The sequence below is a fragment of the Syngnathus leptorhynchus genome, chromosome 16 (genome assembly GCF_054491065.1).
Source record: "Syngnathus leptorhynchus isolate UIUO chromosome 16, UIUO_Slep, whole genome shotgun sequence".
Taxonomy (NCBI): Eukaryota; Metazoa; Chordata; class Actinopteri; order Syngnathiformes; family Syngnathidae; genus Syngnathus; species Syngnathus leptorhynchus.
Window position 1 is genome coordinate 8,729,217 of NC_141210.1, and position 56,445 is coordinate 8,785,661.

A 56,445-nucleotide genomic window follows, 5' to 3' on the forward strand; every position below is an offset into this window, starting at 1 on the left:
CCACCCACACCCCATCTGCTGTGGTATTATCTTCTTTTATTATCCGCACATTATGCCCGCTGATATGATTCGACACTTGTGTGTGTGTGAGTTTACAAGACAGTGAGAGAAGGAGGGGAGCAAATTGTTCTCAGTGCGCATCTAATGGTCTATTGAGAAACCTGCTTAATGGCTTGTCAGTTCCCCTTGCCCTTCCATTTTCTGTCCGATTAATTCCTTTCAAGCTCTCCTGATAAAGGGACACAATGAGTGTCCTCCGTGCTCCGGAGTGGCGGCGCCATAATGAATCATTGAAATTCAGCAGTGCGGGCCTGGCACTCGGCCTGGCATGCATGCCAACCCCAGCCAACTCGCTCTGCCCTCCTCCCCATTCTTCTGTCGTTTTTGCTTTTTATGAAGAATTGAACTTTCCTCTTCCGATGGAACTTTGATAGGATCGGGAAAGTGTCATTTGAAAAGATGATTTGTGAGCAAGCCAATCACCAGCTTTTTTTATTTATTTTTTATCATATCCACATAAAACAATACACATGCGGCACAATATAGGAAATACCATGCCTATAACAGATGCATGACAGGGAGGCAGTTTGGGACAAGAAAAAAAAGTCAAAGGAGCATAAAAGAACAAGCCGAGCAAGAAAATGTCAAATCAGCCGGTGCAAGCAAAAAAATTACATTATGGACTGGATTATGGTCGTCTGTGCTCAAAGCAACAAAAAGCACCGCTGCAGCAGAGGCCATCGAGATCCGCAAGCGAGGCCCAAGGAGCATGAACCGAGACCGGGGGGCCAGCCATACATAGGATGCTGTCCTGGCAAGAACGTCAGATAGTAGTTCCCCCTGTTGTCTGGCCAAACCAACAAGTGGTTGCTACTTCCAAGACAGGAAGTCACTGATAGCATAGGGGTACATTTACCTGTCTTGAGTGAGTTCGATTCCTGCATATAACTGTGTATGAGACCAAAAAAAAAAAACCCTCCCCAACTTGTGACGCTTCTGAGGTAGGCTACAGGATGTAGAGCAGGTAAGATCTTACCTGTCTGACTAAAAGAACTGCTTCAATAGCAAGTTTAAGAATATGCTGTCAGCTTTCTGTATGTGATATGTGCAATCCCCTGTATATTTGTATCATACACACAAATAAAAAAAAAAGAAAACAGTTCAATACTGAAGTAATTTCCGGCACTAGATGTGTCCTACATGTGACAACAAATTTTGAGGCGAGTCATCGCTATGTCATCCAGTACATGTGACAAGATTTTATCAAGCATGAATCAAAGACAATGAGAAATAAGAGCAAGTCATTTATTTAAAAGAAAAAAAAAGAAAAAATCAGCCAGCTCATGGGTTAGCTTTGCAAGTGTGTGCGATTGGAAAAATGGGTTAATAATCAATTATTTGCACAACCCTTTTTGTCAAAATTATACATAATGTACAAAAAGAAAATTTCAATTAGAATTGGCACGGACACACATCCATGTGTCGTCCAGCTGACGCATCACTCAGAGCGGTCTGTGTTATTTGATCCCATTTTCTTAAGCCCTAACATCATGACCAATCGCAATTGGCCAGGCGTAGATTGCCTTGTAACGAGGAACATTGCTTTCGATGGAATTGTCTTCATTGGAATGAGATCTTCAATCAAACCAAAAATCGGAATAATTCATGTGTGCCCACTACAAGAGAAACCAACAATGAAAGTAAAAAGATGAATATATACAGGTCTAAGACTTTTACAGTGTAAGTTTCATATTATAGTTGCTTTTGCTTCCATTAAGACTTGATGTGAGGGAATTTCAAAATGCACTTCTTTGTGTTTGGAATTGAATCAGGCTGGAACTGGTCAGCATCCCTTTGTGCACAGCTTGCTCAAATCAGGATGCATGTGCATTTTGACAAAGGCAATCTTCAGAGTTGTGACAAAAATGGCGCATGTGTGAAGGGGAAAATCCGAAAGGTGGGTGGGACACTCGACACTCACTTCTCTTTCCCTGACACAAGAAGTCTGTCATTTGATTAGGGTGGAACCCAAAAGCTGAGGCTCAATTCCATTTGAATTTAAATAGAGTGAATCCATGAGACATATTTTAAGAGAACCTCTGAAAACGTGAAATTAACTTTAGGTTCGCATTATTTGGGAGTATGATAGAACTCCAGTCTGTCGTGGTAAACTGCTCTCACAATTTTTGGGCCGTGGCTGGAATTGGCGACCACCCCGTCCCCCCCACTTGAGGATTTCAATCACGATAGCATGCAGTGAGCTAGTTAGAGTGCTGTACTGAAGGCCAGTGTCTCCCATGAAGAGGAAATATTGTAGTCAACTGAGGTGTTTTTCCGAACCCGAAGCATCCATTTTTTAGCAGGGCTTCACAAATTCAGCGGGCACAACAACTTGTTTCCCAAGTGATCAGTTTAACACGTTTGGATTTAGTTGTTTCTGTCTCCAACCCTCTTCTCTGTGAAGACTTTACAGCGACTTTAACGGTCGTGTTTTCTATTACCTCGTCGATGCAGCTGTTTTGCGGAATCTCTGTGAAAGAAGCTAGTGTTTCATCGTTAAGTGCAGGCCATAAAAGAAAGAAAAAAAAACAACACACACACACACGTACAGGAAGAAAAATCCTCACGGAGGCACCGCCAATAGTTTCCTTTGGCGTCAAAAGTCAAGTGTTGCAAAGATAGAGTATGTTGTAGAAAATCAGCAGGCACTTTTTTGCTTTTCCTTTGTTAGTAGTGCTTAAGTCTGTCCAGCCCATCAAGGGCGGGTCAGCGTGGTGTAGACAGGTTGGTCCCAGCCGGAGGCGGCGGGGCTGTGAGCGGGTGCCACCGCCAGGCTGCCGTAGGGTCGCCGTGGCGAATGGAAGTACGGGTACTGGTAGAGGCCCGATGGGTAGCCGGCGTAAGGGTTGTAGTAGTTGGAGCTCTGCAGGTCGTTATAGTCACAGGAGGATGCGGGGAAAGAGGCCGTTGAGGCCTGGCTGTTGTACAGGCCGTAGTCGGGGTGCGAGGGGGAGCGCTCGCTGTAGTGACTCGGGCTCAGCTGCTCGGTTTTGATGTGGAGGCGGTGCTGCGCTGCCTCGGCCGCCATGGCGTTCTTGCGGTTCCACACCGAGCTGCCACTGTAGGGGGCGACGTAAGAGGCCTGCTCGGCAGAGGAGGAAGCGGCGGCGTGGCCACTCAAGGGGAGGTACTGGTCAAACTCGTTCACGTCAAAGGCCTCCATGTTGCTGATGACGTCCGTGCTCAGCTCCGAGATGTCCACGTTGCTGAAGTCGATGTTCTGCCTGCCGCTGTCGGCCAGGCGGCGGCCTTCGTTCTTCAAGTCCTGCTTGGCGCCATGGTGCACGTCTGTTTTCGGGGTGGTGGGTGGTGTCGGTGGGCCGTGAGGCTGACCTGGAAAAGGAACAATCACACTCAAAGAACGAAGCAAACAAGTAATGAGGAACCGCTTTGGGCTGTCACGATCCACTTTGTTCAAGATTCATCAGGTCCAAATTTTTATTTTGCATGGAAACATCTTGCAAAACCTTTCTGTGCACCCTATTATTAAAGACATGTCAACACAATATTTCATTAAGCATTTTTGTTTTAGGGGCAGATTTTTTCCAAACTGTCCAGTGGGCGCTAGTTTTGGGTTGCCCCGCCCCCAGAATACTTTTTTTTTTTTTAACCAGCAACCAACCTCCAAATGCTTGTAACGAGAGCCTGTGTGGATGCCCACACGATTTGGCAGCAATATTCCATTCAGCTGAGCTCTGAGCAAAAGTTGGCCAAATGCTCCATTTAGTGGAGTTGCTCCATAAGAGAGGCTTTTTGTAGAAGGGGTTTTGGAGTCGAGTGGACTGAGAAGCTATCCTGGAAATTAAAGCGCCCACTAAATCAAGGGTGCCTACCATATCGTTATTCAATCAATTGTTAAATGAATGATGAAGATTTGTTTTGCAATAGGGGCAATGCACGCTGATGAATGAACATCAGTATAAATACAAATATAAATATGTCGGATTATAGCTACGAAGCGAGAAGACCCAATCAAGCACCTAAAACACTCTACTATCACTTCAAGCACTTTTTGATGAAACTAACCTGGATGTTCAGGATGGTGGTGGCCGTCGCCCATCCCTTCAAGTCCAGCCATCCCCGGTTCCGCTTTGTACATGTGGTGGTGATGATGATGGTGATGAAGATGCTGATGCTGGGCCAGTTCGGCACCTGAGTCAGAGTCACTCTGGCCCGGCTTGACGTTCTTCCGCCGCCTGGGCTGGTACTTGTAGTCTGGGTGGTCCTTCTTGTGCTGAACCCTCAGCCGCTCTGCCTCATCCACAAATGGCCTCTTTTCATTCTCGGAAAGCAAACTATTCAAAGGGGGGAATTTAAAGTACAAGATCAGAAATTTCAATCAGAGCATGTTGAGTTCTTGATTAAATAGCCAGTGGATGATTAGAATATATATTTTTATGTATGGAAATGTGGCACAAATTCAGTTGATGCAAAATGTACATAATGCACATTCCTCTGTCTCAAGTCAATTGACCCAAAGTCGGACTTTTTTTCCCTTTCCTCTAGGTAAATGGCAGGATTGAACAGACAGAAGTTGTTTTCTTACCGCCACAGTTTACCCAGCGTCTTGCTCAGTTCAGCGTTGTGCAGGTGCGGGTACTGGTCGGCCAACTTCCTGCGGGCCGCCTGAGCCCAAACCATGAAGGCGTTCATGGGCCTCTTGACGTGCGGCTTGCTCTTCAGGGAGCCGTTGCCTCGCACCGGCATGGGCACCAGGGACCAGTCGTATCCCTTGAGGACCTGCGACACGGCGTCCCGTATGCAAGCCGGGAAGCGCTCGTCGTCTTCCGAGTCCAACTTCTTGCCTAAGCCGGCAAGCAAAGAGGCGGCGTGGCCGTCGGAACCGATCGGCGAGGACGGCGCGTCCGAGTCGGACTCGTCCTGGGACATGGAGCTGTTGGTGACCGCGGGACTGCATGGATGCTCACCCGCGCACTTGTCGTGCTCCTCGGTCATTTTCAACATTCTTCTCACCTTGAATTCCGCAACCAAGCAAGCAAAGAGGGGGGGGGGGGCGCTTTGTTCAATCCCTTGCGACAATCTTCCGCAGCGGCAAGTGTTTGATTTGCTTCATCCTAGCCTGTCTGTCACAGCGATGTGGATACGCGGCTGCAACGCGTCGGTCCGCGCGAGACCAGCTCCTCCACTCCGTGTAAGCTGAGCTGCACGTTTCACGTTTGCACAACTTTGACTTGAAGCTTTTACGTCACTTACTCCGCCTTCTGCCTGCGATTGGTCGGAACGACCCCAAGCACCCAGCCATTCCACTGGTTTCCAATCATTTGGTCAATTTGCCGCTCTTTTTTTTTTTCCTGCAATTTTGCTTAAGTGCACGCGTTGTGCCGCAATTTAACTGACTTGAGTTGTATAATTTCATGTGAACGTATTGTAGTCATTTATGTGAAGACATATCATGAACGAGGAGTGATCGAATAAAAAAGACCAGTTCAGGGTGCAGTCTGATGTCAGCTGGGAAAAGTTCCGACCCTGTACAGCAGGGGTGTCAAACTTTTTTTGCGAGCCGCATTGTAGTCATAGCTTCTTTCAGAGGGCCGTTATGACTGTCAACCCAAATAAATGTATGACCACCTCATATTATATACAGTAAAAGCTACAAAACAAACTGACAAATAACTTGTTTTCAAATCAGACAAGTAAAAACTGGTCAAATATATATAAAAAAAAGATATGATTAAAAGTGAAGACAATTTGCAATTCTTGTAATGACACGAATTTGATGCACAATTTGTCTGCGCGGGCCACATAAAATGATGTGATGTGCCGTATCTGGCCCCGGGCCTTGAGTTTGACACCTGTGCTGTACAGGTTAAGCCGATTTGAAAATGGATGGATGGACAGTTACAAATAATACATAGCCATCCATGCATCTTCTGAACCTCACCAAGGTCGCGGGCGCTCTGAAACCTATTCCAGTATTCTTTGGGTGTTCGACGGCGTACACCCTGAACTTTATAGACGAACAAACGTTCACACACACAATCACACGTCCAGGCAGTTTAGAGCGGCCGAACATGCACGCAGGCATGCCAGTATGGCATGGGGATGGTTTGCAAGCTCCACACAAAAGGCCAGATCCGCAATTGAATCCTGCACCTCTGAACTGTGAGGTTGGCCACTTCCTGTTTAGCAGTGCGACACCGTGCTGCTCTCATGTGCATGTCTATCTACAGTCCCACGGCTAATTTAAACTGCCTGAGGACATCAAATAATCCCAGTGGGTGCTACTGAGCCAAAATTATAGTCAACAACCCTTATAGTCAAATTCTATGAACATTAAAAGCCCTAAAATGTCATTTTATGTGATGCAAGAATCATAACAACAAAGAACAATTGGAGAGTGTGATATTGCAACATTTTTCGTGTAGAATTTCCCAGTTGTAACTCGTGGTGGACATTCACCCGCTTTGGAGCGGTGCCGAGGCTTATTCAAGGTTCTCGACTTAGCCAAGTCAAGGACCCAAATGATGGTTTTAATCACAGCCGCTACCCACAGTGACAGCCGCCATGTGCCAGGGCCTCGTGTTGACCCTTCACCCCCACACCCGCCCAAAATGTTTCATATAAATGCCTAATGAGCGCTTTACTGGACCAATTCCCAGTTTTATTGCAACCTGTTTGGCGCTGCGGTGAGGTGGGCGGGACTACAGGTAGTGAAAGGATCAGGGTGGACTGAAAGAAGCAATTAGTTCAAAATGGATGAGGGTGTGTTTTTGGCCTTCAGCCAGCCAAAGCATAAAAGAGCTCAAATGCTTCCAGATTATTTTCTGCCGTTTCTCAACTCTAATAGTTCTACATGTCCCTTTGAATTATGAAGGATGAACAATAAGCATTTGGAAGTTGTTCTCGTAGCGGCTCACTCGCTTTGACTCCAGGAATCTGTATTCTGCTCAACATCAGGTGGCTCGGCGGGAACATCACTTGCTGGTGTTCTTTTCTGCCATGCGTGAAAGCACGACAGTAAAAGGTGGCGTCATCGCATTATGTCTTGCTTTGCTAGCTTTGTTGCACTGCCCTGCAGGAAACTGGAAAGTCGGTAGTGTTTACCAGGCTTAGGCTATGTGTGTGCAGATGAATAACGTCACAAAAAACAACAACGGCTTATCCACCCCACCCCCCAGACATGGTTTAAATCTGCAGCAAAAGAAAGGAATTGACCTCGCTGCTCTCGACTACTTTTTGGAGGGGAGTGTTGCTGGCTCTGCTACTTTTCCACACAAAACGCTAAGGACGACATTTCCCGTGGTGTATCTTGTCCCCAAGTTGTCCCAACGGAGTGTGGGCGTGTGTTTTCGATTCTCTCCCATCCACCAAACCAAACACATCCCCCTCAAGAGCTCCCTTCTTTCAAACTTGTCTCACCGCCCTCTCATCTTCACAACATATGCTCAGAATAAATCTTGCGGTGTGCCGCCCCCTCCTCCCCACGTACACACAAAATACAAATGAGGTCCAAATGGCTGTTGTTTAAATGTAAAGCTCATCATCATAAAGAAAGAAGACACATTCGTGCCCCTGCCCCGAGCGTAAAAAGAAGGAAGTCAAGCATTTCCTGTAGTTGCTGATGGGAATATCACCACTATTCTTCATCTGATGCCAGCGCACGGCACGACCTGGGGCTCCCAAACACGCACCACAAACAGGTGGAGTGGGTCACACACGCTCACTTCCTTTCGCTTTTCAAGCAGTGGAGGGAGGGCCAGTCGGGGTAATGATGTCAAATAATTGGCGTCTTTTTCCTCCCCTGCGTTGTCCACGATGCATCTTCCCTACTCCTCCTCTTCTTCCTCCTCCTTTCGTGCAGTCGTATGCTCGCGCCTCGGCAAGAATACAAAGAGGAGCTTTGTGAGGCGCGATGCAGCTGCTGAAATCTGACTAGATCCAACTGAAGAAAGAAGGGAGCAGGTGGGTCAACAGACCCACAATATCGGGCTGCAGCAGATAGGCCCTCCACCACCACCATCCATAGAGAACACACAAACATTAGAGCGAAAAATCGTGTACAGAAGTTGTTTATTTTGTTTTTGGTTTTTTTAACCCGCCGCTATCCTGTGGCTATTTCACGAGGGCCATTTGTTTTCATTGACTGTAAATCAATGCATCCATCATGCAAAATTAGCCTTCTTTGTGACTGGCAAAATGAAGCCAGATGTTGTTACCGTGGCACTGCATGGGGCAGTCTTTTGCCTTTACTTTAGCAACACGTGGCAACAAGCAAAAGGAACTGGCGGCAAACAGGGAAGTAAAGCACGTCGGTGTAACTGTCATATGGCCACCCATCATTTCCCTCTTTGCCAACCATGGCGGAATGTGAATACTGATAGACATCCAACGCTTTGCATCTCAAAACCGACTTGGCCGCACTGAAAGTAGACAGCGGCCGGGATAGGATTTGTCTATGCAAACACATTCACTCTCCCGTGTTCTGCATATGACACATTTCGTTGTCCAAATTTGGGAAGGAAAATAAGATGCAAAACTGATGGTTTGCATTTTACAATATGTATTTTTTTCAGCCCAATATTGACCCTTTAATGAGTCTGCTTTCCCTTCTTCTGTCTTTCTCACTGCCATGAACCATTCATTGGGAAAATCGTCTCCACGGAGATTCTTCCTTTCTTCGCTTGTTGTTGACCAAGGGTGAGGTTGCTCTCTGGAGGTGGGACCACACAGCAAATCGGTCACACCTCGACTTACATGTGATACGCTTTGGATGCTGATGACCATCAAGCGCGAGGTGGACAAATCAAATGCAAAGCAAATCCTCTCAACATGTGGCGCCATTATTAGCACGAGGCTAACATGCTGCCAAGTCACAAGAAAAAAACTGGAGTAGCTTGAAGGCTCCAGAGTTTTACGTAACTATGAATCTCCACGACTTATTCCAAAAGAGTTCACACGATGCCAGAGCAGTTTACAAATGAGACAAAAGATATTTCTCTGCACTCCACAACGGTCAGAAAACTCTCTCACACAAAAATGAGCACAAGTAGGCTCACTATAGCAAACCTTTTTGCACACTATGATCACTTCAGAGGATGAATGACAAGCAAGACTTTTTATGGATGGAGGATGACTCAAACAAAGTGACCTGCTGTTTCAGCCACTTCTCCTTATGCGCACGCACACTTGCGCGAACGCGGCATTACGAATGGTTTGTGGCTGGCTTGTAAGCCAAGCCTTTTATGAGCAAGTGGCCCAACAGGGCTAATTGCTTCCTGAGGGAGCTGCCTGTCCTCGCAATGACTGATTAACGGCCAACATAAGGTTTCTCGACAACCTTGACCAGTTTTTTAACTTTCTTAATCCCACACTTTGTTTTCATTAACACGCACTGCAAATCTCGTGTATCTCCTTCGTGAAGCAGCAATCCTGATTGATTCATATGATTTGATGATTATTAGGAGTGCCATTCTTTTCACAGCTGCCATAGAAAGGTAACACTCATCTTTTTCGGGAAAGCGTGAGTCAACGATGCCACCTCGTCAGATACGCTCTCATTTGCCACATTGTTTTTATATTTTTAAGACCATAGTATTTTCTGGAAGGAAGATGTGATCCTCTTCAAGGTCGTGTCGTCATCGCTTCCTTCATCTGGATGTCATCATACGCTGAAGGAACCCATCCTGCCGAAACAAGCTCTTGCGGCACGAGGAAAGGCAATGTGAAGTTTATTTCATGTTGTAGTTTACGCTAGAAATTTTGTTATTTCCACTTGAGAGGTTCATGATGACATTTTTTGTCGGTTTTTAGGTATTTAGGCAAACCTATTTTAGGTTTGAATCTTGTGCATAATTGATATTGGCGAGGAAAACAAACAAGTGTGTGGAGAATGTCTGCCATTTTTGCACGAGTGGGATCCCATTTCAAGAAAGATTCAGCGTTCCAGGAGCCCTTCATTCGATTAGCCCTAATGTCATCAATGCAAGAATTTGGTCTAATAAATGGAAAAGTAGCCGATGAATGAGTTCTTCCCGTCAGCAAATTCCCACGTCAGCGTTGCCCTCCCCGCTGGCCGCCCCACCGGCCACATTGCCTCCTCAGTCCGCAATATGACGCATAATTCTACTAATTTAACTCAATTACATTAGGCGAGACTCTGCAGAAAAGAAAGGGCTTCTCAGCCTCCCTGCAGCTCTGAGAGCAAATGCATGGCGGTGACCCCTGAACAGCCCCTTTCCTCATTTGCCTGTGCTTCATTCCCTGCAGCCTGGATTCCTCTTTTCTCCTTCCATATCTTCCTCCCACAAGTTCATGTCAGCTGAAAACACGGCCTTGTTTCCTGTGGTGTGATCGACCGCAACAACCATTGTGCACTTCAAATCACTTTTGTAATAGTGAGGGACACGTGTCACATCGTGGCTTTGACTCAGCACCATTGAGAGGGAAAAATCAAGCAAATGATACAAAACAAACGTTTCCTGTATTGAGTTGGTGCTGAGGATTATACACATCCCACATCCGCCGTTGTTGTAACTTTCTGCTTGTTCCAGAGAAGGGCGATTCCACGTGAGGAAACCACTTTTGTTTTTTGACATTCTCCTTTAGCACTAAGCTGCAGTAATAATCGTCATTTTTCACATTGCCTTTGTTGTACGCTAACCTCGACAGGGAGTGGGAACAAATTGCTTGATGAAGACCTCAACTGTCAAAGAAGACAAACAAGAGTGGCACTCTTCTGCCATGATTCCATTCAGGCAGTCCTCATGACTCGCTAGGCCCAATCAAAGTGGTGCCATGAATAACGGGGTTCGGGTTGTGGCCAGTGGGAACACAGCTTGGATGATGAAAGGCGCCATTGTCCTGGCTGCCTGGCCAGAGTGCAGAAAATGAAGAAATAAAAAGAGGAGTGATGAAGAGTGGAGGCGAGGATGGGCCGGGGGACTCTGACATCTGCATTTTCCAAACGCAGCAGTGGCAGCAGCAGTGGCAGCAGCAGTGGCAGCGGCACCAACAACAGCGTGTTTTGGGGATTGGCGCGTCATCACAACAATGACAAGAATTTTGCATTGAACGATGGCATGAGACGACCTCTAATCAAATCGAATGGAGATCTCCGTCCTGACTGCTAGCGCAACAATCAGCTCTCACACATACTGAGAGTGATTTAGTCGTCATCTTTCCAATGAGGAATTCCATTGTGGACTGTTTACCTTGTGGATGCTCATGACTGGCACGTTGCTGCACGTTGGATTAGAAAATGGATTCATAATTGTACGAATTTATGATGAAACTTTAAAGTGTAGATTGTTGACTTGGATTTGGCTTGTGTTGTGAAGGAAATACAATGATTCAACTGTACCGTCTTCAAGAATGACTGTCGCAAAAAAGGCAGACTAGAAAATGCAAAAGGTCAGCCCCTATTTATGTGTGCGTGCGTGGGTGCGCACACAAGAGAAAGCCTATGTAAGCCATCTGCGCTCGTTACAGGTGCCCATCACATCTGGCCTTAGTGCGCATCTGCCGAATGAAGGCCCTATGGAGGAGCCAAACGAGTGGAAAGCCAAACAAGTTGCAATTCATACAAAGTGGGCCATCAGCATATTCATTATTGGAGCAGGCCACAAGTTCGTGAGCAGGCCCCCAGTCATTAATTGCATCTGGGTCGAAGTTCGGAACAGTCGTCACACTGTTATTTGAGCCGCCAGGCATCTGTCTGAACCAAATGCCACCCCGCTCGCCCGTCCGCTCGCTCGTGGGTGAAACAAGTTCTGTTATAGCAAAGCACAACCACAAAACAAAGCGTTTGTCTGAGAGAAGGCATTTATAAACATTTTCAAAGCTAAAGAAACATTTGCTGGTTGTCTGAAGCGTCGATTCCTGTGGCACACTTGCATGCAACAAGATGTGCTGAGAAAATAGAATGCACTTCATTGCAATGAAAATCTTTGTATACACATTTTTGTATGTCAGGAGGCGAGAAGGTGCTAAGTTTATTTTGTCTTAAGGGGCAATGCGAGAAAGGTTTTCATGTTTATGCTGGACATCAATCTATATTGTGTGTCGATTACTGTTGTATTGGGATGTGTCCATGTTGTGCTGAAAATTTCGTCACCATGTCTTAATTCTCGCGTGAATTGCCTCGTATGACAGTGATTGTCGGGGTCAAGTTAGGAACGTTCTCGTCGTGAGACTGTTAATCCGTAAGGAGACCAATCCTAACATTACACGCCAAAAACAGTCCAACCAATTGCGATCTTGTGAGTGGTAAAAGGATAAACCCTCGGCCCACTGATAACATGAATATTCGTGTGAGTGTCGAGAGGGCGCCCAGCCCATCAAGCTTATCCTCCAAGCGGGTAGAACACCCTAGAATGGTTGGCTGTTTGGCGTGACAAGCTAAAAAAAAAAACTAACAAAAAAAACAGTGATTGTTTGCAACTTGCAGTGACGTACGGATGGGAGTTCGATGCTGCAAATATTGAACATGTTCAGTGCTGCTGTGACCATGTGCGTCATTGAGTACGCTGTATGATGTTTACTCTCGTTAATATTGTCCGTTGTTGTGCTGCTGTCTAGCCGTTTGTAACTTGTTTAGCTCACGTCGTTTGATTGACAGCTCCCTTGAAGTTTGCCTCATATCTGCAACCTAAAGTCAGTCCAAATATTAGTGGTATAAATGCCTCAAGTTGGCTAATATCGTGAGCCGTGATTGACGTGCAAACAAAGTGACGGCGTGCAAAGCAGTTCATCACTTCCTCCTACAGCCGGCGACATTTGCATGAGCTTGCCAAAGAGGAACAAACATCCTAGCCGCTAATATGCATCACCAAGCAACACTCTGCTGTGATCGTGTTGCCACATTAAATATAGTAGGTCACATTTTGCGCCCAGCGAAAACTTCCGAACAATTTCAAGTGCAGGCATTACACAAAATCAGCTGTGGTGACATTAACTCAAGTGACTTTTTAAGAGCTTCTGTCTGGGTGGGCTGGCTGCAGTTTATGGGCTCCAGGAGCAGGTCATCACTGGGATGCAGGGGGACTCTTTACTGGCTGAAGTCCGAAGGAGCAACGTGGAATCTTACACTGATATGGTTGTGTGTGCGTGTGTGTGTGTGTGTGTGTGTGGGGGGGGGACTTCCAGCAAGTAATAGAGTGAGATGGGGTGGGGGACATAATGACGGGAAATGAACCTTGGCCCTGAGCACATGTCCTGGTTGCCTCGCGGCTCAACCACACTTCCACCCTCATGGCCTTTCTGCTGCGCTCTCTGGACCTCATAGCATGTACTAGTAGGAAATTGTGTGGAGTGTGAATTAATATGTATTTGCCAGTACGTTCAAACATAATCACAAATATGTTCAAATGTATTGTTTTTTTTTGCATTTGACCTACATTATGCTAATATTTTTTGAAAATCAAATAAGTAAACATTGTCTATTTGTAATATGGTGTTGTGTGAAATCCGTGGTTGCATAATTTACGCATACATGTGTGGTTTTATTATATACGCAGTGCATGATTTATGTTCAGCATTTCTGCCAATATTAATATGGTGTATATTTCCTCTATAGATTTAATGTCGGTTAAAAAAAAGAGAAGCTTTTTTTTTTTACTCGCACATGCACAAATCAATAGCCCCATGGCATTTTCGGGAAAATGCTAGGCTTGTTAGCTGTTAGCCTACCAGTACATTCAAGCATATTCACAAGTATGTTTGCAAATACGTGTGAGCATACGTACCCTGAATACGTTTTCACGGGTATGTACTTGCAAATAGTTTGAACGGACTCGCAAGTATCTTGGAACCTATTTGCTCCACAAAGATTTCTACTCCACATTGGCAGTCCCACGGTTCCATGAGTTGGTATTCATTTTATATTGTATGTATATATTTTATCTTGATATTTAATAATAATCATACATTGAATTTCATGATGACCTTGATGTTACACATATGAATAATTTCTTTCCTGACATTACATTCAAACTTTTCAATAGGAAATTGAGTCATTTAACCTGATGCTACTAGTTGTCTCTGTCCTCAGCTTGTACCTCCTCATCAGCTTGTGAGATGATTCAATTGTGCTCCTCGCTCTCTCGCTTTGCCGGTAGAGCCACCATTCCGCTAATATGGTTAAATACAGTTAAGTGACATAATTGCAGCGAGTGCAATTAGGCAAGCATGGTTGTTAATAAAGACAGCTGTATAAGTACATTGACAGACAAAAAAAAAAAGTGTGTCCCAAATTGCTGTCATGAAATGCTAGCATCTGCGTTTTGTGTTATTGGATTTGTTTCAAGTGATTAGCCGTAGCCCTCGGTCTAAGAGACTAGGACAGGGCTGGTGCTGCATTGTGGTACGAGCGTGTATGTGTGGAAAACAAGGGCTGTTGTGTGGGCAAAATCAGTGTCATGAAAATCAATCTATTCCAGGGGCCAACCGGTTATTGTCATCAAATATGAACGAAATGAACAATATTAAGTGACATTGTAACTGGTCACAAAAATAGCTCTCTTTTCCAAACCACTTAAGGAGGTCAAACCACAAAAAAGCTTACAGGTGGCAAAATGACTTGTACTTTGAAGTGGAAATACAGATACTTTTCTTGCGCCGAAAGTACAACACAAATGCCGCTTTGCCAGTCTGACAAAAGGCAAATAAATACTCAAGTAAAAAAATGGTTATTCTCCGCACATAGTATACCTGCGCTGAAAAAAATGTTTCTTCTCCGACTTAGAAAATGGAAAGCAGCGATTATGTAAAATTGTAAAATAGTTGCAAAATCATGTATTTTTAAAACAACATTGTGTCAAATATCAATTTGCAAAAACATTCAACTTGAGTGTAGTCTTGAGTGACAAGCCAAGCTCAGTATTTTGAACATTGTTTAATACCAGACCGTAGGATGAAAAAAAATGTACTTCAGTTACAAATGTACTTGGTTAATTCCGCTGTGACAACATTGCAGTTCAATGAGGTAGCGGCTGCAGACCAGAGACTTCAGGTGTACGTCGTCTCTTTTAAGAGTGTTTACGAGGCTCCGGGCTGGTGTAATCCCACTCATTGTTTTTGCACCAGCCATGTTTCAGGTAGTAATTACTTGTGGGTGCCCCTGCCCTCGTAAAATCACTTCCTGTTTCGGTGACGCTCCTCCCCCTCCTCTTGACTAACAAAAATAAAAAGTAGGTAATTCGTATTCCATTTGAAAAATCTGTCTACGCGGCTGTAAAACACGTACACTGTTAAGCATCATTAGAGGCTGAGTTATTCCTCCGTGATACTCCGTTGGCCCATAAAACTTTGAGTAGGTGAGGTGTGGTCTTAATTAGGTTGCAGTGCCAATCGTAATGCCTGCCATGAGGCTGGCAAGCCTGTTACGTACGAGTCTCCATGGCGGGGTGATGCACACATTTGGAAACATTTTCATTAGGTTTGATTGCCAATGGTAAAATAAAGCATTTTGTTATATTATCAATACTATACACAAAGTTAGCAATGCTAAATGGACATTTTTGTCTGATTTTTTTTTTAATTCACTGTCACTGTGTCTGCAATCCTCTCTGTTGTTTGTGTTTAATGTCTGTCAAGTCGCAAAATTGTACTGAAAATAATGAGACTGCCCTTACGCAGAGCACTGTAATACTAAAACACACACACACATTTGTACACACATACAGATTACAGTTGTCAACGGACACCCAACACCACACTGGACACACATGTGCGCATCTATACAGCTGCACTTATTTACACAGTGTACATCTGTCCAAAATACATCCGTCAGTGGCTACACATCTGCGTATGCAGGCACACACAAACACACACAAACACACACACACAGACGCACACAGACGCACACACACACACACACACACACACACAAACACACGCAGTCACAGGGCTTGGTTGAGCTGAGCGCTAGATGCACTAACCTCACGCAGTCATATTTTGGTCTATTCCTGAAGGAACCATGATACGGTTGCTTTGCAATGATGGCTCTTGCCAAGTATTTAATTGTGATCAATAAAGAAGACATCGACTTCACGCGTGCATTAGGGTGGGGATTTTGTATTCAGGGTTGACAATTTTCCAAGGACTATTAAACATGTCATAATATGATCATATGTTGAGTTTTTTTCCTTGATGTTCTGAATTACATCTAAATCTGCTATAGGAACAAAATTGTTGTAAACTGAGGATCTCCATATCAGGAGTCTTCATTTCTGGTCCTCGGGAGACCAGAATGGAAGGCCCCTGCTCAATATGTTCAACTTCTCGGCTCTTTAATCAATATTGTGAGCCTTTTCTGCGGGATAGAGAGACTGCTGCGAATAACAAATAGTAAATGACAGCGTCCGAAACGTGAATTCCACTCTATTTGCCTGTAAATGATGATGATGGCGGCGACCTCTTTCTGTCCCAACCGAACGGTGTTTTGTTCTTTTAAAAAGTGTTTGTCCGACAGTTTTACGTGTTCGTCTCGTCTTACTATGTCGTGCTACAAGTACAGCAGGGAGGTTCTACTCGACATCGGCAAAAGCGAGTTTTGCAGCATTCAGAACTTTGAAACAGAGACATTAAAGGAACTCGGACTACTCCGGCCTGAAACAACGCCTGCTACTCCTCCCCTGGATAGAAAGTGTCGGAAGCGGTGTGCGAGGAGGCAGAAGAGGGGCAAGCGCGGGGGCATCCGGGCCAGGCTAGCGGCCGACCCAATTTGCCCGGCCATACCTTCCATTCTTCTGGCGAATGTTCGATCACTGGACAACAAAATGGATTACATTCGTCTGCTGGGATCTACGAACCGGACAGTGAGTAACTGCTGTGTGCTCGTGTTCACTGAGACTTGGTTAAATGTCAACATTCCGTACTCTGCTGTACAACTGGAGCAGCTAGCATGCTATCGAGCGGACCGGGCCATTGTAAAGTGTGGAAAATCACGAGGAGGAGGAATCTGTGTCTACATCCGTGACGAATGGTGCCGGGACACTGTAGTTGTATGCAAACACTGCTCTGCCACTGGCAAAGTTTGTGATCATTAAGTGCCGTCCTTTTTACCTGCCAAGGGAAAGTACTGTGATTCTGCTAGTCGCGGTATACATCCCGCCTTCCAACATTGAAAGCGACAGGATCACGGCTCTTAGTGAACTGTACCAGGCTGTCAGTGAACAACAGACGGCGCACCCTGACGGTTTCACCATCTTCGCTGGGGATTTTAATCATGCAGACCTAAAGTCTGTTTTTCCAAAGCTTCACCAGCATGTTAATTTTCCAACACATGGTGACAGCTTCCTGGACCTGGTCTACACTACACATAAAGGAGCATTCAAAGCCACCCCACTCCCCCACATTGGACTTTCTGACCATATCACTGTTATGCTTATGCCCGCATACAGACAAAGAGTGAAAGCATCTAGGCCGGTTCGCAAGCGGGTACGAGTGTGGCCTGAGGGGGCCTCTGATGCTCTTCGAGACTGCTTTGACACAACAGACTGGGAAATGTTTAAGCAGGCAGCCACTTGCAACAAACAGACGGACATGGAGGAGTATACTGACTCTGTAACCTTACATCACGAAGTGCATTGATGATGTGACCCACACAAAATACATCGTCACTCAGGCTAACTGGAAGCCACGGCTGACAGGGGCTGTCCTCAGGCTGCTGAGGGCCAGAGACAAAGCCTACAGAGCTGGGGATGAAGGTGGCATGAGAACAGCAAGGGCCAACCTGTCCCGAAGCATCAAGGAAGCGAAAAAAGGCATTCTCTTGTAGGATTAACGCCCACTTCAAAGACAGCAGGAACGCACGGAGCCTGTGGCAAGACATTCAGACCAGAGCTGTGAGGGCAACATCCCTTTGCTCAACGATCTGAACTGCTTCTTTGCTTGCTTCGACGCTCAGAACAGCACTTGCCCGCTGAAGACCCCTCCCCCTACACACAAGCAGCCCCTGTGCCTCTCTGCCGATAGCGTGAGGACACTTGCTGCTATCAACACCCGTAAGGCGGTGGGCCCGGACAACATCCCAGGTCGAGCGCTGAAGGACTGCGCTGAGGAGCTTATGGGTGTCTTCACGGACATCTTTAACATTTCCCTGCAGCAGGCCATAGTCCCATCATGTTTCAAGGCTGCCACCATCGTCCCTGTGCCAAAAAAACCTGCTCCATCCTGCTTCAATGACTACCGCCTCGTGGCGCTGACTCCCATCATCATGAAGTGCTTTGAGCGGCTTGTCATGACACACATCAGATCCGTTCTCCCCCCCACCGTTCACCACTTACAGTTTGCATACCAAGCCAAACGGTCCTCTGAGGATGCAATCTGCTCTGCCCTCCACTCAACCCTCACCCACCTGGAAAAAAGAGACTCGTATGTGAGATTGCTGTTTGTGGACTTCAGTTCTGAATTCAATACCATTATACCATAGCGACTCATCTGCAAATTCGACGAACTGGGTCTCAGTACCTACCACTACAACTGGCTACTGGATTTCCTCTGTTAGAGGCCTCAGGTGGTACGTGTCGGCGACAATATCTCAAGCAGCATCACGCTGAGCACGAGGGCCCCCAAGGCTGCGTGCTCAGTCCGCTGCTCTTCACCCTGGTGAGGCATGACTGCACTGCAACCTACAGCAACAACCGCATGCGGAAATTTGCTGACGAAACGACTCTGGTGGGTCTCATCACCAAGGGCGACAAGACTCAATACAGGTCGCCGGTCGGCCTTCTTGCCACGTGGTGCAGGAAAAACAACCTCCAGCTGAACGTCAGCAAGACCAAGGAGAGTGTTGTTGACTTCCGGAAGGGTCACACCCAACACCTGCCTCTGACCATCGGCGGTGCTGTGGTGGAGAGAGTGAGCAGCACCAGATTCCTGGGGGTGCACATCAGTGAAGACCTCTCCTGGACCACCAACACTGCCTCACTGGCGAAGAAAGCTCAGCACCGCCTGTACTTCCTGCCGAAATTCAGGCGAGCAAGTGCTCCTCCCGCCATCATGACCACATTCTACCGTGGCACCATTGAGAGCGTCCTCTCCAGTTGTATCGCTGTGTGGGGTGGTAGCTGCACTGAATACAATATGAAGGCCCTGCAGCGCATAGTGAACACAGGCGGTAGGATTATTGGTGCTTCACTCCCCTCCCTGAAGGACATTTACACCCCCCATCTCACCCGCAAGGCGACCACGATTGTGTGTGATGTGAACCACCCCGTTCACACTTATTTTGATCTGCTGCCCTCTGGGAAGAGGTACAGAAGCCTGCACTCCCGCACCACCAGACTCACCAACAGCTTCATACTCCAGGCTGTTAGGATCCTGAACTCTCTCCCCCCTCCCCCCTCGGCTGCATAACATCCTGACCTTTTGGGCGTGTTGGTTGCCTTGCACTACTCTCGTGCTATATTCTGACTGACTGCTGTATGCACACTTGCTCCATTTTTGCTCCTCTTATTTATTTTCTTTATTTATTTATTATTTATTCATCGCTCTTGTTTATTCATTGTATGTGCCTTCTTGTTTTTACTTTTTGTGTTGTTTTCTTGGATGTTTTGTAATATGTCTTGTCACCGTGGGATAGTGGGAAACGCAATTCCAATCTCTTTGCGTGTCTTGGCATGTGAAGAAATTGACAATAAAACTTTAAATGCCATGAGATGGCCCAAACCCAAATCTGAACCCCAACCCATTGAGGTCGTAATATGCTCTATTTGCAAGTGTGCCTGTTCAAAATCGGCCAATTTTTGTTCAGATTAAGTTGAAGATGGTGACTTGTGAACAGGCTTTGAGTCACAGTGTCAGCAGTGACCCTCATCCCTTACTCCCCTCTGTCCTGACCATTCATCACAAGGACGGAGGGACAGTGAAGAATGGCCCCTGTTGCTATTGTCTCACCCGGCCAGGCAGGGAAGCACCGCCGGCACCAGTTGGACTGTGCTTGCTGCCAAGTCTGCTTTCCCTGTGAATACTCGCAGGTGTTTGTTTGTCTGCGAGTGTTGGCGTTTATCTGCACTGCGGCCGTATCAACACGGCAACTGTTCTTTTCGCTAGCGTGTGATGTGGGACAGCCGGACACTGCCACATGGGCACCGGAAACTTGTCACCATGTTAAGTGCGTTTCACAAGTACGGATTTTTAACAACTTAAAGTGTCATCGACCCCACACATGACCAGGCGGAACATTTTGGAGCGCTTACTGCTCCTTTACTGTAGTTGGTGGTGTACTCCAATTGACCAACACAAAATACTACTTATAATTTCTGTCGGAGTACCAAGATTTCGGCCTGGTTGTCATTTTGTGTGGACTCTGCTTAAGTTGACCTTGCTGCTGCTGAGGGTGGGGGGGTGGATGGGTCTGGCAACACGCCCACCCGCATTCACTCGGTATAGTTTGTATGTTTACCAGATACCTGCCGAACCTGATAACGCCGTGAAGAGGCACTCAATTCGGTCACTCAACTCGTGCTCCAAATATGACTTTGAGTGTACCAGGCAGAATGGAAACATACACACACTGATTTTTTGGCACCTTTTTGTCTTGCAGTTGACACGGATCATTCTCAAAGCCAGATGTATCAAATAAATCCACTTTTTTGCTTTTATATTCATTTTATTGTGCACTTGGAGTCTCCAAGATTGAGTGTAATCTATCCCTCCGGATGTTGCAGAGATACTTTTATGATCTGTTTAGGGGCTATTTTTTACTCCATTCAGTTTTCTCCATTTTCTATGACCGTAATTTCCACACTATAAACTGCTACTTTTTGCTCAAGTTTTGAACCTTGCGGCTTGTCGTCTGGTGCGGCGTATCCATGGATTTTTTGTGATTTTTGTGATGACTTGATCACTTTTATACACTCGTAAAAAGGCTGTGGACCGCTGTTTTGCGGCACCGCTTTTCTGGGCGGAGGGATATGTGACACGGTCACTGGGGAGGAGTGGTGTGTTGATCGCATGTCCATCCACCAGGCAAATAGTGCCACATAATTCACACAAAGAAGAGACAGAACGAGATCAAGATGTAAAATCATATTTACACGAACAAAAACATATGTATACACTGAATTTTTTTTGTTTTATAGTGGTACACTAAATAAAAAAGCCAAAGGAATACGGCCATTGGTGCAGCATTTGTAGAAAAAAAAGAGCTCCTCTTCAGTCCACCTCTTGCGCGGTGCGTTGGCACCTTTATTTGCCACAGACACGTAAATGCTGTCATTACTTTTACACATACCGCAATTTTCGGACTTTAAGTCGCTCCGTAGTATAAGTCGCACCAGCCATAAAATGCACAATAAAGTGAAAAAAAAATATATATATATATATAAGTCGCACCGGAGTATAAGTCGCACTTTTGGGGCAAATTTATTTGTCAAAATCCAACACCAAAAACAGACATGAACCAGCAACAACAGGCTAAACGATACGGTATGCTAACGTGACATACACACAAACGAGGAGCTGAGAACGGGCCTGACGTAACATTCAGAGTTATTCAAGTAAGTATTACATAAATAACACGTTTATCAAACCATCTGTGTCACTCCAATTCATTAAATCCATCGATCGTGCTTTATGTAAACAATGCCGCGTATGCGCCGCATATGCTGACGTCGGACCCGTTGTAAGTTGCATTTCTAATTATTCCACAGACCCATATAACGATATATAAAGTATATTTCAAATATACATTCAAATATTATAGAGGTGAAAGAGAGCTCCCGTCGAGAAGGACCGGGCGTGCGTAGAAGCCATAATAGTTTTTCAAACCTTCTGTATCACTCCAAATCATTAAATCCTTCAAACTCTTTGTCCTCCGTGTCACTTAAAAACAAAGCCGCTAATGATGCCGGTAGTACGTGGGGCCCTTCGTCATCTTCGTCTTCCCGTGATCGAATCCTTTGCCCTTGATGTAAACAACCGCCGCGCGGGTGACGTCACTTGCAGTTCAAATGACAGTAATCCCTTGATACATCGCGGTTTCACTACATCGCAGATTTTTTAATTTCGAAAATTTGTGAAAAAAATCACATATAAGTCGCTCCTGAGTATAAGTCGCCCCCCCCCAAAACTATGACGAAAACCGCAATTTATAGTCCAAAAATTACGGTACATACAGTCGTTTAAATTTGTCTCTTCATTTTGCTGGAGGAAACCCAGCATCAGGTTTCTGGGTATTGTCTGCATGAGATTGAACGAATTTCACAGAAGGTCCATTGGGGCCTGGTTAGAAAGAGACAGTGTGCTTGACTACACTTTAACCAAAGGAATGTGAATGAAGAAGAAGGTGAGGAAGTCATGAGCGCACTTAGATGTTGTGCAGGGATGGCAGCAGTGTGCGTGAAGATGTAAGCTTCCTGTCAATGCGTCCATGTTTCTGTCTGTGTGATGGAAAACAAACTTTTTTCCTGTCATGAAAACAGCAGAGCAGGAGATTCACTGGTGGTGGTCCCTGCGGACATGTGAGCAGCTGTTGTGGTGTGTGTACGTTTTGTGTCTGTGCTGGCTTTATACATACAGTAACTGGCGCCCTGAGATACAACAGTCCTTTTTCAAATTATCTTTCTTTGTTGAAATGAATAGAAATGCCCTTAATCCATTGCTACTTTTTCCCCCTGCTTTGTGAGCATAAAAGGGAGTGGTAAGCAGTTACACAGGAACCAGGCAAAAGCTATATACACACTTTGATAAAATAACCTGCATGTTGCTTCTCCGCAGCCTCCATCTGCTCATGTGGTAACATGGCATCTGTCTGCCTCATAATCCCAATCTTATCTCAATTTATCCTCAAAGTGTTGCATAATTGAGTTGATGAGCGTGTTTGTGCGGTAACCCGAGCTCCTCTTTTTCACCGTCATCTTGTCCTTCTTCTGCGCTTCCAGCCAAGAGGCGAGGAGTGAAAAGAAGCCCGACAACAACTGCGGCTTCCCGCTGCGGTTCTGGCAAGCCTCGCACTGGGGCGCTGCCAATAGGCGGCTCATGAAAAGACGAGAGCAGTGGCCAGGAGATGGAGGAGCGGCCTGGACGCAAATGACCCGCTTGGCCCTGGCAGCGGCCTCAGCGCCAGTTGTCGCCTTAATCCGCCCGGCGCAATAACCTCATCGCAGCCAACCGGCCTCCGTGGCTGGGGTGACCTCACCGACTCGAACAGCGGACACAAACATGCCCAGGCAAGTGTCGCTAACATGGGAAATAGCATTTTGACATGCAATACCTTGTTCTTCTTTAGGCACTCCTGTTAGGCAGCGGTCTAACTAACTCTTTCTTGGAGATTCTCTTAAATGTGACAGCAATACTGAATTCCACTGATCTTTCTGTGTTCTTTGGTGTCTCATGTGGACTGAAGATGGTGTCAAAATTGATCCTTTAAAAACATTTGCCATGAAAATGCATTGCGCAAGGTCCTGTTCATCACCCAACATTTATGTACGTGAAAACCAAAATGAATGAGCAATTACTAATTGCATGTGTCACATAAACAGCCCAATCATGTGCAGATACTTTATTTAACAAAGCTCCATATTGTACATAACATCAGACCCTAAAGAGATGATAAACACAGATGTACAGAATGTAAGTGAACGTACAGAAGAACCACGCGCACGTGCACACACGAACGTACGTGCACGCACACACACGCTAAGTGAAAATTAATAGACACGTGCTCTTGTTGGCACTTCCTCCCATCACACGCACGACGCCCCCACTCCTTCATTCCAGCTGTCACAACTGCAATTACTCTACAAATACACAACACACAAACACACACGTTCACACTCACTCACCACCCACATACCACACGCACTCTTTCAAACTCACACTGCACTTTTTGCGCTCACACCTTGTGTGTGTGTGTTTGTTGTCATAATTTAATTTAAAAAATCTAATCATACACAATGCAACACTCATAATACTTAAAATACTTTAAAATATGTTTTACAACATTTTATTCTAACACACACACACAGCTGAACGAGCATGTGAAGGCCAATTGATCAACAGTTGGCGAGACTGGGTTGGTTTGAGCGAGTGGTCAGACGGCTGCACGCCATCACAGTCAATGGTTTTGGGCACCTGACCATGTGTAAACTGACACATGTTGATGGGTGGAGGCCTACACACTGATGACCACGCGTACATTAAACACCTTCTTCAACAAATGGTTTTCAAAAATCAGACCTTTTTTTTTTTTTTTTTACATTGTGTTTGCCTCATAGCAGAAGTGCCAAAGAGATTGTGTGTGGCCTTTCATTTGAAAGAGCAAACAAAAGACCAAAATAATGTTCATCTGAAATGAGCTGTCAGCATCGTTCATCCATACAAGATGGTAAGGGAGCCCGAGGTTGGTCCGTTCCGTATTACCTTTTAAACCTTCAGCTGTTGCCGCGGTGACAGCTGCTCGGGCGGGTAGAACCAATCTCAGCTGTCAGTCGGAATGCACTGCAGAGGCTACTGGATGATTTGGAGGGAAGCCGGGAAGGATATAGTTCCCGCCAGTCACCTTCTCCTCCAGCAAATTGTCCAACTTTTGGGCTTGTTCGAGCAAGCAGCAAATTTCTGAGACCATGCCAGAGCCGCACAGTCCTCTGAGACCACTTGGAAGCGTCTTTAAAGCAAGATGACTGACACTCAAGCAAATGATTTTTGACGTTTCAGCAAACCTCCTTGTGGGTTACCGTTTCTACGCGGCCTGACGCGTTCACGCTCAAATTCACACCAACTCTGGGCGGGAAACTGAAGCCACACTGCCTGCACCAAAGTCACGCAAGTGGAGCACTGTGCCGGCCCGTCAGTGGCTCTTCATACAATTAGGATTAGTGTTATTATGTTTACTTAAAAGACAGCTATTCTATTTTTTGCAACATGGTTAACCAATAAAAATATGGTAAGGTGAAGAACTGCAAGCACCTGGTCCAAAAACTGGTCAAAAAAATATTAAGATGATAAAATAATGGTTTAAAAAGAGATTAACTGTAAAACTACAACGTAAAACTACAACGTGGTCTACATGGTCTGATAAAAAAAAATAAAAAAACATGCTAAAGGAGATGGTTAAGAAAAAAAATGCCTAAAAATACACCTAAAAACACATGGTTAATGCATTTATATAAAAAAAAACATGTTAAAATGGGGGTGATTATTGGTTAAAAGAATAAAAACAGTAAACGCGAACGAAAAAATGGTTGAGCAAATATATAAAATAAGTGAGTTAGGCAAAAAGATATGGGTAAACTGGTTTAAAAAAAACACCTATCAAGGTGTCGCCCTCTGGTGGAATTGCATTGAAATCACTCACATGTCTTTTACGAGTGGATAAATAGCGTCCTCTATCGCGGTATTGCAGTGGTGGGCTCACTTGTATTCAGTGGTGTCAAATGTTTTCCAAGTTTCCCTCATTAAACACACCTGATTCAAATGACCAATTCATCCTCACATTCTGCAGGAGCCTGATCAATTGAATCTTGGAAAACATCTAGGGATTCGGCCCCCGAGAACTGGAGTTTCGACACCCCTGCACGATTAGCTGCTGCCTAAATTGACACTGACACAGATTATGCCCGCCCCTTCAGGTGTGCGGCTCCACACAGGTGGAACCCATTCTCTAAATGAGCAGCACCAACTCCACTGCTTTCCAAACAAACATGAAATGTAACCTTCAACTCAAGCTAGCATGTCAAGATTTCCAGTTTAATCCAAAAATTGACAGTTACTGAACACATTTTTTTAAACTTTACCAAGCATGTATTCTTAAACACTACATTCAAAACATGGCATTTACTTGCCTACGGGTGGGAGTCGCCATTTTTGCTCTCTAGAATATGGCGGCCAGGCACAGCCCAAAAAGGAAACGTGGGTCCCCCTTTCCATGGGCTCACCACCAGTGTGTGTGTGTGGGGGTCAAAGGGGTCGGGTGTATTGTGAGCTGGGCGGCGGCCAAAGGCAGGGACCTTGGCGGTCCAATCCTCGGCTGCAGAAGCTGGCTCTTGGGACACGGAATGTCACCTCTTTGGCTGGAAAGGAGCCCGAGCTGGTGTGCGAGGCAGAAAAGTTCCGGCTAGACATAGTCGGACTTGCCTCCACACACAGTTTGGGTTCAGGTACAAGCCCTCTCGAGAGGGGCTGGACTCTCTTCCACTCTGGAGTTGCCCTCGGTGAGAGGCGTCGACCAGGTGTGGGTATACTTATTCCCCCCCAGCTGTGCGTCTGCACATTGGGGTTCACCCCGGCGAACGAGAGGGTAGCCTCCCTCCGCCTTCGGGTCGGTGGACGGGTCCTGACTGCTGTTGTGTCTATGCACCAAACAGCAGCTCAGAGTACCCACCCTTCTTGGAGTCCCTGAAAGAAATGCTGGAGGGCGCCCCTTCTGAAGATTGTTCTACTGGGTGACGTCAATGCTCACCTGGGGAATGACAATGAGACCTGGAAGGGCGTGATTGGGAGGAACGGCCCCCCCGATCTGAACCCGAGCGGTGTTCTATTATTGGAATTCTGTGCTCGACACGGATTGTCAATAATGAACACCATGTTCAAGCATAAGGGTGTCCATGTGTGTACTTGGCACCAAGACATCCTAGGCCGCAATTCAATGATCGACTTTGTAGGATTTGCAGCCACATGTTTTGGACACGGGTGAAGAGAGGGGCGGAGCTGTCAACTGATCACCACCTGGTGGTGGGTTGGCTCCGATGGTGGGGAAGATGCCGGTCTGACCTGGCAGGCCCAAACGTCCTGTGAGGGTCTGCTGGGAACGTCTGGCAGAATCCCCTGTCAGGAAGAGCTTCAACACCCACCTCTGGCAGAGCGTTTCCCACGTCCCGGAGGAGGCGGGGGACATTGAGTCCAAGTGGAGCATGTTCTGTGCCTCCATTGTTGAGGCAGCCGACCGGAGCTGTAGCCGTAAGGTCGTTGGTGGCTGTCGTGGCGGCAATCCCCGAACCCGCTGGTGGACACCGGCGGTAAAGGAGGCCGTCAAGCTGAAGAAGGAGTCCTATTGGGCCTGCAGGACTCCAGAAGCAGCTGACAGGTACCGGATGGCCAAGTGGAACGCGGCTTCAGCGGTTGCTGAGGCAAAAACTCGAGCGTGGGAGGAGTTTGGCGACACCATGGAGAATGAACGGCTTTGAGGAAATTCTGGTCCACCATCCGGCGTCTCAGGAGGGGGAAGCAGTGCACAGTCAACACTGTTTACAGTGGAGATGGCGTGCTGCTGACCTCGACTCGGGACGTCATGAGTCGGTAGGGAGAATACTTCTAAGACCTCCTCAATTTCACCGACACGCCTTCCATTGTAGAAGCAGGGCCTGGAGACTCTGAGGCGGACTCTCCAATCTCTGAGGTTGAAGTCACTGAGGTAGTTAAAAACTCCTCGGTGGCAGGGCCCCGGGGGTGGATGAGATCCGCCCGGAGTTCTTAAAGGCTCTGGATGTTGTGGGGCTGTCATGGCTGACACGCCTCGACAGCATTGCGTGGACATCGGGGACGGTGCCTCTGGATTGGCAGACTGGGGTGGTGGTTCACCTCTTGAAGAAGTGGGACCAGAGGGTGTGTTCCAATTACAGGGGAATCACACTCCTCAGCCTCCCTGGTAAGATCTATTCAGGGGTGCTGGAGAGGAGAATCCGTCAGGAGGTCGAACCTCGGATTCTGGAGGAGCAGTGTGGCTTTCGTCCTGGCCGTGGAACAGTGGACCAGCTCTACACCCTCAGCAGGATCCTCGGCGGTGATGGGAGTTCGCCCAACCAGTCCACATGTGTTTTGTGGACTTGGAGAAGGCGTTCGACCGTGTGACTCGGGAGGTTCTGTGGAGGGTGCTTCAGGAGTACGGGGTGCCGAGCCAACTGATAAGGGCGGTTCGGTACTAGAGATGCACCGATCCGATATCTGGATCGGATATCGGCCCCGATATCAACAAAATAGATGGATCGGGTATCGGAAAATGCAGCCGATCTGTGGGACGATCCTTTTCTTAATCTATTGGGACGCGGGCTACGTCATACGTCAGCAGCACGCGTGCCGCATGCCACGAGTTTTCTAAACAAACGCAAACATGGAGCGAACGAAAGAGTCAGCTGTGTGGAGGTACTTTAAACTGAACACGCCAACTACCTCGACGGCAGTTTGTAATGTCTGCAAAGCTAATGTTGCCAGGGGTGGTGGTAGTACTGCCAGTTATAGTACTACCAATTTAATTAAGCATCTCCAGAAACACCACGCAACGAAGCACCAGGAGTTCCAGCAGTTGAGCAGATCAAAGAGAGCGGGAGGTGGACCTACACAGCAGTTAACGCACCTAATGTTTACATGTTTACTATTTCTTTTAATATTTGGTTACTGTGTGCTTGATCACCCTTTCTATATTTGCCCAGTGCAGTTTCAGCTGCAACATTTGTATTTTTTTAAAGAAGTTTGTATCCTAATTTACTTGAATTTAAATGCTGATACACTTTATTGCTGCTGTTGCACAACTTTTGTTACAAATAAATAGTTCATTGCATTAATCTGCTTTATCTTGTTACATTTTGTTTTAGGAAAGAACTGTGTAGTCATGCCTGATGCCATTGCCTTTAGTCTTTTCTGTTCCACATGTAGAGGTATGTAGCTTGTTAAGTCAACCATAATATCGGATCGGTATCGGGTATCGACCGATACGCATAGCCACGGCATCGGTATCGAAACTGAAAAAGTCGGATCGGTGCATCTCTATTCGGTACCTGTATCACCAATGCCAGAGTTTGGTCCGCATTTCCGTCAGTAAGTCGGATTCGTTCCCAGAGAGGGTTGGACTCCGCCAAGGCTGCCCTTTGTCACCGATTCTGTTCATAATTTTTATGGACAGAATTTCTAGGCGCAACCGAGGCGTTGCGGGGGTACGGTTTGGGGACCTCAGCATCGCGTCTCTGCTTTTTGCCGATGACGTGGTGGTGTTGGCTTCTTCAGGACATGTTCTCCAGCTCTTACTAGAGCGGTTCACAGCCGAGTGTGAAGCGGTCGGGATGAGGGTCAGCACCTCCAAATCCGAGTCCATGGTCCTCGGTCGGAAAAGGGTGGAATGCCCTCTCCGCATCGGGGATGAGATCCTGCCCCAAGTGGAGGAGTTCAAGTATCTTGGGGTCTCGTGCACGAGTGAGGGCAGGATGGAGCGCGAGATCGACAGGCGGATTGGTGCAGCGTCGGCAGCAATGTGGACTCTGTACCGGTCCGTCGTGGTAAAGAGAGAGCTGAGCCAAAAGGCAAAGCTCTCAATTTACCGGTCGATCTACGCTCCTACCTCACCTATGGTCACGAGTTATGGGTCGTGACCGAAAGAACAAGATCCCAGATACAAGCGGCCAAAACAAGTTTCCTCCGCAGGGTGTCCGGGCTCTCCCTAGGACATAAGGTGAGAAGCTCTGTCATCCGGGAGAGACTCGGAGTAGAGCCGCTGCTCTTCCATGTTGAGAGTAGCCAAATGAGGTGGCTCGGGCATCTCATCAGGATACCCTCCTGGACGCCTCCCGTGGACGACCCAGGACGCGCTGGAGAGACTATGTCTCTCGGCTGGCCTGGGAACCCCTTGGGATCCCCCGGGATGAGCTGGATGGTGGCTGGGGAGAGGGATGTCTGGGAGTCCTTCCTAAAGCTGCTGCGCCCACCCTGGATAAGCGGAAGAAAATGGATGGATGGATGGATGGATGGATGGATGGATAGAATATGGCGTTAGGGTTAGAGAAGCCTAACTGGAAACAATAACATTGTTTTATGTTCCTCCCGGCATCAAGCAGTCATATCCAAATGGAAAGTGAGCAAAGAGAAAAGACCTCATGCATAATCCGCCGCCACGTTGAAGTTGCCGAATGGGAAAGGGCATGACGTCCTCTCGCTGGCAGGTAAAATGGCTCCATCCTCCAGTTTGTTGTCGAGATCCTAATTGTCAAGTTGGTGCTTAAAACGGGCCTCCACTGCAGAAAGAAAGGGGGAGGGAGGTGTCACAAACACAAATATAACATGCAAATAACATGCTTCAATGTAATGCTAACAAAATGTGCACACTCCAAAGAGCAGCTTTGCGCATGTTTGGATTGCTCAGCAGGCAAGCAGGAATGAGCAGAGATGCTTTTCCCACTGGTGGCTCGTGCTTATCACGCCGCTGAGCCTGCACCTATCGGATGCCGGATATGACGCCTCCTCCGAGATGCACGCTTTTCAACTTGAAGTCCATGTGGGTGTATAATCTTTTCAAATGGATGACTATAGTTAAGCAGGAGGCCACCCGGCTGGAGATGGAACATACCGGCATACTCTTGAGGGGACATTGGGCGGCTGATGAATGTGTGAAACGCCGATATCCAGCCTGTCCGCTCCTTCTCGCTCTCACACGCAAAAAGGAAGGTCCTGTCTGGCGTGGCCACGGTGATCCCGTACTGCCAGCGGGAGCTGCGAATACCCGGCGGGAGGCCTGGCAGGACGTCGTAGCCGTTTTCCTGACTGCCGATGAAGACCTGGCCTCGCGCATAGGCGTCCTTGCAAAGCAGGCAGTCGCGTCAACCCACAGGACATGAGGTGGTGCCGGCGGACCCACCAGGGGATCTTTGAAGTACATGAGTCTCCTCTCATCCATGCAGAACCATCTCTTCTTAAAGCCCTCTGTGTGCTGCACATGCGAGAACCACGATGAGGTGTCATTTTACTGCGTATGGGTGAGAACGACCGAGTTCACCTTGGGACCAGTCTTCTCCATAAAGCCCTGTTTCACATAGTCCCTGGTTAACTTGGGCAGCAGCTGGAAGAAAAGAACAAGAACAAGAGTTGATTGCTGTCATTAGTCGATCGCCGACGAGTAGCCGTTGTGAGACTTGCGTCAGCCACAGGAGCTCCGGGGAAGACCACCCGCAGGTAGCTCAATCTGGCTGCTCGGATGGCGTTGAACCAGTCCACCATTTCCTTTGGAGAACGACACTTTGCTCACCAAGACGCTCAAAGCGCAAAATCACAAGCGCCGGATCGAGAGCCAGAGCCACTGTGGCCTGGCCGCGTGAAATTCATGTCAATCGTAAGCAGACTTTGCAAAAGCCTCGCGAGCTTCCGCTGTTGGCCTGAAAAACACTCTTTGGCAATTTCCAGGTGTCTGTGTTGTCGAGATGTCGGCTGATTGCTGCACGGCAGTCGTCGAGGTGAAATTTGGCAGGCAGCCCTAATTGTGAGCGACCAGTCTGCCGTTTTGATTGCAAGTGTCCGTTTGGGAGAGGTCCTTGGGAGCAAACTAGTGCAAGTCGTTTTCTTCGATTGTTATCAGATTGGAATGACGTATTGTAGTTCAGACAGACAATGGGCAGGAAATCACGCCAAGTTTGGCTGTAGAGCACAAACCTCCTCAGAATGGGTGCGCGATCAACGTTATCCGTAGGCGCCAATCTCGGAAAATGTGCGCAGCCGCATGAAGCGGTATTGAATTGCGCATAGCTAGTGGCGCACCTTGCCATTCTCGTGGTAGACAAAGAGATTGCGAGTGTTCTCATCCTTCAGGTAGCTTATCTGAAGACCATGGGCTGTGCCAATTTTAGCGGGTTGGAAGGTGGCGTTCACTGTAGAGATGCTCATGATCGTTTTGGGCTCTCTCCCCTGTACAATACACAAAGAAATTGCTGCATTTGTCCAACATTTGTCCATTGTTATTTATACCCTGGCCAATCTTTTATTGCTTGGAGCTTGGATACAAGAGCTGTATAAAACAATAACAAAACATGTCATTTGGCCCAGTTTTGATGGGCACAGTCAGATTTGTTCATAAAACATGTCTACTGCTGCAGTTCCGCTTTCTATCATGGAGAAATGCATTTGCAGTATTTGTCTCTTCTACAAGAAGCTCACACAACAATCTTCATCACTCACATCCTGCTTGTTGAAATACTTGAGGACCCCCTCGTGTTCGCACAGGACAAATTTTCGGCTGAGGTACTGTCCGTTGTCTCTGCCTCGTTTCCATAGAAACCCCTCCCGGTAGCCTAGCACAAAATGACACCGCAGTGTGGGATTATATTCCGGGCGCCGCGACAACAGCTGCAAACATCCCGACACATAAATACAGTTGGTCAGATACCATGTGGCCACCGTACTGCAAGTAACAATAGTATTTTTGTGTGCGCAGGCGGCATCTTCACATGGAGCGTTAGCACACTCCGCCTTGCTTTTAAGAGGTGAAAATATCCCAAAGACGCCTTGTTTTTCTTTTGTGGCAAAAACTGGGCTTTGTCTCAGTGCGTGCGTGCTCACTGAAATCGACTGGACCCATCGTATTTGTTTCCAACGCTCCAAGTGTGTGCTAACCAGAAATTGCACTGGAGGAAGATGTGGCTTATCGTTGCATAACACAGGCCCCGACACCACAGAGACAAAAGCGACAGCGTCATCTTCTTCCTTTCGAGCGTGCTGCAAGTCTGAAATGGATGATAATGCGCTTCCTTCCCCTGCAAAAAGTATACAAGGGAAGTGTGGCGTGTCGGATTAGCCATTGGGATTGGTCATTCATAACACGCAGAGTCACGTTCAAACGGCGCTCCATTCTTCCTGGCAGCCGCATTGCTGAACAGCAGAATGAGAGAAGGCGCTACTGACGGAGGATGCCCGCGCTGAGCTAGAGTGCACCAATCAGATCTACATGCTCCACTTGGATCAGTTTGGTTAGCCTCATACTAGCAAACAAGGCAAAAAGCCGCAAGAGGCTAACAAATAGCATTCGCCTCACCCGGTTCAAACGCAAACTGTGGATCGACACAAACACCAATTCGATTCATGTCCCGTGGACAGATGACTTGAGACTTTAAGTGTCGTTGACAATGAACACAAACTCAAAGGAGGAAGTAGTTTACTTTCGTTGTGCTTCAACCGAAAGATTTGCATCTCCCTGACATTCTCTGGTGCACGTAGATTAAAAAAAGAAGAAGAGAAAGTACACATCTTTAAAGAAAGGGGCGCTTGAGGAGAGTGACACATGGCTGGCCTACAGCATACAGGCATGATCTCTTACCTGCTGAGTAGGACTCCTGCCTCCCCCCTGGCATGAACTCCTTCCTCTCGTACTTGGCGCGGATCCACTGCTCCCGTAAAAGCCTGCCGGGCCAGACGACAATTGTTAGGTTTCATTGTTAATTCCAAACCTTCACTTTGTTCTACTTGTAAGATACGAGTAACCCGACTTGTTAGTTTTCCAAAACGCCTACGGACTAAAGTTTGGCATGTCACTCACGCACAGTCTTTGTGAGTGGGCCGAAAGTAGAACGCGGGGACCGTCTGCTCGTACGTAGCCCTGGCCGCGTGGTTGCCCACTGACTCCATCAACTGCATGAGGGAAGGAAGAGAGAAATGTCATGTTTGGCGGCAATGTGCGTGCACGCTGCTCCGGCATGCGTGCTTTTTATTCTTTGCTTGTCTCTTCACTGGAAAAAAAAAAAGTGTTCACCTCCAACTGTGCCGTGGTCCACGGGTCCAGCAGGAGAGACTTCACCTTGCTGATGTGTGCGATGTTTCTGTGAAGGCCTGAGCAGCTGTGGCACACAAACACGCCTAGAGTGTACGATGCCCATTCTGGAGCTACAACACACGAGCACGCACGCACGCACGCACGCACGCACGCACGCACGCACGCACGCGCACACGCACACGCACACGCACACGCACACACACACACACACACACACACACACACACACACACACACACACACACACACACGAAATATTTTGACTTCTAGTCCAGGGTATTCTGGCAAAATCTCTTATGAACAGTCACTCTTTGAAGGGCCCCTGTAAAGTGCCAAAAAGTAGCCCGAAATTGCCACTCGTGAAAATGGGGCTCTTAGTCGTAGAACAGTGCCCTCCATAATTATTGGCTTCAAATGAATTCCAGTTGAACTACAAAAACGTACTCTCGCACACAAAATTGTAGAAAGGATTGAACAGATACAGAAGATACAGATATACAAGATCTCCTCTTCTATCATCGTCAGCGCCCTATTTAATACAAACCCAATATTCAACCACGTAACTACTTTTACGACTTTTGTCAATCCCGGACCTGCTTTACCTCCCTAGTCACAGCCTGTCGCCTTGCCTACGCTCCAAACACAAATTGGTAATCATCTCCACTGATAAACATTTGTTTGTTATGCATTTGGGTCCTCACAGAACCCGGATAAGCTTCTAGAGGGGTACAACATGTTATTGTTGCTTATGTGTTTATGTGAGACAAAAGCACGTCACGGTATGTATGTGTATTTATCAGAATAACTAATCTATCAATAAAGAAAACCCCCCTTGCTTTCTTCCACTGCGAGCGAGTATCTACCTGTCGCTCCGCAATCCGCACAGTGACTATTTCCTGGTTTGTCCAGAAGTTCCATCAGCCTCTTTCTGCTGTTTTCTCGCTCTGAAAACATCTTCAAGGCGACTCTCCTCGCCGGGTTACAATGTTCAACTCCCGTACGACCAGAAGACGCCGCCGTACGCACAGGCTGCACGGAGGTAGGGAAAATCGACGGAAGCTGACGAGAGCCCCCTCGCGGCATTAGCGTGTATTGCATGCATTGCAATTGGACCCGGGGCCCTTAGTTTACGAGTTTCCAAATGCTTATTTAAATCGCAAGGCAGTTGTAAATACTTTTGTGAAAACTAAAAAAATACTTAAATGTATTTGAAATGTAAACTGTAACTGAGCAGCAGTTAGCGTTTCAGCAATCTGGTTGTTTCATGGGAATAACTGACAGTGGTGTAAATTCACATTACTTTTTGGGATGAGAGTAGCAGATGTAAAATGTTGTACATGTATTCCAAATAGAAGTCTTAACGGGACAGTTTTCTTCTTGCGGTAAAGCCAAACTTGCATCTAACCTAGTAACGGCATAGTTGGCACATCTGTCTCAGAGCTGTGAGATTGAAGGGTCAAAACTGGTCAAGACACTGTCGAAAATAGCTTAATTTAATCCTACTGCTTGGAGGAGGTTACAAACGTGTAGAAATCCAGCCATCCATTTTCTGATCCGCTTTGCCCCTACGGGCGTGCTGGAGCCTATCCCAGCCGTCATCGGGCAGTAGGCAGGGGACACCCTGAACCGGTTGCCAGCCAATCGCAGGGCACACAGAAACAAACAACCATCTGCACTCGCGCTCATACCTAGGGACAATTTAGAGTCTCCAATCAGCCTACCAAGCATGTTTTGGGGATGTGGGAGGAACCAGAGTCCCCGGAGAAAACCCACACAGGGAGAACATGCAAACTCCACACAGGGAGGGCCGGAGGTGGACTCAAAACCGCACCCTCCTGTGAGGCGGACGTGCTACCCAGTGCGCCACCGAGCCGCCCCGTGTAGAAATCATAAAACCAAATAACCACTGGTAATATTTCATAAGTTTTATTTTTCAAACTCTAAAAGTCAGTACAGAGTAAAAAGCACCATCGTCTCATTGAATTCATCGGAACCAACAGAATTGATATGCTTTACAAATTTGTTTTCTTGTAAATTTGCAATAATAAAAAAAGAAGAAATAGCATTCAAAGATGTTTATCTGGATGAGTTAGAGCTGGAGCGAGAGCGATGACGCCTGCGACCGGGTGATCGGGAACGAGAGCGGCGGCGGGCTGGCGAACGCCTCCTCGGAGAGCGGGACCTGAAAGGACGTTGGGAAAAACATGTCAAAAAAAGCCTCCTAGAAGAGCTCAAGGTGAGTCAAAAGTGGTGGCAGTGTTTCTTTCACACTAGCACAAATGGGAACTGTTTATTAAGTCTGGGTAAAAAAATCTATTTAATCAATTTTGAATCAATACCATTAAAATTTGACAATCGACTCATAGGACATTAATTTGATCATTGTAATACACCCATGGTGCGCACTGGAGTTATTTTTCTGTCGCAGGCCCACAGCAATTGCGTGTGTGATGACGTTATGCGTGAAGACGTTCAAGCGCAAATTCACAAAACACCGCTCGGCAAGTCGTTGCAGCTGAAGTCTGACGTTTGGATCAATTTCGCATTTAAAACAACAAAAGATTGAGCCGGATAGACCCATGGTGGTGTGCAAGACATGCGGAGCCGCGCTCAGTTATTGTAGAAATACTACAAACCTCCAAAGCCACTTAACAAGGTACCATACTAGTACGTTGGGTTCCAACAACAAGCCGCCCAGGGCAAAACCAAAGAAATCTAGGGACGTACTAACATTACCATCCAAGTCTCCACAGGCCAGTGAAAGTGTGAACTGTCAAATTTACAAAAGTAGCAGGATTTGCCGTGAGAGATAAATGTTAGTTTGTGAAATCGTAATTTTCGGACTATAAATTGCGTTTTTTTTTGTTTGGGTGGGGGGGTGACTTATACTGAGGAGCGACTTATGTGAATTTTTTCAAAAATGTTCATAATTAAAAAAAAAAAAAAAAAAGGGGGGGGTAGGGACCGCGATAAACGAACTGCGATGTAGCAAGGGATTGGTGTAATTTGAATTTCAAGTGACGTCAGCAGCGCGGCGGTTCTTTACATGAAGGACAAAGATTCGATCACGGGATGACGAAGGGCCCCACGTACTACCGGCATCATTAGCGGCTTTGTTTGTAAGTGACACGGAGGACGAAGAGTTTAAAGGATTTAATGATTTGGAGTGACACAGAAGGTTTGAAAAACTATTATGTTTTTTACGCACGCCCGGTCCGACTCGACGGAGCTCTCTTTCACCTCCGTGGATGGAAGTCGGGGGCCGGCGCTCGGCCGGGTGGCTGTCCGGGGACGGTGGATGGGGCTCGGACATGGCTTTTACGCACGAACTTTAGTCAGTTCCGATCATTTTTTAAGCCCTTGTTTGAGAAACGCGATTGTTTACACTTTGCTGAGGCTCATGGGAGTCTGCGAGCTGAGGCTCATGGGAGTTTGCGGGTGGCTAATGCTATAGTGATAGCTGCTATACGCACGATGCTATTTCATGTCAAAATAGGCTGCTCTGTTAATGTTTCGAGTACATTTACGGATCGATGCGGAAGGGAAACATAGGTAAGCAGTACCAAGGTGTTAGATCGAACTTTAGTCAGTTCTGATCATTTTTAAGCCATCGTTTGAGAAACGCGATTGTTTACACTTTGCTGAGGCTCATGGGAGTTTGCGGGTGGCTAATGCTATATTGATAGCTGCTATAGGCACGAGGCTATTTCATGTCAAAATCGGCTGCTCTGTTAATGTTTCGAGTAAATTTACGGATCGATATGGAAGGGAAACATAGGTAAGCAGTACCAAGATGTTAGATCGAACTTTAGTCAGTTCTGATCATTTTATAGGATAGTTTGAGAAACGCGATTGTTTACAGAGGGCCCATTGGTTATTGGCAAGTGGATGCATATCGCAACCCTAGTAAACCGCAGTTTGTTGCAGTATAGCTTCTATTTTATGCGCTTTATAATCGGTGCGCCTTATATATGGACAATGTTTTAAAATGGGTCGTTCATTGAAGGTGCGCCTTATAATCCGGTGCACCTTTTGGTCCGGAAAATACGGTAATTCAAGTTTGCACCTGAAACCTGATGAGAAAAATAGTCATGTGTATTTTTCAACAGAGGTGAGCTATTATTTAAGAGCAGGTTGAATCAATTCCACCCAAATTGAATTGCAATTGATCGATTTAGAACCTTCAGAATCGAAACTGAATCGATTTAGGAAATTGGCCGACACCCAGCCCAACTGTTCATTGTGAACACGGCTGAAAGAGGGAGCACACGCACTTGTTAAAGCTCATAATCTCGACAGTTTTTTACTTCCCTTCTCTGAAAGATTTTACCACCCAATTGAGGTGTGCACGAATGGAGAAAATGGGCGGGAAACAATTTTGGCCATGACACCCAGCCCAACTGTTCATTGTGAACACGGCTGAAAGAGGGAGCATGCGCACTTGTTTAAGATCATAATCTCGACAGGTTTTTACTTCCCTTCTCTGAAAGATTCCACCCCCCCCCAATGGGGTGTGCATGAATGGAGAAAATGGGCGGGAAACTATTTTGGCGCTCTGGTTCTTTGGCCTTTTGTCCATCATACAACTCTTGCATGACTTCCCAAATGATTGGCTGATTAAAAAGGAGTGTTGGGTGAGGAAGACTGACCTTCTCCTCATGCGGGGTGGGCTGCGTCGCCACATGGGCGGGGGAGGGGGCATTCTGCGAGGGGGAGACAGGCGACGGGGCGGAGGACGGACCCTCTGGGGCAGCACGGCGGCCGCTGTGATCTCCTGTCCATCAATCTGACCTATGAAGGCACACAGTCAACAATTCGGCCAAGAAAAATCTTTTTCACAAGAACAAATATTTGATGGAGATGTACTAAGCCGCCCGCGCCTTGTCCCGCCAACTGACGACATCGTTAGACCGCAAACGATACCTCCGTCCATGTACTTGAGAGCCTTCTGGGCCTCTTCGGGGCTCTCGTACTCGACGTACGCGAAGCCCTTGGACATGTGCGGGACCTGCCTCTCCATCGGCATCTCCACCGACTTGATTTTGCCGTAGGTGGCAAAAATCTCCTGGATGTGATCCTTTGTGCCAGCGAGAAGAAAACGGGATACTTATCATTTTTCCGTTACGGATAGCGGGGCAAGTGTTGGAGTGTCAAAAGGGCAGACCTTGGTGACATTCCTGGTCAGCCGCCCCAAGTGAACCTTGGTTGGTTTGGGGCTGGGGGTTCTTTTCCTCCTCTCTTTTTCTTTATCTTTCTCCTTATCCTTTTCTTCTCCCCTCTTCTGTGTTTTGGACCTGTACAATCATGGCATCAACAACAAGGGCGATGGTCATGCCAAACAAGTTCAACTTGGGGTGGAATATCAAGCCAGACTCACGCTGAGCGGGAGCGGCGGCGGGCGTCGTGGCGCCGGCGGCTGGGGCTGGGTGAGCCTGAGGAGCTGGACGAGGACGAGGATCGCGAGCTGGACGAGCCAGAGCGGCTGCTTCCGGACGAGCTGGAGCCACTGGATGAGCCTGAGCTGGAACCTGAACTGCTGCTGGAAGAGGAGCTCGATCGGGACCTGATTGTAAACGTGGCTGGTCAGCGTGTAGCTCATTTATGAGAGACGAACAGGGTCAAGCACCCCACGATCGCTATGGTGTCGAGCCCGAGCTGAATTTTCTCAACCTGCGAGTGATGCTAGAGATGCACCGATCCGATATCTGGATTGGATATGGGCCCCGATATCAACAAAATAGATGGATCGGGTATCGAAAAATGCAGCCAATCTGTGGGCCGATCCTTTTCTTAATCTATTGGGACGCGGGCTACGTCATACGTCAGCAGCACGCGGTGCCGCATGCCACGAGAGTTTTCCAAACAAACGCAAACATGGAGCGAACGAAAGAGTCAGCTGTGTGGAGGTACTTTAAACTGAACACGCCAACTACCTCGACAGCAGTTTGTAATGTCTGCAAAGCTAATGTTGCCAGGGGTGGTGGTAGTACTGCCAGTTATAGTACTACCAATTTAATTAAGCATCTCCAGAAACACCACGCAACGAAGCACCAGGAGTTCCAGCAGTTGAGCAGATCAAAGAGAGCGGGAGGTGGACCTACACAGCAGTTAACGCACCTAATGTTTACATGTTTACTATTTCTTTTAATATTTGGTTACTGTGTGCTTGATCACCCTTTCTATATTTGCCCAGTGCAGTTTCAGCTGCAACATTTGTATTTTTTTTAAGAAGTTTGTATCCTAATTTACTTGAATTTAAATGCTGATACACTTTATTGCTGCTGTTGCACAACTTTTGTTACAAATAAATAGTTCATTGCATTAATCTGCTTTATCTTGTTTCATTTTGTTTTAGGAAAGAACTGTGTAGTCATGCCTGATGCCATTGCCTTTAGTGTTTTCTGTTCCACATGTAGAGAGGTATGTAGCTTGTTAAGTCAACCATAATATCGGATCGGTATCGGGTATTGACCGATACGCATAGCCACGGCATCGGTATCGAAACTGAAAAAGTCGGATCGGTGCATCTCTAAGTGATGCCACCACAGAAGAGTGCCAGGGATGGCAAAAAGGCTGCGACCAGTAAATATTTTCAGAATCACTTTTTCTAATTCTCCGAATGATCTGATCAAAACTGTTTTTACGTTTTGAAGCAACAAAATGTATGGCAGGTGCAAGTAATTTCCTTGTCCACACTGTAATATGAATTTGTGACTGTGCAGCTTATGTGCTTATCACATATTAACTTGGTTGAAGTTGGTGGTATCGACCCTGAGCTGAATTTTCTCAACCTGCGAGTGATGCCACCACAGAAGAGTGCCAGGGATGGCAAAAAGGCCAATCACACAGGTAGAGCTGCGACTAGTGAATATTTTCAGAATCACTTTTTCTAATTCTCCGAATGATCTGATCAAAACTGTTTTTACGTTTTGAAGCAACAAAATGTATGGCAGGTGCAAGTAATTTCCTTGTCCACACTGTAATATTAATTTGTGACTCTGCAGCTTATGTGTTTATCACATATTAATTTGGTTGAAGTTGGATCAATTTTAATCTCTACAAAATTGACTTTTTATGTTTAATTCACCAATGATTTGTGGTTGCATGCTTCAGACCTGCTGCTGCTGCTTCCAGTGGAGGCGCTGCGGCGCTTCTTCGCTTTCTCACGTCCTCTGTCCTTTTCGCCGTCCTTGCCGGCAGATTTTTCCTTAGCTCGGTCTTTAGTTTTCTCCTCTTCCTTGCGCTTAGTAGGAGATGGAGCCCTTACCGGGAAATATGCATTAATGCTGATATGTTTTTGAAACAAGAATTCTGTGGTTTTCTGTTTTTAAGCATTCCCCCCTCCCCCTCATGCTTGTGGGAAACAACTCCACCGCCTCTTTTGGGATTGACTATTTTTCCCTAAAACGTTTTCTTGTCAATAACTTAAGTATTTATTAATTGTAACAGAAATCTAAGCTATTAGTAACACCTCAACATAACGGAAATGACAATTAAGAATGTTTTTATTTAACTACCTAGCCAGTCAAGCAAACACAATTTTATAATCTATGTACAGCGCTTGCACCAAATCTATTTAGTAGCGTACTCAATTAACATGGCCGTGTGGCTACATGCTAACTGGCTAGCTTCACAAATTTCACAGATTTTCAAAGATCGTTTTCGGTATAACAGAGTATTGTCAATTTGAGGAACTTAAATTTAGAAAAGTAACACGTGAATACGGTAAAATAACATAGGTAGCAAATATTTTAAACACTGGAGGGAAAAAAAAATCAAACACGCCGCCATTGAATTTCATTGAGGCCGATCTAAATCAGCAGACGGACTCCACGGGGCTTTTAACAAATCATAAAATTCTCGTCATAGGAAATATGTATAACATCGCGCTACATGGAAAATCGTTGCATGTAATGAAAATCAGCAAATATCATTATGATCTCAATTGTAACTATTGAATAAAATAGTAAACTTACATGTCTTTTGTTACTGAAGGTACAATTCCGTGAGACGACAGGCCTCGAGAAAAGTCGCTGGGAGATGACGACATGACTCGGAAATGACGCCAATACCCGAGCGCCACTTTCGACTCATTTGTTTATGTCTGCGCTCCTCAATACGAATAAATAAATGAATAAAACGAAACGTTAGCTTGGCGACAGAGCAATTTCGAACGAGGCTCGTCTAGAATGTAACCGAGTATTTTTGTTCTTTTTTTTACTGCAGGTAAGTTGTCGCCCTGTATTGATTTTGTACATCACAGCAGGGTTTAATGGGAAACCGTTCGTACTGGAGCATCCACATCGGCGTTTGTGATGCATAGCTGTTTGAGTAAATTCTTTACAAAATACACTGTGTGTTAGGGCGTGGTAAATATTTCACCTAGGGCTGATGTTGAAGCCACGAGCTGTTCATTGATGCAGTACGTTTTGTATTATGAACTGTTTCTTCTTTGGAAAACCAATAATGTGGTGTGCTTTGGATCACAAGGTGTTCCCTTCCACAGATACAAACCGCGCCATGGGTCGTCTGGACGATGCTGCCAAGCGCAAAGTGGTGGAGCTGAGAAAAGCTGGCCTGAGTTTCCGCAAGATTAAAGCCGTGCTGGAGCTGGAGAACATTAAGGTCTCAGCGCAGGCCATTTACCTCTTCCTTAGGGAGTTCCAAGGCAGGCGACCGGGCAGGGTCGGGCCTCTGGAGGCTGGGAGCAACGCAGCAGCGTCAGCGCCCCTGCAAAGTCTTGCCGGGGGACTACAGGAGACCTGGAGCGGCATAGGGCTGCAACACTTGCTACGGGATGCATCTTGCAACGCCAACTTAAGCAAGTTGGCCAAGCGGGCATCCACACAAGCAAATGGCGGTGCCAAAGCGTCCCGCTGCGTGGAAAGCAGCAGAGAGACTCAAACGCAGCAGAGACAGCAGCTGCAGCAGCAACGGCAGTGTGTGGACGATAACGACGTCCAGATCGTGAGCGTCACGTCTCTTGCGCAGTGTCGGCAAAGCCCCAAGAGCAGTGCGGCAACCTGTCCTGGAACAGCGTCTGTGGCCTTGGCCAGAAGGAGGGTGACGCCCTCCCCCGCCACCGGCTCTATGCTGGCAGCCCGTAAACGCATTTTGGATAAAGCGCTGATGCACAGGATGAAGGTCTGATTGTTTGCATTCTTGCCTGTGTCAACAGACCCGAACATCATTTGAATTTGATGCCACCAGGTGACGTCACTATTGAGGAGAGAACACGCACATGTCCAAAGACAGCAGCAACAACAACCACCACCACCATCAGCATCATCAGCACCAGCACCAGCAGCAGCAGCAGCAGCAGCAACAACAACAACAACAGAATCAACACATTATGATCTGACCGCAGAAAAGGTGAGAAAATGAAAGATACGTGATGAGATATGCTTTGGATCACGTGTCCTACCGATCCATAGATAGACAAATGAATTAACAGAAAAATGACATGAGTGTGTTGTGTATGCTGTAGTATGCTTTGGATGAGCTGATCACTTCCCTGGACTAGTCTCGATGCAATTGTGATTGCACATGCAATAATTGAGTGTCTTCTTTTTAGAGATGGACAGTACATGACACATGATGTGCTATTGTTTGCTTTGTGTTCTTTTACTGATATACCGTATTGTCCGGACTATAAGGCGCACCTAAAAACCTAAAGATTTTCTCAAAAGCCGACAGTGCGCCTTATAATCCGGTGCGCCTTATATATGCATCAATTGATGAACTTGTTGATCCATACTGGTTGTACAAAGTGCTCTGCCAAAATGTTTCAGTACGTTTTAGTACGACTAGTAAATTACAAGGTCGCATCGCTTCCCAGCATTTCGGCAACGGTGGTCAGCGGGCGTCACTGAATAGCTGTTGTACCCGTGAGTCTATTTCATTTCAAAATAGGCTGTTCCGTTAATGTTTCAAGTAACTTTACGGATCGATATGGAAGGGAAACATAGGTAAGCAGTACCAATGTGATCGAACTTTAGTCAATTCCGATCATTTTATAGGAGCTCGTTTGAGAAACGCAATTGTTTACACTTTACCGAGGCTCATGGGAGTTTATGGGTGTCTAATGCTATAATGATAGCTGCTATACACATAAGGCTATTTCATGTCAAAATAGGCTGCTTTGTTAATGTTTCGAGTAAATTTACGGATCAATATGGAAGGGAAACACAGGTAAGCAGTACCAATGCGTTAGATCGAACTTTACTCAGTTCTGATCATTTTATAGGAGATAGTTTGAGAAACGCGATTGTTTACAGAGAGCTCATTGGTTATCGGCTAGTGGATTCATACTGCAACCCTAGTCAACCTCAGTTTGTTGCAGTATAGCTTCTATTTTATGCGTCTTATTATCTGGTGCGCCTTATTTATGGAAAAAGTTTTAAAATGGGCCATTCATTGAAGGTGCGCCTTATAATCCGGTGCGCCTTATAATCCGGTGCGCCTTGTAGTCCGGGAAATACGGTAGATGGATGTGCTTTATAAATCCCTGAAAAGAAATTCATACTCTTCATTGATTTTTTTGGGGGAGGGAGGGGCGAGGGGGGTAACTTTGCAAGACATTCTCACAATAATATCAGCCAAAATATAAAGTCTTGTTTCAATCTCATTTCTCAGTCCACACTGGAAGATGGCAGTACAGACATGACCAGACGGTTTGTCCCACAGAGGCCAAGTCTGTCTGTGCGCTCCCTTCACACAGCACCTCGAGTCGAAATCCAGCTCACCGGCCGTTCGGCGACTCCTTTAACAACACCCGGGGGTGCCGTCCTCCACGCGCGGACCTCTGCCGGTGAGCCGAGCCGAGATACCGGAGCGGGGGGCGCTCTTCAGGATCAGATGCGGATGCTGGGTTGCGAGGTGCGCAGCCTGGGCCTGGCTGTCAAGAGGCTGGTGGAGCAGCAGAGCCGCTTGGAGATGGAGCAGGCGCAGCAGACTCACATACAGAAGCAGATCCTTGGCGTGCTGCAGACCCTGGCGTCCAAAGCGAGACCCTGCGGGAACACCCGGCAAACGCTGAGCAAAACCCCCTCCCCTTCTTGTTTACCCACCACGTCTTCCGCCTTCAACCAAGACATCTTCAACTTTAACCGAGTCACCCTGGGCCAGTGCAGCCAAATCCAAACGGCCTACGACTCATTGGAGAGTCTGGAACCCGTCGAGGCCTTCAAACTGGCCATCCTGAGCCCTGACGGCACGGATGGCTTCCCGCCGTGTAGCAGCACCGAGAACTTACCGCTCACTCACACCCCCCCGGACACGCAGCAAGCGTACCCGGCGGGCCTGTACCCTCAACAAAACTGCCAGACTCTCTTGCCGCCCTATGCCCAGTCGTACGCACCTGCCTATGAGCGCTTGCATTCACAGGGATTCAGAGAGGGAGCGAGCAAGACGGACGATTTCCGGACTACGCAAGATCAACTCCTCAATATTATCAAAGTTGAAAGACCCTAGACTGAGTATAGCCTCTTACTGGATTGGACATATTTATTTCCTAAGTACAATGGAAGCGCGACTGCCAATTTTTTTCCAAAATAAAAATGCCACAGAAAATAGTGGAACAGTCCACGAAGTCGGTCGGTTGTGGAAGATGTGTGAACAAATACTTTTTTGCTATTATTAAAGTTGACACGTGTGTGAGTATGTGTGCGGATGGATGGATGGATGGATGGATGGATGGATGGATGGATGGATGGATGGATGGATGGATGGATGGATGGATGGAGAGAGGGGAGAGGGAGGGAGAGAGGGGAGAGGGGGGAGAGAGGGGAGAGGGGGGAGAGAGAGAGAGCACGCGCGAGAGAGAGCGCGCGCGCGAGAGAGAGCGCGAGCGCGAGATACTTTATTTGGACCCAAATTTGTCTTTTAAACGCATTATTTTGTGATTCATTTGGCTCCTAAAGAGTCTAAATCGCAATGAGAGAAAAATGTTTGTGCGCCGTGAGGCGACCAGACGGTGTATGAAAGGTATTGGAACGCAGCCCTCACCCCGTTGCTAGGAGGCGCTGTTGTAGCCCGGAAGAGGGCACGTCGACGGTGATGGGCAAGACAGGACTACAAGAACACGCGCCTGGTTTTTAATGGCTGGCGTTGCTTTAACATTAACATCACAACCCGAAGGCGAATCGTCGCTGAAAGCAAGGGAGGAGAGAGAAGGAGGAGACACGTCGTGGTTTCGTCGTGGAGTGGGTATGGAATGAAATGGCTGGATCAGCTGTGTCATGTCACGTCTACATCTGTACCACAGCATCCCCAAATAGCTGCACTTCTAAATACCATATTTAACTCTTTCATGTGATGATCTAAATGTGGGTCAGTGGAACATCACCTTAGATTTTGGCTTGACTGACCTTGGTCACTGTGGTGATCATTTTTAAAATGGGAGAGCGGATCAGATAGTAATCAGCAGACTGTTTCTGAATGTGAGATGAGTCAGGGTAGGAATGGCAGGAATTTGGTGTGTGATGAAAACAAGAGAAAGCGGACAGAGCTTCTCTTTGTTGCCCTGCGTGGCCCTGGAGTCACTAGCTTGCATTAAACTGCTCATTCAATCCAACAGCGACAACGTGGATGGAAAGCTACGAGGAATTCTGCCGCCGAAGTGTGGCCACACTACAGGAGAAGGGGAAATTCAAGGCAGCGACATGTGAGCCGACGGTCACATACTCATCTGTCATCGTCTTCTGTGGGAAAGCTGCCTTGTCCCCCCTGGTAAGAAGGAAGTATACACTAGCGAGGGAGGTCTTCACGACTATTATGCCCGTGTGTGTCTGACATAAGGCAGCAAAATGAATTGGACAAATAAAAGCACTCATCAACAATCTAACCAAATTGAACAGAATTCTCGATCAATTAGTCAAATGTTGGACCTTTTTGCAGTTAGATGCAGAGCAGCGTCAACATATAAGCCACCTCAAACGCAGGACGGTCCAGCTGGAAAGGCAGCAGAGGAGCAAGCCCTTGGCCCAAGTTCCAGACAAAGCGGTGAGTTGCACGTGTCTAGTCCAAAATCACCTGGAATATGCAACATCCAGGCAGTTGCTACCCAGTCAAAACAAGAATCTCCAACCCCTTCAAAGTCTCGTTTTGCTCTTGTAGAGTGGACAGGTTATATAGCACAAGCACAGTATAGCCATCCCAGATTCCCATTTGCAGAATTAACTCAGATTTTTCTAAGCCCAGACCTCCCCCAACAGACTCTCACAAAGGCGCTGATATGACTACTCATCTAAAACTAGATCCGTCCAGTCACTTGGATCGGTCTTTAAGTACAAAACAGGGAGCCTCTCTCCGATCACACTCCATTGCCATCGATTGTTTGACACATACGTTCTGGATAGATAGGGCTGCAAAAGGCAAACTTTTGGTGAACGTTCACCTTCAACGAGACGGAACCGAAGTGCCAAAGTGGGCCTGCTTTTGCTCAGTATGCGCTGTTGTGCTTTCTGGCCATTGGAGCAGCTTCTTGCAACACGGTCATCTACTGTCTTTTCCGTGTGTATCGGCTATGTTTCAGAGAATCCATCCAGATATGTATTTCCTACCGCTTATCCTGTTGTTCATTGCAAATTTGAATCCCAAACCAGAAGCATCAAGTGCCAAGCAGAAAGGCTGAAAAGTCACATATTCTCAAAGAAACGGCACTCAACAGTTACACGCTGATCACCGACTCGCCCGGCCCTCCCTTAGAGCCCAGAGTTGACCTTCAGACTGTCGATTGGCCAACTGCCCCTCTGCTCAACTGCAAGGAGGAGAAGAGCAATGAAGAAGATATGAGTACAGACAGCCTTCTCAAGCAAACACAAGAGCATGTGAAGAGGGAGCTGAGCAGGGAGGGGTCAAAAGGTGTCGTCCCAACACCTTCGCCCGAGCCCGTCTCGGAAGGAGAAATGTTTAGTCTAAACAGAGGTATTGAATTAGGCCGCGGGCCCGTTGGCTCTCCTGAAGTTGCCCTCCACCAAAATGTTTCTGATCCCAAGCCTCAAGGGCCCGCATCGCCGCCTGGTCCGGCAGGTCAGTGCCTTTGCCGGCCGAGCCCAGAGTCCGGCCTCGACCCTCGTAAGCCGCGTCCATTCTCCACTGGGAGCATCCGTGTCGTCTTTCCGGGAATGCCTGGAGAAGGCGGCGCTCTGTTGGTGAGGCGCGAAGTTCCACCTGGAGCCTCATGGTCCCCGGATCGCTGGAGCTCAGCATCAAGTGGCGACGCAGACCGCCAAAACACGCGGGGTAGTCATCTGTCGGGTTGTCATTGCGACGTCAGTCCAATGCGTGAAACCTATGGGCCCGGCCCGATCGGCCTGTCGTCAATGTCGCGCTGGGGCTGCCAAACCGTGGACACTCAGCTACGCTCTGACCCGACTGGATCGGCCCACATTGATCGCAGTCAGGAAAGAACAGCTCGCTTCATGGCGGGAGTCACCGTGCGCCCCTCAAGTTGGCGGAACTCCAACAAGTCATTCCGGGGAGAGAATCTCTCACCGCATCGGCCGATGCCTCGCGTTTCCCTCGCAGTTGAGCTCGGCGAGGAGCCTGATGACCCTCAAGGTCCCTGCGATAAAACTGGGAAAGCTTTCCTCAGACAGCCAGGTGACGTACATGCCAAAAACACAGGTACGTATGTGTGTGCTCCTTCTATCAAGAGCGACGCAACAATCGTTTGAAAAGCTCACAAAAACATTGGCCTTTTGGCACACAGAGGAGGCCCGGAGGCGAGCGCGGGTTCTGGAGGAAATGCAAAGACGTCTGGAGGAGGAACACACTTCACAAATGTCGCTGCTCATGGCCCAACAGAAGAAGGAGCAACAGTGCCTGCGGCAGGTGCGCGCACCTTCCACAACTGTGTTGCAGAACAGAATGTGGAGTGTACGAGTCGTTGCTTCATGATGTGCTTGCTTCCTTTCCTATGTAGCTTCAATTTGTCGGCAATGCACAAACTTGTTGCTTTGGCAGCTGCCGTTCACAAACTTGAAATGTCAAGTAAGGAGCGACTGTAAACAAATATTTTCTGTGAAAGGAGCTTGAAGAGGCCGAAAGGAGACTGATCCAGCAGGCCCGTGCTAAGCTCCAGGACCCCGCCAGTGACGGAGCTGTGAACCCAACCGCCGCTACGCCGGGTCACTGTCAAGGTACCAGGCCGGCACGCCTCCTTTGAACATGGATGGCTACCAATGTGCGTTTTTCTTTTCCTCTGTCCAGGTTTCCCAAGTCCCGTGACTTCAAATGAGACCTTTCCCTCTCCGCAGTCTCTCATCTACCTACAAGGGCCCTTGTGGTCAGCTCTCAAACCTCAAGCGAGGCCAAGTCAGGTGACCATCACCAGGACTTCGTTCGATGCAACCACATCCATTTTCAGATCAGTGCACTTTCATTCGCAGATTTTGGAAGCGGAACAGAGGAGAGTGTTGTTTCGAATTGGCGCCGTCGCCCGCGGCTTTCTCGTGCGCAGACTTCTCAAAATGCACAAGATCCAACGTCTGCGTCAAACCGTCACGGTGAGGCTTCCATGCTTGGAGCTGAACTAGAATGTCATCATCGTGGGGTGAATTTTGGATGGGAATGTGTTTTTTGTTTTCTCTCCGTACAGGACACACGGGACTTCATAAGGTCCTTTCAGACTGCAGGTCCACAGAAGAGAAGCCCTTTCTCAGCTCAGGATCTCTCCCTGCAGGACAGAGTTCGAGCCCAGGTACAAATGATGACGTCGTTTGTTGGCAGTGTGGGGACCCACCCAATTGTGCTCTTCCCAGTTACGTGCGGCTCTCTATGACATCCATGAGATCTTCTTTGAAATGCCTCCGGCGGATCGATGGGCACTGCTGCAGCAAGACCGGGAGCTTTGTGCTGAGAAGAAGCAAAGAGACAAAGTAACAAAGCGGAGAGACCAGTTCGATGCGAGCTGTTGACCGAGCCGGCGATAGCACCGTTAGCATTTCTCGGAGGCCACACCCCGAAACCATTTGGCCGAGCTGACGTGTCTGTTTGAAACACTTCATGCAAACGTGTTTGCCAGGTGGTGGCACTGTTCATAAGCCCCAAAGATTTGCATTTGTGCATTTCTTTCAAATTTAGTCAGACTCAACTAGTAGCAAAGGTGATTTGCGGCTTCTCATCTGAAACATTCCTCACTGGTCCAGCGTAATGTGTTGTTACGCATCCGTGCAAGCTCCAATTGATGGTTAGTCAAAACATTTGGTCGCCGACGTCTAATGCAGTCCTCGAAAGAGACTGTTTTAAGAAATCCTCAATCGTCAATAAGGAATCAGATACGAGCACGTATTGCTTTTGACTTGAATATTCTCACAGCAGCACAGCTTGTTGAAGTTGTTGGGAAAATAACAAACTCAGTAAATACATTGTGGCTCTATATGACGAAGTGTCTGTGCATCCATTGTGAAGGAAAAAGCCAAGAAGGAAAGGGAGAGAGCTGCACTGTCTGCCGCCACACAAAGATCTCTGGACCGGAAAAAAAGGTGACGTACGCAGGAAATAGGCAACTTCCAAACAAAAATGAGATCTTTTTTGTCTATGTTGGTCCCGGTGAGAACTGCCGTGCGGGCTCTCTTTCAGGGAGGGCCAGGCCGCCAAGGTGATGCAGAAGCCAAAGAGTCCCACTCCTGTCGGGTCCTGCAAGTGTGTGCGCTTTCAACACAGGCATTGGTCTTCAGTCTTTGAGCTTGACGCTGCCTTTTCACTCTCGTCTTTTGTCCTTCCAGCTTCTGCTCCTCACCTGCGCTCATTTCTTCTTTTGCTAGAATTCAAAAGCACAGCCAAGTCCAAAAAGGTGTCCCGAGCCAGCTCAAGCGCCAGGGGTGAGTTGATGTCCCATTCACTGTGCAGTGGACTGGTGTGGGATGTGTGGAGTGGGGTATCAAGTGTCACAACACGTTAGCCACCTTCATCATTTGCACTTGGAATTCATTAGATTGGGGCACAGGACGGAACCAAATGCCTAAGATTGTGTGAGAGGGGGCAGCGGGGAAGCATCCCTTCATATTGGCGCTCTGATTCTCACCCCACGGTGCTCTCATCAGGAGCTGGTACACAAAGACCCCCGAAGCGAGTGTGCAGCGCCTGGACAACCTGAAGAAGCAGCAGTCTCTCGGTTAAGAGGCGACATCGTTCTGAAATAGAACATCAACCAAGCATCAGGTTTGGCACCGATGTTTCCCTTGACAACCGTGTCGTGGCAATTCACTGCCACCTTGACTTGCAATTTTCATTTGGTCCGTGGCCATGGTCCTTTTTCCCAGCCATAGCGCAAAGTTCAACACTAGTTTTGCTCACCCGTCTTCGTTGATGTTGTGTGAATTTCTGCCTTTTCTGTTTGGTTTGAAGGTAACAGTCGACTTGCGCTGGCAATAAACATAATTTAAAGCGAGCATGAGCTGCTGAAATCTTATCGGACAAAATGCCTCTGCGTCACGGTGACGGCACTTTGAGTCCAATACAATTTGTTTCGACCCATGCTGTTAAAGAAGAAGAATGTTTGAAGGACTTTGAATGTCTTTTTGTTTCCTTTGTAATGCCGTCTTAATTGCCTGTTATGGTTGCGTGCATTTTGTCTTCAGTCCGAATCGCAATGTGTCACGGATTGAAATGGAGCATGGCAACCAAATGCAGCTTGGACCAGGGTTTATCAAGGGAAAGGGAGTTGGAAAGGAAGATGAGAGGGAACAGACAGGCAGACAGGACTTAAATACGAGACAGGTAACGAGAGGGAGGGGACTGTGATTACACTGATGTGAGAGGGAAAGTCAACCTGAAATAAAAGTGGTCAAGTCACACACACCTAAAATGAATATCAATATTTGTCCACTGATCTTTATGTATGACTAATTTAGAACCCGGCCCTCCCTGTGTGGAGTTTGCATGTTCTCCCTGTGTCCACGTTGGTTTTCTCCGGGCACTCCGGTTTCCTCCCACATACCAAAAACATGCTTGGTAGGCCAATTGAGCACTCCAAATTGCCCCTAGGTGTGAGTGCGAGTGCGGATGGTTGTTCGTCTCTGTGTCCTGTGATTGGCTGGCAACCAGTTCAGGGTGTCCCCCGCCTACTGCCCGTTGTTAGCTGGGATAGGCTCCAGCACACTTGCGACCCCCGTGGGGACAAAGTGGTACAGAAAATGGATGGATGGATGGATGGATAATTTAGAACATTTCTATCATCAAAATCGCTACAAATGCATATTTCCTGTTCAAATGCAAAGGTGAAACGCTTGGTTTTGCTGATGGGAAATTAAACCGCAGTAAAAAGGCCCAAGTTGAGGCAGATAGTCCTCTGCCGCTCTGAAGGGTACGTGAGCCAACAAGTGATGAATGCTGCCCCAGATAGAGGTAGACGAAACAACGTATGTCACAAACAAAGCACATATTATTTTGCGCTATGTAGCTAGAGGTGAAGTGAAGGAGGCGTTTTGGAGATTTGATGACATGAGTGATGATATATGAGCTCCTGCTGTAGCTACGTATGTCTTGGGAGTTTTGGAAAAATACAGCTATTGTGAAAAGCAAGTTGGCAGAGCTGCTGTGATGGCTTAGAGCTTCATGGAGTGCAGGCCAAAATGAAAGAAAGTGCCAAAACTAAAGGAAAATAAGGAGGACTTTAACAACAAAGTGACAGAGCTTTTTGTGGCGAAGGATAGGTGCTCGGACTTCATCTACAAAAAAGCCAAGACCACAAACTGTGTGTGTGTGTGTGTGTGTGTGTGTGTGTGTGTGTGTGTGTGTGTGTGTGTTGGGGGTGCTTCAAAAGTTGGATTGCAATACGGTGGTGTCCTGTAGAGGGCGTCCAAATGCAACACAAACCAATCAGTGGTTTCCCGCCTCTCCTTCCTAGTGCCAACACATAGTTTGGATAGAGACGTGGATCAAGTTCAAGTTCTTTCTTGTGTCTTGCTTTAAGAGGATTAAAAAAAAAAAAATAAGCTCCTGGTTGTCTGTTGTCAAAAAATTGCTTTCTCAGGTTCATTCATTTGTTGCTACTGGCTTTCATTGACATAAAATCACTTTTTTAAACAGCACAGTCTTGTGTGCCAGCACAGCAACAAGCTAAACTGGTCTGTCTGGGTGTCCCCCATGTTTACCACCCTTTCTGTGCATCCTCTTTCATGCCACACGGAAGTGTGGGGGTGGGGGAGGTGTTCCCCAGCACTTTGGTGCCATGTGTCCTGGTGCCACCACCTCCACGTGTGACAAACAATGTCTGTGGATAAGTGTCCTGTGCATTGGATCCTGACGGTTGTAAGTTTCCAACGTCTCCATTTGGACTTTTCCACTCTCGCAGGGTGTGTGCAAAAAGACTAGGACAGGGGTCGGGAACCTTTTTGACTAAGAGAGGCATGAAAGCAAAAAATTTGGAAATTGATTTCAGTGAGAGCCATATAATATATTTTAAAAGTGAATTAAACTAAATGTCAGTATAATAAGCCTCTGAATCTATTCTTTTAAATAATGTTGTTATAACACTCATTATTAATGCAACTTCTGGTGCTGCATGGATTTGCTGATGTCTTTGTAGTCGGGTTGGTACTTGGTGAGGTTAAGCTTTATGCAAGCGTTGAGGCTTTCATCCGTTAAACGTGATCGTAGGTTGGACTTGATGTTTTTAGGATGTGCGAATGACTGCTCACATGCAAACGTAGATCCAAACATGGTCAATACAGCAATACTCACACGCTGCAGTGTGTGGTATGTGACAGGAAGCGCGTTCCAAATTTTGAGAATCAGCTGGTCTTCGTAGGTAGCGTGGCGCGTGTCGAAGTGCCGCCTTACATTCGACCGTTTCAATGATGTAATTTTGTCATTGCAAATTAGACACACCCCAGAACCCGCTCTCTCCACAAAGGCAAATTCTTCGGTCCATTCGTCCTGAAATGTACGATACTCCTCGTCTTTTTTTCTTTTCGCCATCTTCTTCGTCGAAGGGTTAGCTTTAAGCTAATGACCGAGCAGACGCAGTCTCAGACTGATTCAAAAGGGGGCGTTTACCTGTTTTACCCAGCAACGGCAAACGTAGGCCAGTATCATCCAATTAAAATAATGGACAATTGCTCCTGCAGCCCTGAACAGGACATGCGCAGTGAAAAATCGATGGATGGATTAAAACAAGTGAGAATATTTTGTTTTATCTGCGAGCCATATGCAATCATCAAAAGAGCCACATCTGGCTCGCGAGCCATAGGTTCCCGACCCCTGGACTAGGAAGTCAAAAGGCATACAGATACTTACGCCGGTCTACATGACCAAGCAGCCAAACAGAACAGGTTCAAAACAAACAAACAAAAGAGTGACGAGGTGGGACATTGCGTGATCGGAAAAAAAAGACATTCGCAAGATCCCCGTGGCTGTAATGTATCTGGAAAGGAATAAAATAAAAAACAGCGTAATTAATCTGGGAGCAAAGCAATCAGAATGTCCCCCCAGCTCCGAGCCAAGTCCTGGGAATAATAATGGAGAGATGGTGGAATTACCGCTTTCAAGTTTAAACCTAACGTCTTCTTCTGACCACACAGTGGGCATCGTGACCCCCCGCTTCATTCTCGGCTGACAAAATTCTAAAGCTCTTCCTCCAGACGGACAGAAGGGGGGGGGGGGGGGAGAGAAGAAGCAGTGCTCTTCTATTCCAGGCTGAGCTGAGGTTTGCTCCTAATTTAGCCATTCCGCTGCATGCCCGTGTGAAATCACCTTCGTTTACCCAGCAAAGAGCAAATATTCATTTATGTCTCCTCCACAGTTCCTCCCATTCTTCCTCATAATTTGATGCGAGCCCTCCCTCTCATAAGGGATTTTATGCCTCCAGAAATAATCTCCAAACCAATATTGACGCCAGCTAAAGACTGCGGCGGTTACGCGGGCAGCTGAGGATACGGCAGAGCGTCAAAGACGCTGAGGGGAAGATCACACCCTGTTTTTATACAAAAGGCAAACGGCAAACCTCCGCTTATCGGATTGCAACAAAAAAAAACATGAATGATGAAGATGGAGTAAGAAAGAGGGGCCAAATGGGAGAGCTGTGAGATGCTGACGGACAAGGAACAGCGAAGGATGGCGGGAGGGAGTGCGGCGGGCCGTGAGATGAAGTGGAGCAACTTGAAGCGCACTGCAGCTGGTGTGCATCATGATGCCTTGTCTGCCTCCGCCGTGCGCGTCCGCCTGAGCTGGAGCTGGACCTGGAGCTTAGCCGCCTGCAAAGGCCAACGAGTTGGCCCACAAGTAGGCCAACGAGTGGGCCTCTTTGTTTCAGCACTGTCCATCCTTCATTTCACTGACAGAGTACTCGCTCACCACCAGAGAGATAGAAGAAGACACTTTGTACCTTCAAGAAAGACGGGGAGGGGAAGTGAACCGATAGCAGCCCAGATAACAGAGAATGCAGTCAAGAGGCTACAAAAAAGCAATTGAAAGCAGATTGGAGCAGATGAAAGAGGCCAAATGAAGAGTCATTGAATCGGGGGGGCTGACAGCAGCGTGGGGCTCTTCAGGGACCCCCGGCCTTGTCTCGCGCCCAGAGGGCATCGTGTTGATGACAGCCTGTTTTCGATCGTATGGACTGAGCACCCCGGGCCGTAAATTCCTCTCTGACACACAACCGGTGGGTGTGCATGCTACAGTCTGAGTGTGTTTTTCTATTTGTAGCAAGTCATCTTTGTTTGGCTGGGAGCTGAGGAGGCAATATCAAGGTGCAGCATGACCAAAAACTCAGAATCAGAGGCTTGTTTGAAGCCCCCGGCAGGTCACGTTTGCATTCTGGGCCACACTGTTTCCTCCATTGATTGGGAATGTTTAGCACATTAGCTAGAGGTCAAAAGAGGAGGAGGGGACGCTCTCACGAGAGGCGGGTCCAACCAGTGAAGCTATCCAGAACCCGAGTGCAGACACAGAAACCTATCTGGCTGGAAATTTAGTTGGCGAGGCGAGTCAGTGGCGCTTTGTTAGAAGCGCCTCCATTCATTTGATGTCCACTAGCGGCTCTCCTCTTGACTGCGGACACGTAAAGATCTGTGCTCTGCTTGGGCCTCGCCCGGTGGCAAGCCGGACACCACGTCACGCCGGGCCTCCCTGAGGCCCGGAGGCAGCCGGACACCTCATCACCGCCACTTACCCCTTTTGAGAATGACGAGGCGGGGACCTCCCTTCCCTGCCTCCCCATTTGACCCCCTTGTTGGCCTAATTGTATGTGGTGCCAGTGTCATGCCTCCCCTCCCCTCTGCCCCTCCCTTCCTCTCCCCTCCCGGCATCTCTCCCGAGGCTCTCTTTGAGAGGCCAATTCTTCCCTTATTGTTGACACAGACAAGCTACAGTGTCCCTCCCACATAACCCATGTTCTCCCCGTCCACTCCGGTGTCTCCCTTCCATCTCGCCGCAGACCACCTAAGTGTACACCGGGCAGCATCATGTTTCTCCTTCTATTTTGCCTGTGTATGTGTGTGTCATACCCACTCTCCGCATACCAGGCTTGAACGGCGAGGACAACGGCGCCTCCAGACGCAACCGCGACAGGAAGGGGTGCAAAAGGCGACCGACCAAATAGTTTTTTTACTGCGCAGTGGGAACTCGAGTTAACCGATCAAGTGGGGGAAGGGATTATCCATCTGAGCCAATTGTCCTTTAGCCCCAAGAATTTTTTTCCTGGCCTAAAAACACCCAATCCAGTCCAAAATTACACTCATTCACTCACACAGGGTTCCAATCTTGGCTTGGCTTGCTTCTAACCATCACGAGAACAGACGTGCTCATCAACTCAGTCTGCTATAAGCCTGAGTTTGGTTGTTCAAGGGAAGCCCCAGCTCACCGAACCCTCCAAAGAATCTGAAACCCAATCCTGCGGCTGCTGGAATTATTCTGGGGGGGGGGAGTGGACCCACCGCATTGCCGCTGTCACAGTTTAGCTCAGGTGTCTCATTCGTCACACCGGAGAGCGACCTTAACCCGGACCGACATTCCACTACCCC

The 56,445-nt window shown here is 47.3% G+C and overlaps 5 protein-coding genes across 21 annotated transcripts; 2 read left to right on the plus strand and 3 right to left on the minus strand.

The window, feature by feature from the left end:
* Positions 1–1,297: 1,297 nt before the first annotated feature.
* LOC147044737 (transcription factor Sox-8-like) lies at positions 1,298–5,243 on the minus strand. The gene is made up of 3 exons (XM_085933827.1): positions 4,607–5,243; positions 4,087–4,355; positions 1,298–3,393 (listed from the first exon to the last, which is right to left on the minus strand). Exons 1-3 carry the CDS (start codon positions 5,023–5,025, stop codon positions 2,756–2,758), a joined length of 1,326 nt encoding a protein of 441 aa, XP_085789953.1. The 5' UTR covers positions 5,026–5,243; the 3' UTR covers positions 1,298–2,755.
* Positions 5,244–25,696: 20,453 nt separating this feature from the next.
* Positions 25,697–34,490, minus strand: LOC147044738 (arf-GAP with dual PH domain-containing protein 1-like). 9 transcript variants are annotated; one of them, XR_015068547.1, is made up of 11 exons: positions 34,342–34,484; positions 33,458–33,588; positions 33,245–33,336; positions 33,026–33,108; positions 31,891–32,003; positions 31,474–31,620; positions 30,719–30,781; positions 30,581–30,652; positions 30,293–30,521; positions 29,820–29,960; positions 29,515–29,655 (listed from the first exon to the last, which is right to left on the minus strand). XR_015068547.1 is itself a non-coding variant. In XM_085934520.1 (10 exons), the coding sequence occupies exons 2-10, from the start codon at positions 33,579–33,581 to the stop codon at positions 29,302–29,304; spliced, it is 1,473 nt and encodes a 490-aa protein (XP_085790646.1). In that variant the 5' UTR covers positions 33,582–33,588; positions 34,342–34,490; the 3' UTR covers positions 25,697–29,301. The 9 variants fall into 9 exon arrangements, 6 of the variants coding, with proteins under 6 accessions (XP_085790646.1, XP_085790645.1, XP_085790647.1 ...); XM_085934520.1 differs by having other exon boundaries at positions 25,697–29,655; positions 30,293–30,652; positions 33,249–33,336; positions 34,342–34,490; XM_085934519.1 differs by having other exon boundaries at positions 25,697–29,655; positions 30,293–30,652.
* An 898-nt stretch (positions 34,491–35,388) lies between these two features.
* rnps1 (RNA binding protein S1, serine-rich domain) lies at positions 35,389–41,587 on the minus strand. 4 transcript variants are annotated; one of them, XM_085934379.1, is made up of 7 exons: positions 41,455–41,587; positions 40,594–40,740; positions 38,856–39,014; positions 38,643–38,772; positions 38,402–38,555; positions 38,128–38,269; positions 35,389–35,660 (listed from the first exon to the last, which is right to left on the minus strand). In XM_085934379.1, exons 1-7 carry the CDS (start codon positions 41,526–41,528, stop codon positions 35,555–35,557), a joined length of 912 nt encoding a protein of 303 aa, XP_085790505.1. In that variant the 5' UTR covers positions 41,529–41,587; the 3' UTR covers positions 35,389–35,554. The 4 variants fall into 4 exon arrangements, with proteins under 4 accessions (XP_085790505.1, XP_085790504.1, XP_085790503.1 ...); XM_085934378.1 differs by having other exon boundaries at positions 38,856–39,017; XM_085934377.1 differs by having other exon boundaries at positions 38,856–39,041.
* Positions 41,484–45,090, plus strand: LOC147044740 (uncharacterized). Of its 3 annotated transcripts, none has more exons than XM_085934375.1 (4): positions 41,484–41,704; positions 41,969–42,622; positions 42,689–42,850; positions 44,114–45,090. In XM_085934375.1, the coding sequence occupies exons 2-4, from the start codon at positions 41,999–42,001 to the stop codon at positions 44,948–44,950; spliced, it is 1,623 nt and encodes a 540-aa protein (XP_085790501.1). In that variant the 5' UTR covers positions 41,484–41,704; positions 41,969–41,998; the 3' UTR covers positions 44,951–45,090. The 3 variants fall into 3 exon arrangements, with proteins under 3 accessions (XP_085790501.1, XP_085790500.1, XP_085790502.1); XM_085934374.1 differs by having other exon boundaries at positions 41,985–42,622; XM_085934376.1 differs by lacking the exon at positions 41,484–41,704 and adding an exon at positions 41,850–41,900 and having other exon boundaries at positions 41,985–42,622.
* A 228-nt stretch (positions 45,091–45,318) lies between these two features.
* ccp110 (centriolar coiled-coil protein 110) lies at positions 45,319–52,508 on the plus strand. 4 transcript variants are annotated; one of them, XM_085933965.1, is made up of 14 exons: positions 45,319–45,685; positions 46,056–46,207; positions 46,376–46,480; positions 47,083–48,106; positions 48,192–48,313; positions 48,510–48,621; positions 48,692–48,801; positions 48,871–48,987; positions 49,080–49,181; positions 49,243–49,359; positions 49,892–49,965; positions 50,063–50,125; positions 50,209–50,304; positions 50,527–52,508. In XM_085933965.1, the coding sequence occupies exons 1-14, from the start codon at positions 45,577–45,579 to the stop codon at positions 50,600–50,602; spliced, it is 2,379 nt and encodes a 792-aa protein (XP_085790091.1). In that variant the 5' UTR covers positions 45,319–45,576; the 3' UTR covers positions 50,603–52,508. The 4 variants fall into 4 exon arrangements, with proteins under 4 accessions (XP_085790091.1, XP_085790092.1, XP_085790089.1 ...); XM_085933966.1 differs by having other exon boundaries at positions 50,248–50,304; XM_085933963.1 differs by having other exon boundaries at positions 48,692–48,987.
* The last annotated feature ends 3,937 nt before the right edge of the window (positions 52,509–56,445 follow it).

Excerpts from the sequence above, each read along its gene's own strand:
- LOC147044737 (XM_085933827.1), bottom strand. The coding sequence starts at position 5,025 with ATGTTGAAAATGACCGAGGAGCACGACAAGTGCGCGGGTGAGCATCCA. Across the intron at positions 4,356-4,606 it reads ACGCTGGGTAAACTGTGGCG|TTTGCTTTCCGAGAATGAAA; the intron begins GTAAGAAAACAA and ends CCCTTTGAATAG. Across the intron at positions 3,394-4,086 it reads CCACCATCCTGAACATCCAG|GTCAGCCTCACGGCCCACCG; the intron begins GTTAGTTTCATC and ends TTCCTTTTCCAG.
- LOC147044738 (XM_085934519.1), bottom strand. The coding sequence starts at position 34,432 with ATGTTTTCAGAGCGAGAAAACAGCAGAAAGAGGCTGATGGAACTTCTG. Across the intron at positions 30,782-31,473 it reads TCTACCACGAGAATGGCAAG|CTGCTGCCCAAGTTAACCAG; the intron begins GTGCGCCACTAG and ends CTTTTCTTCCAG. Across the intron at positions 29,961-30,292 it reads GTCCCCTCAAGAGTATGCCG|TGGAGGCCCGTTTTAAGCAC; the intron begins GTATGTTCCATC and ends TTCTTTCTGCAG.
- rnps1 (XM_085934377.1), bottom strand. The coding sequence starts at position 41,528 with ATGTCGTCATCTCCCAGCGACTTTTCTCGAGGCCTGTCGTCTCACGGA. Across the intron at positions 40,741-41,454 it reads CCTTCAGTAACAAAAGACAT|GGCTCCATCTCCTACTAAGC; the intron begins GTAAGTTTACTA and ends TTTCCCGGTAAG. Across the intron at positions 35,661-38,127 it reads CCACCCCGCATGAGGAGAAG|GTCCCGCTCTCCGAGGAGGC; the intron begins GTCAGTCTTCCT and ends ACGTCCTTTCAG.
- LOC147044740 (XM_085934375.1), top strand. The coding sequence starts at position 41,999 with ATGGGTCGTCTGGACGATGCTGCCAAGCGCAAAGTGGTGGAGCTGAGA. Across the intron at positions 42,623-42,688 it reads CGCTGATGCACAGGATGAAG|GTGACGTCACTATTGAGGAG; the intron begins GTCTGATTGTTT and ends TGATGCCACCAG. Across the intron at positions 42,851-44,113 it reads ATGATCTGACCGCAGAAAAG|TCCACACTGGAAGATGGCAG; the intron begins GTGAGAAAATGA and ends CTCATTTCTCAG.
- ccp110 (XM_085933963.1), top strand. The coding sequence starts at position 45,577 with ATGGCTGGCGTTGCTTTAACATTAACATCACAACCCGAAGGCGAATCG. Across the intron at positions 49,182-49,242 it reads AGGACAGAGTTCGAGCCCAG|TTACGTGCGGCTCTCTATGA; the intron begins GTACAAATGATG and ends TGCTCTTCCCAG. Across the intron at positions 49,360-49,891 it reads AGAAGAAGCAAAGAGACAAA|GAAAAAGCCAAGAAGGAAAG; the intron begins GTAACAAAGCGG and ends TCCATTGTGAAG.